General features: G+C 50.9%; 1 protein-coding gene and 1 non-coding gene across 2 annotated transcripts; one reads left to right on the forward strand and one right to left on the reverse strand.

Annotated features, from left to right (window-relative positions):
* Positions 1-16,360: 16,360 nt before the first annotated feature.
* On the reverse strand, positions 16,361-60,697 carry Arfgap3 (ADP ribosylation factor GTPase activating protein 3). The gene is given in 17 exon segments (XM_047550010.1): positions 16,361-17,380; positions 18,902-19,023; positions 22,275-22,365; positions 23,312-23,435; positions 24,472-24,603; positions 29,003-29,125; positions 29,792-29,920; positions 32,837-32,976; positions 33,633-33,679; positions 35,736-35,795; positions 40,813-40,900; positions 43,928-44,011; positions 44,994-45,125; positions 47,594-47,666; positions 55,688-55,806; positions 60,613-60,642; positions 60,644-60,697. Coding segments are annotated over 17 exon segments (1,551 nt in total). The 5' UTR covers positions 60,683-60,697; the 3' UTR covers positions 16,361-17,362.
* Positions 52,680-52,786, forward strand: LOC124984164 (U6 spliceosomal RNA). Its single transcript, XR_007108619.1, has one exon. It is a non-coding gene; the product is annotated as a U6 spliceosomal RNA (small nuclear RNA).
* Positions 60,698-65,024: the final 4,327 nt, after the last annotated feature.

Genomic DNA, 65,024 nt, shown 5'->3' on the forward strand with positions numbered 1-65,024 from the left:
ATGAACATTTGGGGGACATTTCAGATCCAAACATAACAGCAGTCACCATCATCCACATCACCATCATCACCACCACCACCAGCATCGCCATCTCCATCATGATCACCATCACCATCACCATCACCACCACCACCAGCATCGCCATCTCCCTCATGATCACCATCACCATCACCATCACCACCACCACCACCACCAGCATTGCCATCTCCCTCATGATCACCACCACCACCACCACCAGCATCACCATCTCCATCATGATCACCATCACCCTCACCACCACCACCAGCATCGCCATCTCCCTCATGATCACCATCACCACCACCACCACCACCACCACCAGCATCACCATCTCCATCATGATCACCATCACCCTCACCACCACCACCAGCATCGCCATCTCCGTCATGATCACCATCACCATCACCATCACCACCACCACTAGCATCGCCATCTCCCTCATGATCACCACCACCCTCACCACCACCACCACCACCCACATCCTTCAAAACAACGTGGTGGAAAGCCAGGAGTGGTGGTACACACCTGTAATGCCAGCTACTCCAGGAGACTGAGACAGAGGATCACAGGCTTGAGGACAGTTTGGGCAACTTAGTGAGTCCCTGTCTCCAAAAAATAAAAAAGGCCTGGAATGTGGCTCAGTGATAAAGTACCCCTCGGTTCAATACCCAGTGTTGAAACAAAAGGCAAAAACATTGATGGTCCATTTGGCCAGGGTGTAGCCCACGGGGACTCCCATCAGCAGCTACTAAGGGTGGAAATGATCACATCTTTGGAAATCTTTTGGTGTCTTCTGCTAAAGACTCATACCCTCTGACCCTCTGCTCCTTTGGGAATATACAGCAGGAAACACTCATGTCCACCAAGCATCTCCTGCCTGGATGTCATGGCAGCTACACTCATAACCCCCACCCAGAAACAACCCAAGGGTACACAGATTGTGGTGCCTTCACGCATGGAACACTATACAGTACTGAGCATGACCCAAGTGTAAGGACACACCCAGCGTGGATGACGCTAAAGAACGTGATGTTGGGTGAGAAGAGCAGACTCGCAAGAGAGGCACCAGCCAGCTGCAGGCACTCCTGGACGGGAAAAGCACAGCGGCAGGGATGCTGACGGGGTCTGAGAAGACATCGCGATGGCCCCTGGGGACACGGGAGCAAGGGTCTAGTGCTTCTAAGATGGCAGTTTCATTTGTGTGTTTTTGTGGTTGTGGAATATTTTAATTCAAAACTTACTTTGAAAAGGTAACAGTACAGCGGAGGAGCCTGAGGCAGGAGGATCGCGAGTTCAAAGCCAGCCTCAGCAGTGGTGAGGCACTAAGCAACTCAGTGAGGCTCTGACTTTAAATAAAATACAAAATAGGGCTGGGGGTGTGGCTCAGGGGTCAAGTGCCCCTGAGTTCAATTCCTGGTACTCCCACAAAAAAAAAAAAAAAAAAAAAAAGTAGCAGTAAGGAGCCCAGTGGTAGAGCACTCGCCCAGCAAGAGGGAGGCCCTGGTTAAACCCCAGCACCACAAAACCCAACAAGAACGTCTCAATGGCTGCAGGAAGAGGTAACAGTAAGTATTCACAAGCCAACATCAAATTCTGAACCTGGAAGAAGCTGATGTAGTCACGGTGCCCCTGAGGGCACCTGTCCGGCCGTACCAAGCCTGTGGAGCCCTAGAGTGTGATCGGCCCTGTTAGGGCGGGGAATCCAGCTCCCACTGTGGCCGTTGGGCTGGCCTGGGGCCTGAGATGGGCAGTCTGTGTCACCTTGGCTGGGCTAGTGTCCCCGGGATTGCCTCCCCCACTAATCCAGGTGCTGCTGTGCCGGCATCCTGCAGATGTGATTCATGTCGGGACCAGGTGACTCTATGCAGAGCAGGCTCTCCTGGGTGCCGTGGGGCCCGAGCCCCTCACTGGAGAGGAACTGAGAGCAAACCTGAGGTCTCTGTGGGACTTGCCGTGGCTCTGCTGCCGCCCTGCAGGACTTCAGACCTGCTGGATTCAGGGCCTGCGGTGGACTGAAGAGTTGTGCCCCAGATTCCCTATTCCCAAGGCGATGGGGGGAGTGGAGGTGCTGATACCGCTGTTTACCGGTGACGAGTCCTGCTTCCTCAGGTGTTGAAGTATAACGCCGGAGAAGCACGCCGAGGCAAATGTAGAGTGGAAAATGCAGCTTTATTAAAGAAAAGGAAAAGCAGACTTCTCCCGGGTGGAAGAAGGGGACCCAAAGGCGGAATCCATGGGATGAGCAAATCTTGTCCTTTTTATGGGTTTCATTCTCCCATCTCTTTTCCCCCTTATCTCCTCCCTTCCTGCCCACCGGATTAGGCCTGGTTTTGCATTAAGTGAGAAGCCATGGGCAGGGGGAGGGCCAAGGTGATTCAGGCAGATAAGGGCCCAGGGGGCATTAATTAGCAGCTCCTTGTTTGCAGTCCTTGATAAAGGCAGGTAAATTTGGTAATCAATGGGCTCCAGAGATCTTTGACATTCCATTCTTCCAGGGGCAGTCTCCAACTTCCAAAGGCAGATGGCTTCATGGCTTCATTTCCTCGAATTGACCCGATTTCCTATTTCTACACTAACTACCTGTCCTTAATTCTGGCTTCAGTGCCGGGAGCGGGGACAGCGCCGTGAACGGGATCAGAGCCCTCATAAAGGAGGCCCAGAGGGCGGCCCGGCCCATCTGCCATGTAAGGACATAGCGAGAGGCTGGTGTCTGTGGTCCAGGAAAGGCCTCACCGGGTCACAACCCTGCTGGGGCCTCAACTTTGGACTCCCAGCCTCCAGAACCGTGAGGAATGAACGTGCTGCTGTGGACGAACCATGTGGTCCGTGGAGTCCATGTTCTGCCTCAGCCGCCGGGCGGGCGGGCGGGCGACAGGGCCTTCCGGGGGTTCAGGTCAAGCCTGGGCCCAGCAGCCAGCGGTGCTTCCTCAGGAGGCTGCCTGGCTGCGGCCCCGGAGCCACGTCAACACACATCCCCTCCTGACCCCGTGTCTCTGGCAAGCAGACCCCGAGCTTTTTGCCGGTGGCTCCAGCTCTGTTAGGTTTTTGTCAAGTTAAGACGGCGAGGAACGCGCCTTTGACCACGGCTCGGGCTAGGGAACAACGTCAGGTGACGTTCCCGAGGGTGGAGCCAGGTGGCCCAGGCTGCTGTCCTGATGGCTCCTGAGGCCTGGAACTCGGGATAAGAGCGCCCACGGGAACTCCGGCTGAGGCCGGGGCCGCTCAGCGAGTTCCACCCCGGCACCACAGAAGAGCAAACCAAGACCAGCCACGCCCTCGGCAGTCACGGGGACACGAAGCGCCCGCGCTCGGCCTCCTCAGGGCCTTGCTGAGGCCTGGCATGAGCTTTGGTTTTTATGGTGATAAGACACTGGGGACACCTCGGCTTCAGCAGTCCCGAAGTCCCCGAGCGTGCCTCTGCACACACACGGGATGCTGGGTTATAAAACAGCGTCCTGAAACAAAACACTGGCTGCTGTTTGAATATGGCAGCTGGTCCCCACTGCGAGGCAAGAAGAGGCCGGGAGCTGAACGGGATGGGGGCAGAAAGGCCTCAGAGCGCGCCCGCGCTGAATCCTGACGGCTTTCCGAGCCCCATGGTGCCCGCTGTGCCTCAGGACTCTGCCGGGTGCAGCCCCTCGACTCCGCCCCTTCAGCACCGACCCAGAGTAAAGCTCTCTTCCGTCTGTCTTACCCAGTCTGCGGAGTTGTGCTGTTAGCAACAGAGAACGAGCTGATGCTGACAAGAAATGCCACGGTGAGCTGGGCCCCGTGGCCAGACCTGTGACTCCAGCGGCTCAGGAGGCTGAGGCAGGAGGATCGTGAGTTCAAAGCCAGCCTCAGCAATTTAGCGAGACCCTATCTCTAGATAAAATATTAAAAAGGGCTGGGGATGAGTCTCAGTGGTTAAGCACCCCTGGGTTCAATCTCTGATCTCTGGTCCCCGCCCGCCCCCAAAAAAAATCAGTCATGGCTGTTAGTGGAATTATCAGAAAAAAAAAAAAAATCACATCCCTAATTTCTAAGTTTCCTATTCCCGGCTTAGACCTGCACACGTTTAACGTGTGTCAGTCGCCACCCTCCAGGGAACAGGGCTGATGATAGAGGGACACGTAGGCACGTAGGTGGCAGACACAGGTAGGTACGCAGATGACAGGCTCGTGGGGACACAGATGTGTGGATGATCTCGTGAAGCAAGAACCCAGGACAGGCAGGCAGTGTGGACAGGTGGAGTTTGGTTTGGGTCTGGGAAGATGGAGGCCACCGAGCCTCCAGAGCCCTCCCTCCCCGCTCAAGCTGTTGCCAAGGTTACCTGCCCACAGGGACTGTTCCTCCCAAAAGGTTGCTAAGAAGGCCGCCCCTGCGGGCAGGCACCCAGGCACCGGGCTTTCTTCTCACCCTTTGGCTCCTCTGTTCTGGTCCCCGGTCAGGTAGGCAAGATGACGGGGAGCAGGAGGCCAAGAAAACCCAAAATGTGGGAAAGGGACCCCCCTCTACAGAGAAGTCCGTCTCCGTTCGAGCCTTTAAATAAAACTTTCTTTCTACATTTGCCTCGGCACATCTGGGAAAAGGAACAGCGGTAGCAATAGGCAGAGAGATGCGTAGATACACAGGCGGATAGATAGAGGACAGGTAGATATGTGATAGATAGAGATAGATGATAGGTAAGTAGATGATAGATGATAGATAAATAGATGATAAACAGATGATAGATAAACAGATGATAAGTAATAGATAAACAGATGATAGGTAATAGATAAATAGATGATAGATAATAGATAATAAAATAGATGATAGGTAATAAATAGATGATAGATAATAGATAATAAAATAGATGATAGATAATAGATAAATAGATGATAGATAATAGATAGACAGATAGTAGATAGATAAGGGGATTAGTGGGACTGGCTCTCTGGACCATGGAGGTCGAGAAGCCCCAAGATCATCTACTCACAAGCTAAAGAACCGGGACGGTGTTGCAATGCAGCCCCAGTTCAAAGGTCTGAGAAGCAGCCGTTCTCAGGTCCAGGAGAGGAGTGAGAAACTCTCCCTGGCTCTGCCTGGTGGTTCCACCTGGGCCTCCACCTGGGCCTCCACCTGGGCCTCCACTGGGCCTCCACAGACCAGGTGGCACCTGCCTCGCTGCTGGGAGAGCATCCTCCACCCAGCCCACAGACTCGAACACAAACTGCTTTTGAAACTTGCCCAGAAATAGAGGTGTTGGTGTCTTCTGTCTGTTTTGGGGGCACTGGGGATTGAACCCCGGGCCCTCTGCCGCTGAGTTTCAGCCCCAGTTCTGTTTTCTGTTTTGAGATGGGGTCTTGCCAGGTGCTGAGCTTGGCCTTGAACTTGCCATCCTCTGCCTCAGCCTCCCTGGTGGCTGGAATCACAAGCCGGTGCCAGTGTCCCGCTCAACTTTTTCTTCAGCACCTGGGACCCGACACAGCTGACGCTGAGTCTGGGACGTCGTGTGGGTTGGCCGGGCTGCCCTAGACCAGCGCTCACAAGACAACATGGTCTCCGAGTCCGGAGCCGCAGTCCGAGGTCAGGGTGTCCTCGGGCTTGCTTCTCCTGAGGCCCCTGCTTGGCTGGTGGGTGGCATCTTCTCCCTGTGTCCTCGCATGGTCTCCGTGTGTGTCTGTGCCCTGATCTCCTCCTGTTGGATTAGGACCCACCGTGCGACTGCACTTACGTTAATTACCTGTTCACTGTGATTCCAGATGCGGGTGTAGACGCTGGGAGGCAGACCTGACACACGAGTGGGGGAAAGAGTCCAGCCCTCAGAAGCAGGTTTCCCCGTCTCCTTAGCAGAAGCATCATCTGGTTCTCTTCCACGCTGGAGGGAGGGAGGGCTGAACGTGTCTCTATCATTTGGACAGCTTCTCTGCCATGTGTGTCAGAATTAATCAGTTTTGTGCTGAGAAGGATTGCTTTTTTTGATTGTTTTGGAAAGAATCTCTATGGATTTACCTGGTGCCTTTGTCTGTTTTCTGTTCCTATAACTTAATGCCACAGCCTGGGTGATGTATAAAGAACAGAAGTTTAGCTAAGTGTGGTGGTGCACCCCTGGAACCCCAGCTACTCAGGAGGCTGAGGCAGGAGGATCGCAAGTTCCAGGCCAGTCTGGACAAGTGGACAATTTCGTGAAAGTGTCTCAAAATAAAAAATGTTTTAGAAAGGCCTGGGATGTGGGTTCAATTCCCAGTACCCGACCCTCCCCACACGCACACGGAGTGGAAGTGCATTGGGCTCATGGTTCTGGAGGCTGAGAAAGGCAAGGGCATCGCCCTGCCCCTGGCGGCGGCCTCCAGGCTGCCTTGCAACAGGGCGGAGGCCCTCCCGTGTGCGAGGGAGTTGGAGGGCTGGGGACAGTCTGCTTCTCCAGCCAAGCCTCTCCTCGTCCCCATCACCCATTTGTGACAGCGGTGGCCTCATCTTCCAACCACCTGCAAATCCACTCGCATATGAATTTGGGGTGTGTTTCCAACGTAGAGAATTTGAGGGGCACAGTCACCTGGAGTCCAGGGAAGCCAACTGGCCATCTTTTTTTTTCAATTGTATTACAATTATGCATAATAGTGGGTCTCATGACACATTCACACGTATGCACTAGAGCGATGTGATTTCCTGTTCTGGGATTGAACCCAGGGCACTTTGCCACTGGGCTACATCCCCAGTGCTTTTCACTTTTTATTTTGAGACTGGTATTACTAAGTTGCTGAGGCTGGCCTCCAATTTGCCATCCTCCTGCCTCAGTCTCGCAGGAGATGTGCTCCACGGCACCCAGCAGCGGTCTTTGAGCTCCGTATCATTCCACGCTTGCTAGCAACACTGCATCGCAGTCTCCACCTTGGAAGCTGGGTGGACGGATCCCATACCATCAGCCTCCCCTCCTCCTCCTCCTCCTCCCTTCCAGCTCCTTCCTGTTGCTCTCGCTGGCATGGGATTTGCTGGTCTGGGAACATGGAGGCATCTGTGCGTTTGCTCTGTCCTCCTGCCCCGTGCTTGTGTTGACAACATCTTTCCAGGTTGCACTCTGCCCTCCTCTTCTTGCTCTGAGTTTGAGGCTATAACGCAACACCGAACTAACAAAGAAGATGCAAATGTGGAAATGCATGGAAACCAATGCGCAAATGACATGCAAAGGCCTCTGTGGAGGCCGGCTCAGAGTCCTGGGAGCTCAGCCTCTGAGGATGCAGCGATCCTTAGGAACGGGGGAAGGGCAGGGTGGGTGGGTGACCGGCCGCCTGTGATCCCAGCAACTCCGGAGGCTGAGGCGGGAGGACCACAAGTTCGAGGCCAGCCTCAGCAACTTAGCAAGGCCTTGTCTCAAAATAAAATAAGAAGGACTGGGAACGTAGCTCAGTTGTTAAGAAAAATAAAAAGGATGGGGAGATTTCTGTGATTTGTCACTGTGGATCCTAGGGGCATGTCTGTGAAATCTAGGTAACAAAAGGATCTGCCTCCATCCTTGTTCTCTATCCATGCAGACTTCCCAGAGGATCCTTGGGTGGACAAAGGACAGCCCAGACCCAACTTGGAGAAACAGTCCTCTGGGGTGGGGACTGTGGTTTTTGCCTTCAAGACCTGATCTGTGAAGGTGTGAGGACTCCCCGAGACCCAGGGCTGGGTTCAGGGTCGAGCCCGCTGCAGCTCTCAGAGACCTGGGTTCGAAGCCGGGGCGAGGAGCGCCCGGCCTTGAGAGCCAGCTCCGGGGGTTTCCGAGGCCTGCTGCAGCCTGTCCTCCTTTCCTCTCTCCATGCAGCCCCCCTGGAGGCTAGGAGGACCCTTCTGCAGGCGAAGGGTGGGTCCTGGGCTGGGACTTGCTCCTGGGATGAATGGGTTTCGAGCGTATTTGCTATTTTCCTGGTCTCGGCTTTGAACCTGCAGTTTCCTGATAGCCCGAGCCTCTGATGAACCTTCTGCCTCGATCGACTCATCAAAACCTATCAAAACCAGGCCCCCCGTAGCCCATCGCCACTTCTCCCTGAAAACGAGCTGTTCTGCCGCTGAGGTCCGCGCCCGAGCTGGTCGTTTCTGCTTACGGTCGTCCAACCGGAGATTCCCTTGGCCTTGGTCACCGCCTTCTCTAGTCCCAAAGCAAAACAAAACCGGGGAACGTCTCCGTGGTAATGTCGTAGCACAACCTTCCAGGGGAAGCCTCCCCAGCGACCTTAGGTCTCCTCTTCCCTCCAAGCTCCACCAGCCCACCCAGGCCGCGGCTCTCTCCTCCCGTCCCCCAGTGTAACCCCGCTTTTCTGAAAGCAGCTCCCTGGGGTCTCTGCTCACTCCACACCCAGCCGGGGACCGTGGGAGGCCCCTGCAGCTGGCTTGCGCAGTGCTCCTGGACACCGGGCACCGGGCACCTGTGCTGGTCTGTGGCCTTTCCACGCCCACCGTAGCCAGGGCCCTGGCTGGGGAAGCAGGGCTGGGGCCACGCTGACATCCGGGTCCTCAGAGAAACCATGATGTCCTTCTTTAGGGTCAAGTGCAGTTCGTCACGCCTTTGACCCCCGCCATTCGGCCCTTCCTCCGGCTCCTGAAAGGTGAGAAGCTTGCTGCCCTGGCCCTGGGCCTCCCTGGGGCGAGGCTGCCCGGCTGATCCTGCCCCTGCCAGGACGCACACGCCCACAGGTCTCCTCCCAGCGTTGAGGCCTTTCCTCCCTAATTATGTCTCCCGAAGCCAGGGCCCGTGAAGTCCAGGCAGGTGGCTCCTGGTGGCCCAGCACGCTGAGCTGTCCCTGAGAAGGGTCCACGTCTGCGCTCTTTGATGCTGGTTCAGTTGTCTGATTGTCTGAGGGTGGGGACCCGTCTCTGGGCCTGACCCTTCCTGCCCACGGTCACCCAGGTGCCCCCTCTGTCCTGCCCTGAACTGAATTTTTTTTTTTCTTTCTGGTTCTGGGGGTTGAACCCAGGGGCGCCCAACTACTGAGCTGTGTCCCCAGCCCCTTTGTTCTTTCTTTTGAGCTAGGGTCTCACCAGGTTCCTGAGGGTCTCACTAAGTGCCCAGGCTGGCCTCAAATTTGCAACCTGCCTGCCTGAGCTGGGCCCGTGTCACCAGAGGGACTGGATGTGGTTTTGCTTTTACGGACAGCCAGCTTCCTCCTGCTTCCTCTTCCTTCATTGTGATGAGACAAGGAAGTAACAGGAACGGCCGAGCTGTGTGTTGTGTAGTGCTGATGAGCCGTATTTGGTATTTGCCTGGACTTGGAAGACTGAAATAAAGGCGCCTGGTGACAAACTTGCTGGGTGGCAGGTGACACTCCTGAACAATGCGGTGTGAACCCTGATCTATGATTTGAGGGGGGCTCCTGGTCTAGTCGTGTTCTGGTCTTTATCAATGAAGACCAGAGCGTGGCTGGGCTGAAGATCACTACTTCGACCCCTGGACTTCTGTCAGCAGCACCGTGACCAGAGGACTCCACGTCGCTCTGTCTCTGACTGCCCCGGCTGCTGTCCACTCCATCACTGATTGCTGATCGGCCATTGTCACCGAGGCCAGAAGACTGACTGCCTCTCCCGTGGCGACGACTGCCACCCAGCCTCCGGCTTATCGGACAACCGAGGACATCCAAAGGCATCCGAGGAGCTGAGAGAGGCTACGGCTGAGAAGAGTCCCCTCGGTCTTGCTGACTGACGTCTTGGCTAAGCGACGTTGCGTTGAGTAAGTCCATGGGGACTGGACTCCAGGCGAACAAGGGAGCGAATCTTCCACGTGACTAGGAATGTCGAGTGTGCAGGGCTTGAATAAATCCACTTGCTGGAACCAAACTCGATTCCTCTCTTACTCTCTGCTCGCGACGCCCCTTTGGAGGGCTACTGGACATTGGGGCTTTGTAAAGTCCCCACAGAGCGCTGGGTGTCAGACCCAGCCCTTCCCGCGTCTGCCATTTGTGCACCCACCGCCCGGGCTCCTTCTAAACTGCCTCTGCGGGATCCTGGCCCAGGCTGGTGCCACACTGTGCTGCTGCTGAGGAGCGGGAAGGGCCCGGAGCCTCCCTTGCCCCTCCACCCTTGGTAGCCATGGTGGCCCTAAGACACCTCCAGCCGACTGCAGTCCCAGAGCCACTTGGTGATATCCTGCTGCAGCTTTGGTGGCCGGTCTGCCCCAGACTCCTTCCCCACAGCCCCGCACGTGCCAGGGCCGTTGTGTCTGTTTTCTCGCACCCGCCTGAGCCGGCTCCGTCCCTGCTGAGTCTCTAGGCCTCCTCTTCTGGTGGAAAGCCTCCTCAGAGGCTCCCACGACCTGAGCAGAGCAGGCCAGGCCACTCACACCAAGGGGCTGGCGCCTGAGGTCGGCTGGCAGCCAGAGGACGGCAGGAGCGAGGCAGCGCTGCCGGGAGCCCCTGGTACACGTCCAGGACCCAGGAGGGCTGGCCCTCGAGGCTCAGGGGGTGCCTGCTGGCGATTTCCATCCAGTCCAGAGGAAGAGCCCTCGGTCGGCTGGCCACACTGAGACCAGCCCGAGGCCCAGCCACTGGCTCCATGCTCTGACTGGGTGGGGCCGTCTGGGGACACCGCAGGGCCAGCCTGGACCACAGCATGTCCGCTACTGACCGGCTCCTCGAGTCTGATCCTTAAGACAGTTCCCTGCATAACCTCAGCCATGATTCTGTGGGAGTTTCCGGGCTTGACCGAGCTCCAGGGCCATCACTGGGCCAGGGGCGTTTGTGGAGGAGTCTGAAGCTCAGGGTGGCAGCAGCTTGGGGAGGGGCTGGCAAGGCGCCCACGGGGCCAGGCGTCCTTAGGGAGCTCCGTGTGCGCAGTGGCGGGCGCTCCCGCCGTGGCAGGTTCAGACATTTGTCTCCTTTCGCCCGGACCCCACCTTCCTCTCGCGCCTTAGGAGGGCGCGGGGTGCTGGATGCAGGGAGACGGGGGTGAAGGGAGGCTGGGAAGCGTGGAGCGGGATCGGTCCCTGCCCTCGCAGGTCACCACGGGGCGCCGGCTGCAACTACCTGGACACGTTCTGGGGAAATGCTGAGGCCGAGGTACAGGCGTTCTGGCCGGGGCACTCGGGCAAGGCCGAATGTCACTCAGCTCCGCCGGGGAATCCGCAGGACTGTCCACGCAGACGGTCGGAGTCTAAGGAAGCAACACCGGGCGGGCGGGCGGCCGGGCTGCACTCACGTGCCCTTCACTACCCCCACGCTGTGTCTTGGCCATTTTTTATTTTCTTGGTACGGAGGACTGAACCTGGGCCCGTAACCCCTGAGCCACGTCCTCGGCCCTTTTTGTTTTTACACTTTGACACAGGGTCTTGCTAAGTGGCTAAGGCTGGCCTCAAGCTTGCCATCTTCCCGCCTCAGTCTCCCTGGTCACTGGGGTTCCAGGAACGTGCCACCGTGCCCAGCTCCACATTCGTTTTGGGACCTAATTCTACAGTCAGAGGTTCATATTTTTTATTTCCATAAAGAGGACCCCAGAATGCTGTGCTGGGCCCCCGCAGTGCCCTGAGGTGGGGTGCGGTCCTCTTTCCATCTGCCAAAGGCCACAAGAAGGGTGTGTTTTGTCTCGGTGCCCTGGGGCTTGATTTAATCCAGGTTGGCTGGGCTCGGCCCATGAGCTGCAGTGCCAGAGAGGCTGGGAACCAGGCCCGCCTCGCCCTCCAGGCTGCAGGACTCACTGCCAGTCGAGATGCTAACTCAGAGCGCCGCTACCTGTCTGCGGGCGTCTCCTGTGCCTTCGTGTCCTCAATTATGAAAGCATGTTGTAATGGACCCACCATCGGGAGTATATGAAAATGGAATGATTCTGTAAAACCTGGATGGCACTGGGCCTGGTGGCGTACACCTGCAATCACAGCGGCTTGGGAGGCTGAGGCAGGAGGATTGCAAGTTAGAGGTCAGCCTCATCAACTTAGTGAGGCCCTAGGCAACTTAGGGGGACTTTGCCTGAAAATAGAAAATAAAAAGGGCTGGGGATGTGGCTCAGTGGTTAAGGGCCCCTGGGTTCAATCCCTGGTACCAAAAAAATTAAAAATTAAAAACAAAAACCTTCATGGTTAAGTAGGAGAGTCAGGCTCATCACCTGCTAGCAGGTGGCTTTCCTCAGGTCCTGGAGCAGAGGGGAGGTCAGGTGACGGTGTGTCCTGTGTTCAGCCACCTCCTGAGAGGGGCTCTGGCACCTACACTCTGGCCTGGGCCTGCAGCAGGGGCTCCCTGTGGTTGCTGGAGGAGGAACCCAGGTTTGGCCTGCCTTTCGTGACGCTATATTTTCCTCTGGACCCTGCCAACAGGGCTGGGCCAGGAGAGGCCTGGGAAAAGCCTGGACAGCTGGACGAGCCTTGGCGTCTCCAGGAGTCGGTTCCAGTTCGTGAGGCAGGGGAGGAGCACTGGGCAGGGTCTGGCGCTGGCGGCCACACCCTCCACGCTGAGGAGCTCTGTGGAGGCTTCAGAAGCAGGCCGTGGCCTGGAGCCGGGGCAGCCCCAAGACCCGCCGAGGAGCAGGAGGTCGGGAGGCCCGGCCTCTTCTGGATGGGTCAAGACAGAGCCTGGGTGTGGCACCGCGGCCATCCAGGGACTTGGGCTGCCTGTCTACAAGACTTACTCTGGCCCTGCTCCTCAGGATGACTGAAGGCCAGACACGGGGTCTACCCGGCGGCTCCCATACTGACCCTGCCCGGGCACCTGCCAGCTGCTCGGACCAACTCTTGCCACACCGCGCCCTGGGCTCCACCCCCCCCCCCCCCCCCGTGCCTCCCGCGGCCTCCATCCCTGCTGCTCCTGCCTCACCCTGGGGTCACCTGGGCCCCCGCCCCACCCTCCTCAGCAACCCCTCAGCACACAGCCAGGACCTGGCGTGCCGGCCACCTGGGCCCAGCCCTGCCTCAGGCACTGCACACTCCCGCCCCAAGTCAGGGGGAGAAGCAGGGCAGGTGCGGCCGGGAAGGCAGAGGAGGCAGCCTGGGCCTGGCCGTGGCAGAGGGGCAGCTGCTCCCACAGAAGGGGCTGGACGGGCGCGGTCGGGCCTCTGAGCCTGCCCGGCATGGGCCTGAGGGTGTCTCCGGGAGGGCACAGGAGGGCCAGTGCACCGCCAGCAAGAGGGAGGTGGGAGGCGGAGAGGGGACAGGGTGGGCTGCCGAGGGAGGCCACGCTGGGTGCCAGCGCAGGGGCACAGTCAGGTCCTGGTCAGGCTGGACACACACTCTGTGGCCAGCACTCTGCACCACCTGGGCCTGTGGGACCACCGCAGGCCAAGCAGAGGGGGAGGAGAGACGTCCGTCCACCCGTCAGTCTGTCGGCCACGTGCAGAGCTCCTGTCTCGGAGACGCACGGCTGGGAGCGAGGAACAGGGGGACGGAGGGGCAGTGGAGGGAGGGCAGCCCAGGGCCCGCGCAGTGGCCCGCAGGCCCCGTGTGGGGCAGTGGTGGCTCCAGCCCCAGGGGCAGGCTCAGATTGTCACTCCTCGGCCCACCAGAGCCACTGCTTCCCGTGCTGCTGGACGTCCACGGGTGCTGGGCCGGCAGGTCAGGGAAAGGCTGCCCACAAGCTCCAGGGAGCGGGCGGGAGCGGCGGCAGGAACGGGCTTGTGCAGGAGGCAGGGAGGCCGTGGCGCGGGCGACAGTGGCGGCCCCCTGGGTTCAGCCCAGCGTCACTGCCTCCGCCCTCCCAGCTTCAGTGCTGTCTCCTGCCACCCGATGTCACCTTCCGCAGGGTGCTGGAAGGCCAGATGCCTCACTCCAGCACTGAAGGCCCGTGAGGGGCCAGGTGCACCCCTGGCAAATGGCATCCATGGACAAGGGGGACCGACAGCCCGACCCCAGGGTGAGACCAGAGGCACAGGCGGACGGGGATGCAAGGTGGGGCAGGACTGGGGAAGAGCGAGCAGGGAGATTAGGGCTGGGGCCCTGCAGGGACAGGCCAGCATGTCTGAGAAGGCCCAGGGGCCTGACGTGGCTGCAGTGGAGGCGACCCGGCTCTGGTCACCCCAGGCTGGGCCTCGCCCCGAACGCCTCCAGTTTGAGCACGGGGCTGGGCTGGAGGACCCCACACCTTTGCGTACGTAGACAGCCACATCTGCCTGGCACCACCATATGGCACAAGCTGGTGAATCAATTAACTGTGCTAATAAAATGACCCCCTGTGAACTTGTGAAATTAATCAGAAGCAAGAGGATGCATGGCTGTGTCACACTCGGGGAAACCAGCCCACGGGCCTACGGAACGCCCCAGACCACCAGAGAGTGCAACCCCCGGCTTGAGGCCCATAAAGCGGGGCACCCTGACCTGGTCACCTGGTCACTCATCATGAGCCTTGCCCAGGAAAATCACCACAGCGACGAACCTCCAACTCTGTCCTCAGACTTGAGCAGAGTGAGGCTTTTCTGGCCTGTGCTGCCCACACGGGCCCAGCTGCCTCCAAGCTGAGACCGTGAGCTGCGGCCGGCTGGACCTCAGCCCAGAACAAGCTCCCACTGGCTATCCTAGCTGAGTGCCCAGGCTCTCGGCCTCTCAGCCTCAACCCGTGTGGCTGCCCTGCTCACCTTCTGTACCGAGTGTGCATAACCAAGAACGGTGCTGAGCCGCTCGAGGGGTCAGACGTTAGAAGTCAAGATGGGAATAAAGAGCCTGCGGTTGCCGGCTTAGGCCCACGGGTGGCCCACGGCTATCAGGGACCCCACTGCTGCAGTGGGCAGCCTGTGGATTTATGCTGACATGGTGGAAAGAGACGTGTTTGGTCGATTTAGTGACAGCTCAGTCCTGACAGCTGGGAAGCAGGAAAGAGGCAGGAAGTTTCCCAGGACTGGAGGGCTCCGAACAGGGGCCTTGGAGAGTTCTAGAACTAATATGCCCTAAGAGCTGATGGAGAGGAGAGGGGTCCGCAAGAACTGCTGGGGACCAGCATGGTGAACCCAGAGCCACAACCAGACTCTGGGTGACCAAGGGGACTTCCCAGCAGACTGCTACCAGGGTGGAAGGCGCGCGCACCGCGCAGCAGGCTCTTGGTGACACACAGGTTACAGAAGGGCTGGGCAGGGCAGCACACGCGCCGGCAGGTTTGTAGCCCGGCATCAGGCTCCTCGCTTAAAGGCGGGGTGTTTCTTGGCCAGGGTAGTGGGTCCACTGTGTCCGAGGGTGTGAGCAGGGCGGGGTGCTGGCACAGGCTCCTGGGTGGCCTGGGGCTGGAGCTTCGCCCCTCTGGCTTGCCGTACAGCTGAGGGGCCTGTTCCCCAGGAGCTGAGGCCTGGCCTCCTGGAGCTGCGGGCGGCAGTGCTGCTGCCGTCCGTGGGCCGGAGCTCACAGGTGGCACCTACCTCCCCTTTGCACCCACTTACCTGCGTTCCCGGCAGCTCTCGGGTGATTACAAAGTGCTGCATAGTAAACATGAATCCCTTCCCGGGCAGCTCCGCAGAGCAAAGGCCTCCTGCCTCCTTGACCCTCTTGGCAGAGAGGTTCAGAAATACCACCTGGCCTCACCGGCTGGCTCTCAAGAACAAAGGCTCCGCAAACATCCCAGACACAGCCAAGTGCCACTGCCCAGCCTCGCCCCAGGGCCTTGTGAAAAGGGCTCCATCCGCCATTTTCTTTATTAATCAAAAGATCCAAGGGGGCTGGGGAGATAGCTCAGTCGGTAGAGTGCTTGCCTCGTAAGCACAAGGCCCTGGGATCGATCCCCAGCACCCAAAAAAAAAAAAAAAAAAAAAGATCCAAAATGTGGCGCTGGGGTTGTGGCTCCATGATGAGCGCTTGCCTGGCACGCGTGAGGCACTGGGTTCCATCCTCAGTACCACATAAAAATAAAGAAATAAATAAACAAATAAATAAGGGTGTCCATCTATAATTTAAAAAATCTTTAAAAAGATCCAAAATGTGTTTTGCTAAACAGATACTAAATAAACATCATCAATACATGAAGCACCTGCACAAATAAAATGAGACGCCCAGGCCCGAGGATAAAAGGGCCCAGAACAAGCTCCTTCACAGCCGCTGGGGCCTGCCCACCGCAAGGGCCCAGCCGCCCGCCCAGCGCGGCCCACACGCTGGCTGAGACACCTGGAATGCCCACAGGCTGCCACGAGGGGCCCAGTGCCGGGGCCCGGTGCCCGGGTCTCGCCTGCCCCAGGGCTGGGAGGCTCCCTCAGGCAGGAGGGGCCTCACAGGGAACCAGGCCTGAGGACACGTCCTGGACCGGAGGAAGGGCCCATCCACTGTGCAGGCCCTGGCCACCGGCTGACACACGCCCCTCGTCTCCAGCAAGGACATCCACACATGGGGCCCCAAATACACGTTAAAAGCGTAATCACACCTGCGGTCACGTCGTGAGCCGGTTGCCAATGCCACCACCAGCCCTGGCGACCCCGGCTTACCACGAGACTCTCCTCAGAAAACATGCGGCCAACACAATCTGCTGCGGCTGTTTATTTATTTAGGAGTCTACAAATCTGAGCTTTTAAGAAAGATTCACAAAATATTCATTTGAAATCACATTTTTGGTTCATCGAATTTCACACATATTCCATGGCGCTGAATGACAAACCCTGAGCCGTCGGGAGCACGGCAGGTCATTCCTTTACTGATTCACACACGTTCTATGACTTTTGAAAACCAAGATTAAGACAAAAATAATAACAGAACTCTTCCGTGACACGACTGTCCTGCCACGCAGCCACCTGGGAGCCGCCCTCCGCCCTGCTCAGCCTTAGCGCCCACACTGGTCAGTCGGAACCCCTGGCAGCGCTGGGCTGTCAGTTCAGAAGTTCAAAGAGCAACACGGGCCACGCCCTGTCAAAGGGCAGATGTAGTTCCCGGGCCGGCGTGTGGAAGCCCAGGCTTGTTGAAAGCACTCCTGGACAGTATTTTAACTTACAGAGCATAGCAAGCGATTTACAGAGGGACATTATTTGGAAATCACCTCGGCATGCGGACACACAAACGAAGCCATCTGCTGAGTCAGACGCCAGTCATTTTTGGTCTGTTTTACTCTCTGCTCCCTCCTTACGAGATGTGTGCTGAGACTGTTTCTCCAGGCCAATTGGGTCGTGACAGCACAGGGCCGGAGCCGCCCTGCTCCCCAGGCAGGCTGGCCAGGGAGGAGGGCGGGGCTGCAGCCACTGCTGGAGCTGAAGATTCCTGGGAAATCAGGCCAGGAGGCTGGGCTGCGCCAAGAGAAGGGCGTGCGCAGGACAGTGGAGAGTGGAAGGGCCACGAAGGCTCCTCTACTACGTCAAAAATAGGAATTTTTCAAAAAGAAATATTAAAAATCAGAAGTGTACATATGCCATGTGAAAAAGTAGCAAAACAATCCTGAAAACGGGGGTGCCTGGTCTCCGTCGCGGCCCGTGACGCGGTCGCTGGCCCATGAGAAGAGGATTCCTCCAGGAGATGCGCAGCCTGCGGTCAGGATCAGGAGCCGTAGCGATCCTAGGGAGAACCAAGCCAGAGTTTGCGCAGGGCTTCTCAGTGCGCACGGCGCAGGTTCCTGTTTACGCAGCTCACGCTGCTGCGGACCCCGGGCACCGGGGAAGGGAGGGGGGCGGTGCCTGGCATCGGCACCCATGCTGCCCCCCAAGGACAAGGCAACCAAACAGGGGATGCTGTGGCATCCCGAGGCCCAGGACCTTGCAAAGGCTTTGGGAACCAGTGGGTGGACATCCTGATCATGGAGGGCCAGTGAGGATGTGAGGCAGGAGTGAGGCACCCGGTGTGCAGAGGGTGCTGGGAAGGCGAAGGCCACATGCTGAGCCCTCTGGGAGGACAGAGGAACACCTGCCAGTCCAAAACCCTAAAATTTGTCAGTTGCTGATGGAACGGAAGCAACTGAACCTCTGGGCCACCAGAGGCCACCTCAATTCAGTAACTTGCCAGGGCCATGCTTTTTGTTTGTTTTGTGACACTGGGGACTGAACCTGGGGTGCTCCACCACTGACCTGCATCCTCATCCCTTTTTATTTTTTATTTTGAGACAGGGTCTCACTAAGTTGCTGAGACTGGCCTTGAACTTGCAGTCCTCCTGCCTCAGTCTCCCAAATTGCTGGATTACAGGCATGCGCCACCATATCCAGCCAGAGTTATGTTTTATGTTAACAGAATGAAATCATGCAAGTAAGAAGGTTCCAGAAATAAGTCTTTCACATAATCTGAGATGGCTTTATTTCGGATTCCATCTCTGCTTTATTTAAAATATTGGAATACAATCTAAATACCCAACATGGGTATAGTAATAACTAAATGTATTTTCACCCAAGAGAATATGGTTTCTGAAGAATTTTTAATTGTATAGAAATACTCCTACAAAACATCATAGATAAAAATCCTTAGGATACAAAATCATATAGACAATATAATCCTCACCCCCCCTTTTTGGTACCAGGGATTGAACTCAGGGGCACTTGACCACTGAGCCACACCCCCAGCCCTACTTTGTATTTATTTAGAGATAAGGTCTCACTGAGTTGCTTAGGGCCTTCCTTTTGCTGAGGCTGGCTTTGAACTCTATCCTCCTGCCTCAGCCTCCCAAGCCGCTGGGATTACAGGTGTGCACCACCAATCCTGGCTATAATCCCCTTTTAATTTAAAGAAGATTTGCATAGGAATCTGGAACTAAAATAAAATATACCAAAATATTAACAGATGTTTTCCCTGAGCAGGGGGGATCATCAATAATTTTAATAACTTTCTTCTTAATGATTCTCTGTTCCAATCGAGGAAAAAATTCAATAGCTATCACTCACATCCTGGAGCAATTCTCCTGGAGTCATGAATTAGGAAATCCTAAGCAAATATGAAATTGTAATTCCTGGTTTCCATGAGGTCCTGGGTCAATTTGTAGCAGACACAGAAATCAACATTACACAATCCAATTGTCCTCTGACTGCAGATGGGCAGACCTCATTTTCAAAGCTAGGAACTCAGCATCTCTGGAGGGCAGCCGATTTCACTGACCTGGATGGAAGTCATCACCCCGTTGGCAAACACAGAGAGCTTTCCGGCCACGGACCTCACGCCCTGCTTGAACTGCGCCATGTCCGGGGCACTGGGCAGCACACTGGAGAGGTTGTAGTTTCCTGCACACACAGCGCAGATGCTGGTTGGTCCCTCCACCATGGCCAGGGCCCTAGTGACTTTAGAGAAAAGGGCCGCCCCTCCCACTTCCCCAGGCAGCTGAGTGCAGGGCGGGCGCAACACTGGTTCTGGTCTCAGCCCGGGGCTTCCTCAGCCAGGGCAGCTGGGAGGGAATGTCTCGGCACAGGCTGGCTCCTAAGGCTGGTACAGGAAGGGGACATCACCACAGCCACCAGGCATTGGCCATGGGACCTCAGGGTGCTGGGAAAAGGGCCCACACATCCTCCTGAGGCCAGTGGGCAGGTCCCCAGGCCAGCTGATGGCTTGGCGAGTCTGTTTGCTGCCCGGCTTCCTGCTCACTCATCCTGCCAACGCTTGCTGAGGGCTCCTGCCCGATCTACCAAGTGCCTCGGAAAAGAGAAGGGACAGTTGTGGCCCAGAGAGCTCCTCTGCAGTTGGGAGACAGTCATGGGGTGGTCTTGTCCCTGGTGTGAGGCACTGTGCAGAGGGGGCTACCAAGACCCCTGGGCCGGGTGGGGAGGGAGGGCCTGGTGCCTGGGCTCTGAGAAGCTCAGCGTGTCCGGCCTCCACAGGCTCAAGTGGTGAGTGATAGAAACGAGGCTGGCAGGAGCCAGGGTGGATGCGTGGGCAGGATTCTAAAGAGAGGGCAGGCCTGGCTGCCCAGAGGCCAACACTGCAGGCCAGACCAGGAGGATTTTTAATTGGAATATTATGTACCAATTTCCCTGAAATGGAGACAAGATGAAAAGAACAACGACTCCAACAAGAACAAAGTGCCTCCACAGGCTGCTTCCCCCAGACAGGCTCAGGGGGAACCAGTCAGCAAGGACTCTGCCTCAGGGACTCAGCAGCCATGACGTCTGACAAACGCCTCCTGCCAAGAGCCACACAAGACCTTAGGCAGACTGAGCACTGCTCTAGGGCCTCAGGCAGGAGAGGGCCAGGGCCGAGACACCGAGGGGCAAGAGCTGGGACGGAACCGCATCTCCCCGAGACAGCCGCGCCTGGCAACGGGTTTTCTTGGCACAAGTATTCTGCCAAGGGCGGTGGGCTGTAAGCTACCTTGTTTTCATGTGGCTCTCACAGTCACCTCTGCTCTGTCACCTAAGACCTGAGTTACCCTCTCCCTGGCAGGGCCCAGTCCATGGCAGTCCATGTCCCCATTGGCCCTGCTCCCTGGGAGTGACCACAGGCAGCGACATGCATTTCCCATACAGTCCTTCGACCCCTGGGACAGGGACAGCTCCTGAAGCGCTTGGTGCTCCTGGGGAGCCACTCCACAGGTAGGAGTTTCGACCTGAGCTGCCTTCCCCTTCTGCCCAGGGTAACTGTGACAGTACGCTAGGAGGTCCCCAGTGATGCCACTACTCCACTTAGGCAGGGAAGTGCCCAAAGACAGGGAACAGAACCACTGCTTAAAACCAGCTTTTGCTCAACTGAAATGGTCTCGAAATAAAAAGTAAACCACCGGACGTGCTGCCGTCTAGGGCCGTCCACGCAGGCATCTCGGGAGCCTGTGGAGGGTGCAGGAGGGCAACCAGCAGCAGAGTCACCTGGGCTCGGAAGGGGGCACGCTCTGCCACACAGCAGAGGAGCCGCCTGGGCCAAGGCCTTGGGGGGATGGCGCCCCAGGGTGCACCCTACAATGACCTCGAATTGTTGCGGACGTTTGTCTGTCCTCAGAGTCAAAGAAATCAATGGACCTTTGTTCTGTTACCGGGACAGGATGCAAACATGGGCTGCCATAGGCCACTGCCATTTGATCTCCAAGAGTTTTTGTGTGTGTGTGTGTGTGTGTTTAAGCAAACAACAGTTTCAGGAGTAAACCTCCCAGCTGCTTCAATCGGGAAAGCATCCACGGCCGGGGTAGTTTCCACAGTCCAGGTCTCTGGAATGACGGGCGAGGTGCCCCGGTCCTGACCTGAGTGGGCCCCTGGGGTGGGTCTGCTGGGAGCCCTGGAAGGTGGCTGAGCACCCCCGTCCAAGGCTGGCCCAGGCTGGTCGAAAGAGGAAGCTGCCCGACAAAAGGTCAGGATCCTTAGAGATCAGAGCACACGGCCCAGGCCACCCCTGCCCCAGCAGACCTGGGGCCAGGAAGCGCCGATCAGATGGAGACTGAGTAAGACCAATAAGCCCCCTCGCTTGAGGTCAGAGGTGAGGCACAGGGGGCCACAACCTAGCAGGAGTTGAGGGCAGGGCTGTCCACTCTGGCTTAGTGCCCACCTGCCCTCTGCTCACCCTGCCAACCTCACACCTGGCTAGAATGCTCTTTCCTGCCACAGCACAGTGACCTGGGGGTGCCCACTGTACCCCAAGGCCACAGGGGGTCTCTAACATGCTCTAAACCGCAACACAGAAGACCCCGGGCACTGGTAGTCTGTGCTGTGGCCTTCTCTGTTGAGACGGTTTCTCTTCGGCTAGAAGCCACTTGGTCACCCAGCACTCAGTCACTCCTTGCAGAGACTCATGACCTTTCTTTCCAGCACACCCAGCTCCCCAGAGGGTGCCAGGCCTGGAATGCTGGCTGCGCTCTTGCTGAGGATGGGTTCCTGAAGTGACCTCAGAGGACACTCCTCCATGTCGGCCACAGGGCCTCTCCTCACACCTGCGGTCTGGGGGCCTGTGGCCCTCCCATGGCTTGGGCTGCAGAGGCAGAGGCAGGGAAGGCCTGGCGCTGGGCAGTCCCCGAAGGGCCGCACTGAGGCTCACACCTGCACTCACAGGCGGGCCCCTCCTAGCCCAGCTCCGGCCCTGGATGACAGGACAGCTCGACTCTGGGGTCCCTCCCGGAGGCAGGATGGCAGAGACGGTTTCCTGGCTGTGTTCCCTGGGGGAGGCCCTGTTCCCATGTGCTGCCACCTGCCTCTGGGGCTGAGGGGCTGCGAGGCATCTGCTGAGAGCCAGAGCCGCCTGGGTGGCAGCATCCACCTAAGCGTCACCGTGACCTTGCGAGGCAGGCATTGTGCAGCGCCAATGGGTGCTGACACCACGTGGCATCTGCACACCACACGCCCAGAAACCGCCCATCTACCCAGCGCTCTGGGAGATGACCTGCCAGGTGCTGTTGGTGCTGCTGCCTAAATTTCACCATGCGGACTCCCCAGGAGGGACACGGGAAGGGTAGCCTCCCCACCCAGCTTCACAGGACCCAGGGTCAGAGGACACTGGCTGAGGTACTTTGGGACGACCCCCAAGGAGACTCGGCGCTCACACCGTAGACACAGCCTCTCACCTGCCGTCTGCTTCCTCTGCTCATCAAACAGGTCGGCAGAGCTGATGGAGGAACTGGCCGACAGCCGCTCCAGCCGAGCCCTGCTCTCGTACTAGAGACAAGGAAAGGGATGTCAGCTCCTGTCTCCGTCTCCGAGGAGCTGCTCTCCATGTCTGTCCCTCTCGTTACTGCAGGGTCCTGGGGACAGCGTGGAGCTCGGGCTCTGCATGGAGGCAGGACACAGGCAGCCAGATGCCAGGCATCACAGCCAACGGGAGCAGCGCGAGGGAGAGGGAGGCTGTGCTGCCCTCAGCCAACGGCAGGCACGTGCCACCCAGAGCCGAGCCTGAGTTCTAAAGTGCCTCCTGCAGCGCTGCGACTGACCCAGGGCTTCAGGCATGCCAGGCAGGTGCCCACCACTGAGCTCACCAGCCCTGCCAAGGACTTGAAAACCAGGCAGGCTGTACGCTGGGGACATTCAAGGGAGGCCATTCTAGTCTGAAAATTATGGCATCGCTGAAAAATGGAATCTGCACTCCAAGGAGATAATTCCCAGTGGGGTCTAGAAGCCTGGAGTAACCGGGCTCTCCAAGAGTGCGGCACAGACAGACCAGCACTTCACAACTGCAGAGCAGCTGGGACCTTCCTCCTCCACCAAGGCTGGCAGCTCGGCACGCCTCCGCCGCATGAGCCCGATGACATTTCTGAGAAAAAAGGCAACAACCTGGACACAACACACCTGCCCATAACCCCTGTTCTCCACTTCGGGATGGCCCAGGTTGTCAAGCAGTCACAGCTGTATTGAAAATCACCTGGGCTTACTCAAAACACTGAGGGCAAGGGAAGGAGCCCAGCTCCCCCCGCCCAGCACTTGTCTTCTGCGGTGGCGGGTGGTGACCGGTCCCAAAGGCCTCGCTCCAGGCCGGCTGCAGCACTCAGCCAGGGGCCTCTGGCAGCATCCCTCCGTCCCCCTCGGTGTCCCCTCTGCCCACAGCCCCCACACCCAGGCCTTCCTCCTGCTTTATGGGGTCCCTATGAAGGAGCTCTCTGGACCTTACATCAGCCTGGGCTTGTCTTCCAAAGTACATGTCTGACGAAATGGCCTTGACGTTACCAAACTTCTTCTGGGCCTCATCTGTGTTCTCAATGGGCTCAAAGTCAGGCTTGCGACGAGTAGTAGGTCTACAATTAAAATAGCCAAAGGAGTTAAACTAACTTGTGCTGAGGCAAAAATCTCTCTCATTTGTAGTATATACATAAAACATTTTATAGTTTAAAAATCTAACAGCAGTGATTTTGTACAAGGACTCAAGTTTACTTTAAAAAGCCTCAAAATTCTAATAAAAAATCCAAACATATAACATTTGAAGGAATTCCTGCTTAAAGCAGGTCTGTTATTTCACGTTTCCGTTCTGATGTGTAACTGCGCATGTCACATACAACACTGGGTACACTGTGTGGTGCAGTAGGGTGCCCAACCCCAGGTGCCAGGGCCACCTCAGCTCACACATGTGGGGCCCTAGTGCTCTCAGAAGTTACCCGGAGGGGACAATAAACTATACAGTCCTTCGTGACCTCTAACAGCTGGAGAGTCCTGCAGCAGGTGAATGGATAAGCAACCCTGGTAATAAAGAGGGAGACGGCCCGAAGGTCACAGTCAAACACACAGCAGAGTCACAGAGGCTGGACAGGAAGGGCTGCCACTGCGCCCATGCACACAGCATCCTGCGGAAGTCAGAGAACAAACCAGGTGCCAAGGCTGGCAAGCAAAGGGCAGAGGGGGCTCGGGGAGTGGTGGTCATTACACGACTATGTGCGTTTGTCAAAACCTGCCAAACTGTGACCTAAAAAGATGAGAGGTGTGGTGGCTCAGGCCTATCATCCCAGCTACTCAGGAGGCGGAGGCGGGAGGTCGAGACTTGGTCATGTCAAAAACAACTCTGTATAAACGGCGCCTTAAAACTGGGGAAAAGTGATGCACTTTGGTCCAGGCCCCCCAGGTCCATGGACTGGGAATCAGGGAAGAGGCCTCCGCACGTCTGTAGAGGATCCACAGGTGAGTCTGACCTGTGCCTCCAATGCAGAATCGCTCATTTCACATGAAAAGGAGACCCTAACACAGTGTCAGGACAGTGCTAAGGAAGGTTCCGTCCCGCCTGCCACCTGGTGATTCTGTGCTGCATGGGTTCCCATGGCAACCCCAGGCTGCTGCTCATACCTGTCTGAGGAGGCCGCGCTTTTCATGGCCATCTCGGTGTCTCTGCTGCTCTCTTTCTTCCAGTAGGAATCTGCAGCGTCATCCCAGCTAGACAAGGAACTGCCTCTTAACTCCATGGGGTCATCAAAGAACCTGTATGAAGAAGCGGGGGACAGTGACAAGGGAGGTCGGTGGGGACACCCATTCCTGTTGCAGCCTCTCACTTCCCTGCATCCACGTGGCTGTGGCTGAGGAACAGCAGCAGACACGTGGAGTCACTGCTAAGGCTTTTCAAGTGCTGTGCTCAACGCCCCTGTCCCCTCTTCCCCTGCTACTGCAGGGAAGAGGCTGTGTTTTCCACGTGTAGTAGCCTCAGGCAGTGGACCCTCCATCAGCCTGGACATTCGATGCACCACCCGGAAGACAGTTCTAGATAATCACCTGCATCGCAGCTGACTTCACATGAACGGAAATAATCTGATGTGGCACCCTTGAGATTTGGGCCTGTGCGCCACAGCCTGACCCGCCTATACTGGCAGCACCTGCCCTCTCTGAGTTATCCTCCACTGGTCTCTACTTCAGCTTCTCTGAGTCTAGCTAAAGTAATGCTGTTTGGCCAAGGGAAGTGACCCCACCCAAGGAGTTTCTGGTTGCCAGTTTCTTCCAGGTTAAGCAGGGTGGATGTGGAGGATGTGGACAATGCTCATTAACCTCCTTCTGGAGCTGGACAGAAAGCTGTGGTCCATGGATCACCAGGCCACTCTGCAGATGCTCCTGCAGTGTTGGGATTGGAGTAAACTTGAACCAACTGAAAAGCCTCTGGGGGAGAAGCAGGCCCCCTGGGCTGGTGACACCACATCAGCTGAATGCCCCTAAGCAGGGCTTGGCTCAGGGAGCAGCACACAATGGCAGCTGAGGGTCCTGTGTGGTCGGAGCAGCATGTTCTCCTGGAACAGGACTGCAAGTGGCAGGCGAGGTGGACATGGCAGCCTTGATAAGCAGTGGCTGCACATGTAGAGTCCACAACAGCTCAAGGTGGAAAGACAGCCAGACAGGTGTGGCCCCTCCTGAGGGCACACTTCAGGGGATTCTGAGGAGAGAGGCAGAGCCCAGCACCTAGAGGTTAGGAAGGAAGGTGACAAGAGTATCAGAGCCCTAACACCATCATCCTGGCTGTCCCCAGAAAGAAACCACCAGAAGTACAGGAAGAAAGGCAAGCGCCAAGCTCCATCTGGAAAGGGGCTGCACAAAGGTTGGAAGCGCCAGCGCAGGGCGCGAGATGGGTGTAAGCGAGGGAACCCGCAGGCCCAACCTGCTGGACGCAGGAAATGAGATCTGGGCGGGAGGCGAGGGCAGAACAAGACTCCTTCCCGGCAGAAAAAAAGGTAAAGGGGAGGCGGGCAAGTCTGCTGTTTGAAGCAGGTGGTGTGACTCTGTAAGGAGAGGAGGCTCCTGCCTGCCCTGGCAAGAAAGGCATAAGGAAACGTCTCGTGGGCTGGGCTGGGCTGCAGCTCAGAGGTGGAGCGCTTGCCTAGCGTGTGTGGGGCCCTGGGTCGGGCCTCAGCACTGCCTAACGATGCATAAATAAAAGTGTTGTGTCCATCTACAACTAAAAAACAAAACAAACAAACAAAAAAGCCTTGTTACACTAGGCTCCTCTCCCCAAGGAAGACTGCAGCGTTCTAGTCTCTGGGTTTTGGCTAGAAACTGCCTTGCGCTCCCGGGCTGGTAAGCAGATCAGTACTGAGGCCCACAGCTGGGAGGGACGGAGACAACTGATCTTCAGACAACAGAGACCAGGACAGTGAAGGGCCCGGAAGTCACACTCTCAGAGGAAGGGTCCAGAGAAGTGGGATGTATCCTGGCCTGGAAAGCGACCCTCACGTGTTTGACAGACTTCTTTTTAGGGAATAGTAAGACCAGCTTCATGAGAAGATGACGAAGCGCTCGTCAAGCACTGGGAGGTCAGCCCTCTGCTGGGAGGCCTTCCTGCCCTTGTGGGCTCAGGAACTGGTCAGGGAGGAGCTGCTCGAAGCTCAGACGCCAGGGAGCTGTGAGAGCAGCACCTCCTCCTGAAGTCCCCGAGGGAGGGGACATCCAAGGGGGGGTAGGTGGCCCTGGAGGGCGCGAGAGGGCCTGGGCCCAGGGTCTGGAACCTCCAGGTCCTTCCCAGCGCTGAGACGGTAGCACTCAGAATCGCAGAGTGAGCACTACTCTAAGGAAGGACGGGGCTTGATTCAGAGGCCATGTGCTCGTCCTGGAGTGGAGGGCGCTGGGTTGCCAGGTCAGGGGCCAAGAGAAAGCTGCTGTGGGGGTCTCCTGACCCACATGACCCAGGCAATAGCAGTCCAAGCCAGGGGGCTTCTCTTCCTACCACTCGCCACGAGCAGCGCTCTGTGCTCTGGCAACTCTCAGGAGACAGAAAGACGCCGGCCAGGCCTGCTCTGCCCTGGGAGGATGGGGAGGACAGAACTGAGTGGCCGTGGCCTCTCCTGAGCACTCGGCAGCCCCAGCACCAGCTGTATGAGGTCCTCATGCTTCTCAAGCCTGGCCCTCCCGCTCTGTCTTGAGTTCGGCCCTACATGATGTCCTCACCCCACCCTGCTGAGAGCCCCAGGGGGCACAGAGGCCACGAGGAGCCCTCTGGCTGCATGACGTGCTCCCTGCTCATTTTGAACTCAGCATGTGATTGCATTGCTTATGTGCTGGAAAAGACGGGACTCAATAAAGATCAAAACCCAAGGATGTGCTTGATCTTATTTTTAACAGAAATGACACTCCTTCATAATTCATAACATGCAAGTTCTAATGGCTAATGAATAATTTGGAAGCAATAAGAGCTCTTCATGGCATTAAAATGCTGGCTCTCAGAGACCATGTTTGCCAAAGAACCCAGCAGTGTCCCCGCTCTACTAACAGTGGTCACCAACCCAGGAGGACTAGAAAGGCATGCATGTCCCTGGATAACCTGAGGCCGCACTAAACAATGCACCAAGGTCTCTCTGGTGGGAGTCTGGCAGCCTGGTCTACACCAAAACATGCTGGCTCCCAGGTTCAAGTGGTAAAAAACCGCTGCAGGGCCACTAGGGCCTGTGGGGTTGGCTCCTCTGCCGGGAGCTTGGAAGGCCCCGCACGGCTACCAAGGCTTGTAGGCGCTCGCCCACCATCTGGGGTTCCCCATCAGCAGGGACCCCACTTGGGACCCTTCATCCCAGCCTGCTACAAGGTGACAGCAGGATCTAACTTGAACTTTGCTTTCTTTACCTTCCTATGCCACCATCTGTGGGCATCACTAAGAACAGTGAAATGACCAGAAGGCACGGAAGTCTCAGGGTAAACGCCAGGCATCTCCTCAACCCCTTCCCTGAGGTGGTCTGACACTCACAGGGCCCCAATCAAGCTACAAATTTAATTTCACCCTGTATAAAAGTATTTAAATGCTTTTAAAGGGCATGATTTGAATATAATCCCCAAGTAAACTGAAACCTGGTACTGTACACAGGTTATAAAAGATAGGTAAGTAAAAAACCACCTAAGTCCCTGTAACTACTGAAACGAAATGCTCACGGGCTGTTTGTTTGTTTGTTTTTTTTTTTTTAAACTGGGATTTGAAATAGTGTTAAAGACAGCAGCTTTTCACAATTCCTTATCTGAGAGCTTTGATAGGGAAATCAATAACTCTGCCATGAGTCTAGCTAGCTGTATTTCCATCTGTCCTCTAGGTGAAACGCACGCCTGTTTCACAATGACATCCCTGAAGCTGCGTCACTGCCAGACATCTCCAAGCCCGTCACTGTGCAGCTTTCCCAGCTCCAAGCCCGAGGTGGCCTTCAGCCTGGTTAGTAAGCTGCCAGCACTTGTGATTAGTAGGGGCTGTGCCACGTGTCGGCAGTGCCCCACCGCAGCCGCAGCGCACTGCTGTGAGAGCCACGTTTGCAGAGCTCACTTGGCCTTCAGACCCTGGGTGGTGGTGACTGCTCGGGTCCCTGACTTACAACAGGGGGTTCAGCCCCCACACTCCCCCCGGCCACTTCACACCAGTTATGTACCTCGCTCTACCACAAAGTGCAATCATGTTCTTGTTAAGGAGCACACACACTCCTGAGCAGCAGAGCTTATTTACCAGTGTACCCGGTGATGCAGCCTCCTGGAGGCGTTCTGAAGCCAGAGGCTCTGCTGCTGCCCAGGGCAGCTACCCATCCCCCTAGCCACCCGCCCACCTGCAGGGCACCACACCCAGCAGCTTCTTCTGTGCCTGCGAGACTTTGCATAACTCCAGTTTCACATTTTGGACAAACACGTCTCTCCCTACCTCTAATTTTAACTCTTGGTTGCCAATTTTATTACTGAACATTTTAATATTAGCACACACTATCTACTCACAAAGGCTTCCCCAATTCCAAAGCATGGCCTTGGCACCAGCCGGAGCTTTAGAAAAGGATGCAGCACATGGCTCTGCACTTGCTGCCGTCAGTGAGTACCTGTGTGCTCGCACCATTTTCAAAGTGGTCATGATTCTTACTAGATTTACCTTGATTCTTACTAGATTTACCTTGAGCTGGAAGTAAAATAAGAATCATCGCTGTCCTCGTGATACTTTTTTCTCGGTTTTGCCAGCGTGGGAGACTCCTGCTCTATGGTCTGCATATCTGAAGTCACCGAATGCGAAATCCCACTTGAGAGAGAACAGAACAGGGAAAAGTTACATCAGTTAGTTCATGGAGATCCTCATCTCAATAAGGAAAAATAGCATGCTTGAAACTATATTCCAATCAGGAACAAATTGATCAGGAGGGTTAAAACACAAGGGAAAACCCATTTTTTCGTTAAATTTTAAAATAAATAAAACCTTTGTGAGATTGTTGGGTCTAGGAGCTCACTCCTATAATCTCCATGACTCAGGAGGTTGAGGTAGGAGGATTGCAAGTTTGAGGCCAGTCTCAGCAACTTAGTGAGACTCTGCCTCAAAATAAAAAATAAAAAGGGTTGGGAATGTAGCTCAGTGGTGGAGCACCCCTGGGTTCAATCCTCAGTACAAAAAAAGAAAAGAAATCTTCCTGTAACTACGCAAAACAGTCGTGTCTGTCAGTAACGCTTTGGCATCAACTAGTGTGCGCTTAATGACGAGTCGGACCTATTTCCTTTTTTCTAACAACCATGTTTGTAATTTTTCATACGATACTGAATCCTAGAGTAATGTAACAATGAAAGAAGAGAAGAAATACAAAGAGGACGCCTTCGAGGTAGATATTAACACAGCCCCAAGAATATCCATTCCCATTCCTGATTAGCAAACCGAATTAAAAAATTCTGAAATCCAAGAAAGCAGAATCTCACATACCTCCTGCAATTTCCAAACCCCATGCCCAGTCTCTCTGCTTCGGCTTTTTTCTTCCCACTCAGGTTCATCTTTTCATCTTTCTGCATTTGAATTTCAAGATCCTTATAGGCTAACCGTAAAGATGACACACTGCCAGAGAAAACAAATGCTCCTGAGTCTTGGTCTGATCCTGTGTTCTTACATTAAAACATCCAGCAAAATCAAGCGTACAGAGCTGGGGACATAGCTCAGTTGGTAGAGTGCTTGCCTCACAAGCACAAGGGCCCAGGTTCAATCCCCAGCACTGCAAAAAAATAAATAAAATTAAATAAACAAATAAATAAGTCAAATATACAACTCATGTTTTAGCTTTGCGCTTCATTCCATAATTAGCAGTTATGAAAGCAAGCTGAAATTTTTTCCTACTAGTCTTTTCTGACTAGATGCTCAAGGAAATTTGAATACATTTTACAGATACTTTTTGGTGCTTGCTTTTCAAGTTTAGCTCATCTGACCTATTATTGTGAAAAAACATGAAGTAAGTCTCAATGACTTCTCTAAGGGAAAGTAAAAGGCAAGATTTCCTCCTCAGGTTGATATTTTATTATAGTCCCCCACAAAACATCAGATTCTAATTAGTCTCACTAATAAGTTGTGATTTAAGGTTAAAATATATACAATTTTGTTTTTGTAAATAAATAAAGGAGATCATTAATTACACAAGGATTCTTCCATTTACAAAAGAATCTCCCATGGGATCTCTATTAATCAAGCTTCTGAGCATTTAAAATGGGACATTCACCAGCCCCTAGTCTCTTTGGTACCACCATTCAGAACTGATCTATCAAACACCTGCTAAAAAGAATGCACCCAAGAGGCCAAAAGGAGTAAGAAAGTCCTTACTCCCAGATGGCTACACATCAGTAAGTACCTAAGCTTTCTAAAGAAAACTGAACTGCCTCTGTGGTATCACTGCAGTGTTACAGTGATCAGTGAGACAGTCACAAAGTGCAGCGCCCCAGCGACATTCTCCTTGTAGGATTCCTAAGCTCTCGTCTTATAAGGTCAGGTAAAATGTCAGGAATTCCTCAGGTGGGGGGGGCATGGAACAACTCCAGTAAAATAAATTCTATATAGTAACAGAATCACAACAGAATTCCTAAGAAAGAAGAAAATACGTTTGCTTTGCTGTTCCTGCTGTGAATGAGTCAAGCAGGGTTTTTTCTTTGATATTATTACTACAGAATAGGTCAAGCCTTTTACCCCTTACAAATAAATACTATTCTTTCATACTTTTGGAGGAGAACAAAGACCTGTTTAGAGGACATCGACAGGGACGGGCCTGCCGCCTGTTACAACACACACTTGGGCATTCACTGAAAGGCTGCTCTGGCGGCACTGGCAGGGCTGGGAGGTCAGAGGCTGCCCCGCGATTCTCAGAAGCGCAGAGCTTCCAGGACGCCTCAGGTCCAGCTGTAGGCTCGCCACCAAACAGGCAGAGCTCCGCCTCTTCCTACCCTTCCCGCACAGATGGCCTCTGAGGACCAGGAGAGACTGCCAGAAGGCCAGGACTAGGACACTCCTCAGGCCACTCAGCTTCCCAGTCTGGCGGTGCAAGAAATGATGATGCACCAACAGAATTACTGAACTGAAACCACTTTATTTGCAGACATTAAAAATTACTTAACGAGCAGAATATTCTCGGGGGCTGAGGACGACACACACCCCTTCTCCTGGTTGGCACAGCGCAGGTCTGACAGCAGGGGCAGGCATTTAGGCGCAGAGCTGCGGTGTCCTGAACAGAGCTGAGAAAGCTGCCCACCTAGGTGCCCAGAACAAATTCATAAGATCACCCTGATGGGCACCAGCTGCCCTTAAGGAGCCTAATGGCAGGTGCCAGGGACAGCCAGGAGTGGCTTCTAGTGAGAACACACTTCTCAGCTGCCTTCCCTGCAGTGAGCACATGGTCATCTGCTAGATCCCATCTCTTGTTCTAAGCAGGCATCCACCCTTCACCTCTGGGAAACCTTACAGACGAGCAGATGGAACGCACCCCTTTGGCTGGCCAGAGACCTAGCTTCGTATGTAGAAACGAACGCCTGCCACAGTGTGTGTAGATTTTGCGGGAAGTAGTCCAATACAGGTCAGTGCTGCCCCCTGTGTTCGAGTTAAAAAAACAACTTCAAATGACCTGGGCTGGCCTCACCAACCCCACTCAGCAAAGGGCTGGTAGAAGACAGGACACCGACTGAACACCTTCTGAGTGCCAGGTCTACTGGACGCACGACAGTGAACACTGACTAGATTAATTTTCTTCATTATACAGTCTACAGCCATAAAATACCCATGAAAATAGGAAAAAAACCAGGAAGATAAATATGCACAAAAATTGGGGTTTGAGGCCTGGGGCTGGGGCTCAGTGGTGGAGCGCTTGCCTGGTATGTATGAGGCACTGGGTTTGATTCTCAGCACTGCATATAAATTAAAAAAAAAAAAAAAAAAAAGGTCTGTTGACAACTAAAAAATGTATTAAAAAAAAAAAAAAACAACCCAGGGGTCTGAGCTGTCTGTGCTCCCTCCTCCCTCCATCACCCTGGCTCATAAGGTGACTTTAAGTATGGAAACTCTGGGGGTGCTGGGGATGGAGCCAGGGCCTTACCCAGGACACTACGCTGAGCTGCAGCCCTGGCCCTTTTCCTTTCGCTGCCCTGGTTGGCGTGAGGTGGTGCCATCCGGCCTGGCTCTGCACTTCCCTCCTACCTGAGGCTGCGTCTACATATAAACACCTCTTTTTGTAAATTCTTGGCTCCGCACCTGAGGGCTGGCACTACCTCCTCCACTGAGGTGGAGGGAGAGTGGGTGTGGTCAGCCTCCTGAGCTGCGAGGAAAACACCTCTTGATGCGCCCAGTCCCTTCGTGCTGAGGCCACAGTCCTGCCCTCACAGCTTCCTTAAACTCATCATGGCGATACTTCACAGCCCTGAGGTAAGTGGCCTCTGGAAGGCAGACCCAGAGTGGCCGGAGCCCAGTGGGTCCTGAGATGTGCCGCTGTACAGTCTCACTTACATGGACTCTTCCTTGGGTGCCACCCTGCCCAGGTCCTCCTGCTCCTTCATTTTGTCCGCTGCTTGCGCTTGCTTTTCGATTTCAGTGAAACACGTATTTGCCAGCTTCTGGGCTCCCAAGCTTCCTTTTTTGGCTCCAAGCTGGAACACATGGAAGATTACATCCACCCTGCTGTGAGTGGCGGACACTGACCAAGGTTAGGACCTGCCAGGCGCCGTGACGGGCGCTGAGGCCTCTACTCCTCCAGTCCCTACAGCCCTGGGAGGCTGGAATCATCGCCTCCTCGGCTTATAGACTAGCCACCCGATGTTCATGGGAGTCCAGTAACTTCGCCAGGGTCACACAGGGAGTGGCTGCCAGGGACAGAGCTCCAGCGTAGCACTGGATGGCTCTACAGACAACTGCCTCCGCCTCACAAGGCGGCACTGACCCAGAACCAGGCAGAAGAACACTCGGCCCGGAAGGACTTCATTAATTGTTTTTAGCATCATGTCAGGGAGAGAAAGAATGGCAGACGTTCATTAAACCATTTCCTAAGTTCAGCATTCATCCCACTGAACAAAAGCACATGTCAAAGTCACATTCAATATATTATTGTTCAGAGTAAAAAGCAAATAAAACCGGGCTGGGGAGATAGCTCAGCTGGTAGAGGGCTTGCCTCGCAAGCACAAGGCCCTGAGTTCGATCCCCAGTACCGCAAAAAAAAAAAAAAAAAAAAAGCAAATAAAACCAACAGGACAAAGGGATTCTTTAGCTTCAGAGATAAACCACCAGGTATTTTAAACATAATACTCACTCCTCTTTTAGCTTGGTTTGGCTTCTTTTTTATGATAGAGGAAACCTCTGCCAAAAAAATGAAAATTAAAATGTCAGACCAATGGAAATCAAGCATAATTCTTCTATATTACTGTGTCTGTTAAAAAATTTTAAGTTGGCACGGTGGTGCACACTCATAATCACAGTAGCTCTGGAGGCTGAGGCAGGAGGATGACGAGTTCAAAACCAGCCTCACCAACAGCAAGGCACTAGGCAACTCAGTGAGACCCTGTCTCTAAATAAAATACAAAATAGGGCTGGGGATGTGGCTCAGTGGTCAAGTGCCCCTGAGTTTAATCCCTGGTAATCCCTGGTATTGCCCCCAAATTATTTAAGATGCTGCATATTACTAAAGACTATAACGTTTTCACACTTTAGTTTCTCGCCCAGAAAGCTCACATACATGAGGGTAACACAGATCAACAGAGCTTGGTCAACACGGAGTCCTCTGCCTCTCCATGCGGTGTCCAAACTCAGAGAAAACGTGAATTCTGACTCCCTCGCTAAAGAGCAATGACGAGCTGGGACCATCCCACTCAGTACTTTTCTCAGGAGTACTTGAAAATGTACGTGAGAAAGAGTGCTACTGAGCTCTGCTCTTCAGAAACTTTAAAAACTATTCTAGTATTACGATTCTGTGTGTATGCTGCTGGGGATCAAACCCAGGGCCTTGCCTGTGCTTGGCAAGCACTCTGCCACTGAACCCCACCTGCTCCCTGGTGAAAACCACTTTAAAATACAAAGTCAGCCCAGCATTATGTGGACAACTAAAGCAGTCAGTGAGGCGCTTTCTCACCTCAGCTTCTACAGATGTTTATCATATGAGCCACTAAGAAACATGAAGCAGTCTATTGTTTTAGTAGCAGTACTTTCATTGCTTCTTAGTCTTTGGCTAAGATCAACTGCGGTAAAAATGTATGCTTTCAGAAAATTTTGTTTTGTTTTGTCTTTGCAGTAGCTGGATCACAGGAGTGTACCACTGAGCCTTGCAGAGATTTACTTAGAACTCATTTACTGAGCCGGGCATCGTGGCACACGCCTGCGATCCCAGCAGTTCACGAGCTCAAAGTCAGCCTTGGCAATGGGGAGGGGCTAAGCAACCCAGTGAGACCCTGACTTTAAATAAAATACAAAATAGGGCTGGGGGTGTGGCTCAGTGGTCGAGTGCCCTTGAGTTCCCTCGTTCCCCACTTCAAATCATTTACAGAATAATTCCAATCAAAGATTATATGTTTTGTTTCTAGAATAATGTTTAAGATACCCAGCAAAAGTACAATCTTAATTTTTTTCCCTACAAGGATGAGTATGTGCAGGCTGGGGTGTAGCTCAGTGATAGAGCACTTGCCTAGCATGAGTGAGGTCCTGGATTCCAGCCCTAGCACCACAGAAAAACATATTCTATGATGGGAAAAGAGTAGGAAACCACAAACAGCAAAAGATGATCATTAGTCCTAACAAGAGAACATGAGTAGAAAAGACACCCATGAATAAAACTTTCTATCACTTCCTTTTTCTTTTTAGGTTAGGGGTGCTTAATCACTGAGCTACACCCCCAACCCTTCTTATTTTTTATTTTGAGACAGTATCTTGCTAAGTTGCTGAGGTTGGCCTCAAACTTGTGATCCTCCTGCCTCAGTCTCCCAAGCTGCTGGGATTACTTGCAGGTGCCACCGTGCCAGGATTGCACCACTCTCTTAGATTTGTATTGCCTTTGTCATGTAACCTGCTTCTAACCTCTGATGGAAATGTCAGGAACATTTCTACAGTTTTTCACCAAGGCAGCTGTGTTTAATGAATACGCATCAATTTCAAATGATAATTCCTTGATAATGAAAAGTCAGTGTTTATCTATTATAAAATCAAAGGGAAGAAAATGCTGAGTTCTTGAGTCAACTGGAACGGCATGGGGCTCGGCTCTGCTCATCCTGAGTGTCCCCAGTCACCCTGACTTTCACAATTATCCAGCCGGCGTCTCTACCTGCCAGCACCTCAGTCCGAGTCAGCCAGGACACTGTAGCGCTCTAACGCAAGACAGTGAGGCAGAAGGCAGTCAGGACTGACTGTCTGGTTTTAAGCACATTACCTAAAGCAGCCTTCGCTGGGGCATTTAGACCTTCCACACTGGGTCCTTGCTCTGGTCCACCTGGAAATTTAAAACATTAATGTTAATGAAGAAATATCCTCAACAAACTTGTTCTGAATGTGTGATAATCCAACTTGCTTAGTACCATATATCTCATCCAATTTTGTCAGCTTTGATCATTTTTTTTTGTAGTTCCATATTCCATTTTATCATTTTTCCAGGGGGTAGAGGTGGGGATGGAAGCCAGGCGCTGGTCCAGGCTAGGCAAGTAGCTTCCTATGGAGCTATATCATCAGAACTTATCATTATAATTTCTTAAAACATTTTTTATTTTCAATTACACAATAATTATACACATTTATGGGCTGCAGTATGACACTTCAATGCATGTCTACAATGTGTAACGATCAGATCCATCATTTCAAACAGTTAGCATTTCTTTGGACTGGGAACATCTAAAATCCTCTATACTATTTTGAAATATACAATTAATTACTGTCAATCATAGCTACCTTATTGTGCTATGTATGACTTCAGAAATTATTCCACCTACCCAACTGTGCCCCACACCCAGTAACCGTCCTCTCTATGTGTCTACTCCCCACATCAGAATAATATTTAATCTGAATTTTTGTCTGTTTGCAGTGCTGGGGTTGGACCCAGGCCTCACCCCTGCTAGGCAAGAGTCTACTACATAAAGCAACGTGATTTAAAAGTCTGCCTGTGATGCCAGCAACTTGGGAGGAGGCAGGAAGATCATAAGTTTGAGGCCAGCATCACCAACTTAACCGGACCCTCTCTCAAAATAAAAACTAAAAAAAGAACTGGGGATGTAGCTCACTTGCTTACCATGCCCAAGCCTGAGTTCAACCCTAAGAACTAGGAAAAAAAAAAAAAAAGGTCCACCAAAGTAGAAGTGTATACTCTTTTTCTTTTTTTGGTACTAGGGATTGAACTCAGGGGGCACTCAAACACTGAGTCACATCCCTAGCCCTATTTTCTATTTCGTTTAGAGAGAGAGTCTCATTGAGTTGCTAAGCACCTTGCTGTTGCTGAGACTGGCTTTGAACTCTCTCAATCCTCCTGTCTCAGCCTTCCAAGTTGCTCACTCGGATTATAGGCATGTGCCACCACATCTGGCAGAGTGTATTCTTTATACTTTAGTTTTACAGAATAAAAATGTTAGTGGTCCCTTCAACTAATGTTGTTCAGAGTTTTACCTTATGATTTAGTGTTTCAAAGAAAAAAAAAAATTTTTTTTTTTTTTTGTGGTACTAGGAATTGAACCTTGAACCCAGGGGTGCTTTACTACTGAGCCACATCCCTAACCCTTATTTATTTATTGTACTGGGAATTGAACCCCAGGTGGTTTACACTGAGCCAAATCCCCAGCCCATTTTATCTTTTGGGACAGGATCTTTCTAGATTCCTTAGGGTCTTGCTAAGTTGCTGAGGCTGGCCTTAACTTGGCGATCCTCCTGCCTCAGCCTCCCGAGTTGCTGGACTCACAGGTGTGCCACTGCACCTGGCTTCTGGGCTACCTAGTACATATGTGCACTACATACTCAACAGGCATCAATATTTGGAAATTTTAACACCAGTTTCATTGATGATAGGTCAAATTCAGTTGCCAACAAATCTATGCTGTTTTCTAGTTTCTCTAAAAAAATGATCCTGGTTGGGAGCTATGTTAAGACTTCATTTAAAATATATTTTCCACTTTAATTTGGTTTTATTTATTACTTTAAAAATGGCTAAACAAAATGTAGTATGTCCACACAACAGAATATAATAAAGGGTGAGGTGAGTCCTGAAATACTCGTGACAAGCACAAAGGCCACGTGTCATATGATTCCACACCTGTGAAATGTCCAGGTTAGGGAAGCCACAGAGACGGGAAGCAGGCCAGTGGGTGCCAGAGGTGGAGGGAAATGGGAGAGTGTAAGGAGTGTGGAGTTTCTTTTTGGGCTGCTGAAAATATTCTGAAATCATTTAGTGGCGACTGTGCCACAACCTTGTGAATATACTAAAAATAACAGAAATGTACACTTTTTTAAAAAAGGGTAAATTTTGAAGTTTGCGAATTCTACCTCAATAGAGCTGCCATGTTTAGAATGTCAGCCGCACGGTGCACGGGGAAACGCTACTTTTCACTTTTGCAACTAAAACCTAAGCTCCAGCCAAGGCACTTCAACAGGCACACAGGGCCAGCTGAGTGGGGCTCTGCTCTGGGCACTGGGGGGGGGGGGGCAGCGGGAACAGAAGCACCTGCGCCCCTCCCCACACACACGCCACTGGGTGAAGCGCTTGTGTTTTCTCCTCACTTGAGTGACTTCAGTCACTAAGGTCACTCAAGAGGCTTGTCCCTTGCCACCCTGTGGGGACAAAGACATCCCAGGTAAAGCTCCACCAAAGGTCGCCCCAATCCTCAGCAGCTTGCGTGACCTTCCCACGGGGGACAGAGGTGCCTCTCTACAGTAAAAGCCTTTCAGGAGACTCACAGAACAGGACCATGTCTGAGTTTGGTCGCTTAGGTTTTGGTTAATAAAATGAACCGAGATGCTGGACCTCAGAGGCCACACTTAACACTGCGTCCCGTAACCTTCAATCCCAAAAGGCCTGCTATACCACTAAGTTGTAACAGTGACAACAGTCAGATTATCACTTGTACTTTCAGAGGATACATGGCCCGCCCTCCCTCGTTCATCAGGAAAGTGCTGGAGCTGTTTTTCTCTTCTCTTTAGGGACACAGGACTCAATCAACAGCTCAGGCAGATTCCACATCTTAAAAAAGGAAACTTGCAGCTCAGGGGAGGAGACACAGTGACATGCAAACTAAGGGTACCGTCACTTCTAGAGTAGGGTGTGCCGTGCCATGACGTGGACAAAGGACATGAATGCAGGAACTAGGAGTGCCCGGGGCTGGGCCTGGGGCTGAAACGCTAAAGAAAAGCCAACCCGTGCCAATCAGGGGGCAGTCCTGCATACTCAGCAAAACGGAGGGCAGACACAGGGGAGAAAGGAGGGTCAGGGGCCGCAGTTCTGATATGCGGGAAACAAGCGCTAAACTCCAGTCAGAGGTACGGAGTGTCTTCTTTGCAGGTAAAGGCGCAGGCACAGAAAGGAACATGGAGGACTGGGGGTCTAGCTCCACGGCAGAGCATCTGCCTTGCATGCTAAGGACCTGGCTTAGGTCCCAGCAGGGGCTGGGTGCTGAGGCACAGGCCCACATTTCCAGCTACTTGGGAGACTGAGGCAGGAGGATCCCAAGTTCAAGGCCAGACTCAGCCACATACTGAGTCCTTGTTTCAAAACATTAAAGAGGGGGGCAGGTTGGGGTTGGAGCTCAGTGGTAGAGTACCCCTGGATTCAATCCTCAGGACCACTAAAACAAACAAACAAAAACCCAGGAAGGGGCCAGGGATATGAAAAAACCTACAGGTTGCAAATAATGCAAAAAAAAGTCACATTATAGTTTACTACATGTTGAGGAACAGTCTTTTACCTATATGAGAATTGCAAATGTTTATCATTTGTCTTTATTTTTTCAGAATGGAAATGCTGAATAAGCACCTAGCCAGATTTATTAATCTTTTCCTATTATGAGGTTTGAATATGCACAGGAGGGCTCCCCACTGCAGGATAACAGGAAAGCTTCCCCAGTGTTTTCTTCTAGGGCCACCATGTTTCCATTTAAATCCTTGATCCTCTGGAATTTAGTTTAGTGTCAAGAATAGTTTAGTGTCTCCGTGGTGGAGAACTTGCTTAGCATGTGTGAGGCACTGGGTTCAATTCCCAGCACTGCATAAAAATAAATAAACAAAGGTATTGTGTCCACCTATAACCAACATAAATAAATAAATAAATAAATAAATAAATAAAATAAAATAAAAAAGGAATTCTGCTTTGTTTCATTCTTCTTTCCCAAAATGTCAGATTTGTGTTCCAATTCCTCTTACTAAACAAGTCACTGTTGCCCAGATGTGGAGTGCTTCTTCCTGACCCACCGATGTGTCTCCTACGATGCCTAAATCAAATACCAGCTCTCTGAATCCGTGGCTTGAGGGCGATCTCAGACATGCCAGCTATGACTTGACACAGGCTTCGTCACAGCTTGGTCCTTCCCATGGCACTATACCCCTCACATGGTTCCGGGCTCAGCCCATGTGAGCTGGCCTGTCTCATGCTACCTCTCCCCTAAGCTCTCTGCTTAGCTGTCACAAGTTCCATTCTAGTTGATAATTTGCACTAACATTCTAACAAAAGATGCTCAATTTTAAGAGAAAGGGATGACTCCTAATGTCACATAAGTGATTTTTAATATGTAAGCAACTTATATTTTATTTATAATAAATATCATTCTATCATATACTCACCAAATGTCAATCATTAGGCATCAACTATTTAGGCAATAGTTTTAAAATTGAAATCTTGTTTTCTGATTACACAAGTAGCATGTACTTATTACAAAAGTTCAGACACTTTGGGGCTGGGGAATGTGGCTCAGTGGTAGAGCACTTGAGTGGCATGTGTGAGGCCCTGGGTTCCATCTCCAGTATCACAAAAAAGAAAAAAAAAAGACACACATCAATGCTGTATCAAGCAAAAGACTAAAAATTCTTAGGAATTTCCTCTCTAGTTAACAATGTGGTATGTGCCTTCCAGATTGTCTCCTGTGTGTATGTTTTTCTTGCTTTTTTTCACAAAAATAAGATCATACTGCACATTCAGAAACCTTCATAATCTATCAGGATCTTTTTTGCCAACACAGAAGGGCTGAGTTTTTTTGTTTTTGTTTTTGTTTTTGGCACTGTGGATAGAACCCAGAGGTGCTTTCACTGAGCCACATCCCCAGTCATTTTGTTTTGTATTTAATTTAGAAACAGGGTTTCACTAAGTTGTTTAGGGACTCACTAAATTGCTGAGGCTGGCTTTGAACTTGTGATCCTGCCTCAGCCTCCGAAGCCACTGGGATTACAGGCATGCACCACCATGCCCACTTCACATCTTAATTTTAACAGTTTGACAACATGCCAATGAAACAGAACAGTATTACATGACAGCTCTAGGACCCCACCTTCCTTGTTTTCTGGAGTGGCTTCCGTGGCCCATGGTGCTAAGGGAGCTGGTTCTGGCTGTGTTGATGGCCGTGCTGTGCCGCTCACCTGAAGCAAGGTGAGGAAAGTCATTAGCAGACAAAGCAAGGAGAGTGACAAGAAGCAACCAGTGCAGGGACAAAAACCAACATTGGGAACAGTTACCTCCTGAGGACCTGCACAGTGGAAAGGACGATATTAAAACACGTCTACTCCAAACCCTCTGCTTCAGTGCTCAAGAGCTTTTCTATCCCACCTTTCTAAAAATAAAATGGGTATTCTGCAAGTGTTTCATATTCACAGGAAAGTTGCAAAGCTAGTACACAAAAGAGTTTCCATGTATCCATCACTCAGCTTCCTTTGACCCTAGAACTCATAACACAACTGTCAAAGCAGGAAACCATCACTTGGATTAGCTAAACTTCAAGCTTTATTTGAATTTCACCAGATTTTTCAGCCAATGCCTCTTCTGCTCCAGGGTGCCACATTGAATGTAGCTGTCATACTTTCTTGGGCTCCTCTGGTTTGTGACAGTTTCTCAGTCTTTTCTTGTTTTTTATGACCTTGAAACTTCTGACGGGCATTGGTCAGGCACTTTGCAGGATGTCCCTCAGTATGCTTCTCTGATGTTCTTTCCTGCTTAGGCTTGGGTTTTGGCAAGAGACCACAGAGGTGAAGGGCTCCTTTTATATCACGTCAATGTCACTCAACAGTGGTGACATTAGACTTGATCACTGGTCAAGTGGTATGTGCAAGTTTCCTGCACTGTAAAGTCATTTTCTCCCTGTCTATACACCAGTCTTGGGAGGTAACCCCCAAGCCCAGGCCACACGTAAGGGGAGGGGAGCCAAGCACCACCTCCTGAAGGGCAGGTGCATTCACATACATGATTGGGGACTCTATGAAGACTCTCTTCCCTCCTATCCATTTATTTGTTTACTCAATTACTTATTTAAACTAGTATTGACTCATGAGCATTTATTTCATTCTTTGGATTATTTGTTTGTTATTTCCACACTCCCAGAGTGCTGGGGACTCGAACCCGAGTCTCCAGCATGAGAGTCAGGCACTTTGCGAGATAGGCTATATGGCCTTCGCTTCATTCTTTGGATTATAATTCAATATGCTCATTTATTTTGTTGTTCTAATTGCTCTAGCTTTGAGTACCAGGGGCTCTTTCAGGTTGGTTACAGTCCTCTGGACAACACTCCCTTTCTATTTTTTTTTTTTTTTTTTTTTTTTGTGGTGCTGGAGATTGAACCCAGGGCCTTGTGATTGCAAGGCAAGCACTCTACCAACTGAGCCATAACCCTAGCCCCCCTGACCTTCTATTTCCAGCACCACAAGATGCTCCAGACTCTTCTGGCCCCAACAGCCTCAGCTGCCATTTCTCCACAGGAAACCTGGCTCCTTTTATGGGACAGTGATGTTTAGAAACCAAGATCTGGATACCAGGTGAGCTTGTTGTATCAGGCTGTTGCTCCCCAGGCCCCCTCTGGACAGAGCAAGGTTACCTGAAAGTATTGATCCACATACACACATATCTGTAGTTCTCTATCTCTGCATGTGTGTGACACACATGTGTATATATTTTATATACACAGCAACACGCAATTAGGTCAACGTGAATGAGATCCCAGGTCTAATCCGTACACACTGCTCATATTTCTCCTCTCTTCAGTCCATTGTTTCTATTTCTAACATTTCTCATCTGCTAATCATGGATATTCTATACCTAGTTCTTTGTCAAACAAGAGCAACATACCATAAGAGACTACCTTATCTTCTGTTTTCTGTTTCTTCTTCTTTTTTATTTTTTTTTTGGGTGCTGAGGATTGAACCCAGGACTTTGTGCTTACAAGGCAAGCACTCTACCGACTGAGCTATCTCCCCAGCCCCTATTTCTTCTTTTTTGGTAACCACTGACTATACCAATGATAACATGTGCAAATTATAACAGGAAAAAAAAAAAACAGTTTGGCCACTGCTATGGTTTGGATCTTAAATGTTTCCCCAAGGCCTGTGTGTCAGGGTTTCACCCCAGTCCATGGCACTAATAGGAGGTGGTAGACCCTTTAAGAGGTGAGGTTGATGACAGCTCTTCAGATCTCTGGGGGCATGGTCTTGAAAGGGATGTTGGGACCCTGTCTCTTCCTCTTCTGCTTTCTCAAGTCTGGCCTGGCCACCAGGGAACAGCTTTGCCCTTCCACACACTCCCTGCCATGATGTGCTATCATAGGCCCTAAAGGAACAGGGCACAGAGCACAGACGAGGACCTCTGAGCCAAAACAAATGCTCTGTTTTTATAAGTTGATTCTCTCAGGTATTTGTTACAGGAACAGAAAGTGACTAACAACAACTTATACAACTGTACATAATTTTAACTTGAAAAGTAAACATGAAATGAACAGCATGTGAGCACGTGGAACCCCCTCCCCAGCAGGACTAGGAGCAGGAGGACAGGATTCAGTAAATGTGCTCAGCTTTTCCCTTTGCTAAGGGATCTGGGGAAACCCACAGGAGCGGCACTGCTGTTCTTAGACCTTGAAGACGAGAACACTAGGGCATTTATGGAGAACTACCAGGTATTGAGCACTTTTTCTGTATTCACTTATCCTTTCCCATAATGGTCTTGAGGTCTAAGCTATGTTGCATGGCAGAACTGGGCACTGAGGCCCAAGTCCCCAGGGAAACCATCCTCGTTCTGCCAGTGGCTCGGCTGAGTTACTGCAGACTGCGAGGAATGTGTCCCGGCTTCCCCAGCAGCTCGGCACAGGCTGTGCCACCTCAGGACTGCTTCTTCCCGGACCTTCCTCCCTGCTCCTCCCACAGGCTGGAAAGGTTTCACACTGGAGCAGCAGCCGCAGGCCCCCAAGGGGAAGCCACACGTGGAGAACAGCAAGGGAACCCCACCAGGTGACCCGGGTAGCCTGCCCCTGGCAGATGCAAGTCGAGGACACGACCTTGCTCAGGTCACACCTCGGGTTGTCTGCAACAGCAGTTCAGCCTGTATCTTAACTGAAACAGGTTAAGTAGGTACCTTTTATAGCTTTTGGGAAAAGCACCCTTTTCACTCATGTGAAGCACAGTACGTACCTCAGGAGAGACTTGAGAGGCAAAAAAGTCTTCCTCCTTTGGTGGAGGGGACGAAGGTGGAGCCACACAGCTGTCAAGCCACAGCTGGAACAGAAACGAAGCAGCCTTAGCTTGGCGCCCAGCTGTGTGCAGGGCTCTCCCTCCCCTGAAGACCGACCTCCTGGTAGCTGCCTGCAGAGGGCCCAGCCAGCATTTCGCTTCCACACCTAGAGGGACTGAGCACCTCAGCTCCGGAAACCCCTTGCGAAGAGGACGGATGGAGGACTTCAGATGGAAGTAAGGCTCCGCGCTACAGCTGGCCCCCATGCCTGTGAACTCACCACTCGCTCTTATTTGTCACCCAAATCAGTGCACATGGTATTTTTGTGTTCATCCCCAGACACAGAGAGCAGCAAAAACCAAGCAGCAGAATAAGCACGGTGTGAGCCGAGCCAAGGCTGAACAAAGCCACCTGCCTCCGGGTCCCCGTGCTCAGACCTGGAAACAAGGGTCCTTTCTGCAGGCACTCTAGGACTATGGTTTTCACATTTTTTGTGCTTTTATTGCTAATTTCATTGTTTAAAATGGTTCCTGAGTGTAGTGCTAAAGGGCTGTCAAATGTCCCTAAGCTCATGAAGGTTGTGTGTGTCTTAATGAGAACATAGTATGCTAGGTAAGCTTCACTCAGGCATGAGTCACAGCCCGAGCTGTTCGTTCAACTTTCATGAGTTACCAACATATGCTAACTAGGCTTTATTCATTCACTCATTCATTCATCGTTTGCACTGTGGCGGCGCAAACCCAGGGCCCTGCACATGCTAGGCAAGGGCACTACCACCTAGCCGCTCCCCTAGTCCCTGCAATGAGCTACCCTCAAACAGAAACACGTGTTGATGAGTGATGAAGGAACCTAGCCCTGCAGACAGGCTCCAGTATTCGCTAATCCAGTATTCGCTGCCAGTTTACAGAAAACAACCACCTTGAGCAGCAAGAACCAACTGCACACTGCTTCTTATAAGAGAGTCCAGTGGGAGCTTCACTGTGCAAGATAAAAGTACCACGGCATGACCAAGCGCCGCCTACTCACATCGCTGCCGTGCTTCCGCGTGGCTTGGGAGGCCAGCGACTTGACCCTCTCCCTGTAGAGCTGTGCTGCGCGGCTGTTGTACTTGGCATTGGCGTCGTTGGTGGCACACCCGTGTTGATGGAAAAAGGAAGACTGCGGGGGACAGTGAGCAGGTTAATGGAAGAGACCAAGTGCACGGCTCCACACAGTCAGGGATCCGGAGCCACGGTAACTTTAACACCACCAAGAGTTCTAAAATAAGCCTCCCTAGTAAAATCCAAAAGTAACACGATACTTCAACAGAACTAGATATGAGATTTGCTTTGTGATATAAAGTCACTGGCTCTCACCCTCCATATAACTCTGTTTTCATATAACTCTGCCCTTCTGAACATTATTTCAGGGACAGTTTTGTACTTGAGACTTTTTTTTGGTACTAGGGACTGAACCCAGGGATATTCTACCACTGAGCTACATCCCCTGCCCTTTTAAAATTTTTTATTTTGAGATAGGGTCTCTCTAAGTTCTTGAACTTGTGGTCCTCCTGATTTAGCACTATTTTTAATTCATGAGTAACCACCTGCTATTTGAACTTCATTAAATGAGAAGTTCTGACAAAATGCTCAGGCGCCATGCCTACGTTACCTTGTGCAGCACTATTTCTCCATCAGTAGTGACAACAGCGACCTTACACAGGTGCGGAGATGGAGGAACGTTCAAACACTTAGAAGAAATGGCCTCAACCGCTTCACCAGGATTCACATCTGAATTAAAGCAGGTCTTCTAGAAACCTGCACCAGCCATCCTTGTAATAACCAAATTTGACCAAGGGACAGCCTGGTCGCCCACATCTCTCAGTTCCTGTCCAAAGCTGACTGTGATCATCCCATTAAATGCTCATGGCCACTCTTCCAAACGATCGCCACTGGTATCTACACTCGACAGGCGAGGAACTGAAGCACAGAGGGACTCAACAAGGCGCCCAATGTCACAGACAGTGAGAGCACAGCTGGGATATAAAGCCACGCAGACTGGTTCTAGGCCTAGTCAGCAGATCACTGCTTAAGCAGGAGCGAACCCTCACCTAAGCTCCCCCTCTCCCGGACTCCCCATCGCCACCTCTTCACTGGCAGGGGCAAGTTGCTCTTGGGGGCTCTGCAAACTTGAAAAGGGTAAGCTATAAGGACTAGTGTTTCAAACCCACAGCAACAAGGGCAGCAGTACTAAGTGACACCTAGTGTCTGCATAAAGGGGGTGAAAATGAAAAAGGAATCTGGTTACTGCAGAGCTTCATGGCCTCCAGAGTTCACCTCTACCTGACCCAATTGTGTTGCTTCATTTCTCTCATTAGGAAATATCAAATTCAATTTAAGTTTAAGATAATAAAATTAATGAAATTTTTCTGCTAAAGAGGTAATTAAGAAAAATTGTTGAGAAACATTTTGTAAACTAATTTAGACATGAATATAATTTTAAATATTAACCACCCTTAAAACTATAAATTATTTGAACTTTTTTTTTTTTTTTTTTTTTTTTGCGGTGCTGGGGATTAAATCCAGGGCCTTGTGCTTGCAAGGCAAGCACTTTACCAACTGAGCTATATCCCCAGCCCTATTTGAACATTTTTAAAAGTTACTTTTATATAGAAATTACTATTTATAAATTATGATATTTGTCTGCTATAATTGATGTACAGGTATATGTACGTATATGTGTGTTATATATATTAATTCATTTATTTTGTACTGGGGATTGAACCACAGGGCACTTTACCACTGAGCTCTATCCCCAGCCCCCCTTTTTTTTTTTAAGTACCAGGGATTGAACTCAGGAGCACTCAACGACTGACCCACATCCAAGCCCTATTTTGTATTTTATTTAGAGACAGGGTCTCACTGAGTTGCTTAGCACCTCACTTTTGCTGAGGCTGGCTTTGAACTGGTGATTCTCCTGCCTCAGCCCCCCAAGCCAATGGGATTATAGGCGTGCACCACCATATAATCATATAACCATCCCCGGGCCTTTTATTTTTTGTTCTGAGAGGGCCTCCCTAAGTTGCACAGGTGACCTTGAACTTGTAATCTTCCTGTCTCAGCCTCTCAAGTCCCTGGGGCTTACAAGCATGTGCCACAGCCTGGTTGCAAAGTACAGGTTTTTTAAATTGTAGATTTTATGCCTGTTTTCTTGTCAATGTACTTCTTTTGGGGGGGAAGGGAACTAGGAATTGAACCCAGGGGTGCTTTACCACTGGGTTACATCCTCAGCCCTTTTTAGTTTTGAGACATGGTCTCCTTATTAAGTTGCTAAGCCTGGTCTTGAACTTATGATCCTTTTGTCTCAGCCTCCAGAATCAGTGGGGGGAGTGGCCTTGCCATAGCTCCTGCCTTTGTTAATATACTTCTTTAAGCCTCTCTACCCTAAGAGGGGTGTCTTGTCTGTTACCACAGACCCAGCACCCTGTCCAAAAACTTTCTGCTTACCAGGCATTCGTTCAACAGATTTTTGCATAAATAAGCCCACCAAGTCTGTCTCTTAGCCCATATGGCCTCCCAGACACACAGGTGTTGAACTTCTTTACTGGTGTATTTAGACAGGAAGGGAAAGGGCTGACACGAACTTACAGCATTGGCATTTCCTCCAACTTGCATGCAACGCAGCTGAAACCAAGACCAGTTGGAATCCAACTCTGTAGACCTAAACAAAAAAACATTCCTAAATGTTAATATTTCTCATTCCCAGAATCAAATCACTTGGCTTTTTTTTTTTTTGGAGGGGGTGGTTTCCTGGGGATTGAAACCAGAGGTGCTTAAGTCTAAGCCACATCCCCAGCCTGTTTTTATTTTTTTTTATTTTGAAAGACAGGGTCTCACTAAGTTGCTTGGGGCCTCACTGAATTGCTGAGGTTGGCCTCGAATTTACAATCCTCCTGCCTCAGCCTTCTGAGCTTCTGGGATTACAAGTGTGCCCCACCATAACTGGTAAATGACTGAACTTTTGAAAACAAGGTTTCCTTGGGCTTCAGGTCCTATAGAAGTCTGCATTAACAGGGATACACACTTCTAGGATGTCAGGCCTTCTGGCTGGGACAGCAGAGCCGCCTCTGGCCCCTTCCTCTCTCCTAGAAGTCAAGGCCTCCATGGCCCCTGTGGCCTGCTGTCCTCTGCACTGCCCATGGGCAGGCCAGCAGCACTGACTCCTGTAGGCCACCTCCTGCAGGGCGCAGGGACATGTCGGGGTCATGGGGCTGCTGCAATCACTCCCACTGTTTGCTTCTCATCCTCAGTGGGTTATGAGCTAAAAAGAGATGTACCATTTGGGCCTCTTCCAGTCAGCTACCTACTTGCTCACTGTGACCCTCCTAGGAGCCTGCAGGATGGCATACTGTGGTCATCAGGTGGAAGGGACCCAGCCAACATCACCACCAGCAGCAAGTGGGCAAAGGCAGGGTTCCAGCTCCTGAAGTGAAAGCTGCACGCGCCCCTGCCCCAACCACACCTTAAGCCCTCCATCTCCGGTGTGACACTGACTCAGAGGCAGTGGTAGGCAGAGCCCTGATGATGCAGTGTCACCAAGGGATCAACGGCAGTGGGCCCTCTGTCTGGGGTGAGAGCTGCTATGGTGAATCCACAGGCGCCATGAGAGCAAGCGGGCCTGGCACTCCCGTAGCAGCCCTGCCCTGCACACGGCCAGACACGTGGACACCTGAGAATGGGACGTGGAGCACGCGGGGGCCTTCGGATACACCCAAATGTCCTTTGTACAGCCCCTCCATTGGCTCATTTCTCTGTCTGCTGGTGTCATCTAACTTTTGTAAAAGTTTAACTTCAAAATACGGCTACTAATACATAATGACGAATGCACTTTATGGTCATGTACAAAAAGTAGAACTTAAAACACACTGTATAAGAGATAGACTTTTTTTTTTTTTTTTTTTTTTGCGGTACTGGGGATCGAACTCAGGGCCTGATGCTTACGAGGTAAGCACTCTACCAGCTGAGCTATCTCCCCAGCCCAGAGATAGACTTTTAAAATAAAAATAAAACAAGCAAAACTCCCCTCTGTTCAGAAAGTCTCGCTTGGTAAAGGCAGAGGATCAAATGACGCACCTTCCAGTGAGCAAGCGATCAGCTCTTCTGAAACCTGCTCAGAAAGGTCTTGCTTAGGTACCACCTTTTCAGGACCACCTCCCCCTCTGAGTCACCCCCACCCCCCTCCGTGTCACAGGGAAGCAGCTGACAGCACAGCCTCTGGACAGACTGGGAGTGCCAATCTCAACTTCGCCCCTTGACCACGCGAGAAGCATTCACCCCTCTGAGCCTTACTTCTTTTTTTTTTTTTTTTTTTTTTTTGGCGGTACTGGGGATCGATGAGCCTTACTTCTCTCAGCTACAAAGTAGGAATAATTCTAATGTTATTTATCTCGTTCACACAGAAACCAAGTAAGCCAATAGAAGTGCAAGGACGAACACCACGGGGCCAGACGTCTTGTCAACGCCATCACCATCAAGAGGACTGGACGCCCTGCTGCGGACAGGGCAGGCTGTGTGTCCCCCTCGTGCTCCTAGGCCAGGGTCTGGTACATCACAGGCAGCTGAACGTGGGCTGTATTAACGAGTGTCCTCAAAGTGAGGCCCTGCCTACTCTGCCTTGCTCTGACCCTACAACTTCAGTTCTAAGTTACCTTTACAAAAATGAAGCCAAAAATTTCTCTGTGTATTTCTTAGAAATGCAGTTCTGTAAAAACTAAGAATGAATTGTTCTTCAACCGTGCTACCAGGAATTTCAGTCCGAACACTGGACTTCTAGATTAAAGTCTCTGGTGACGGTGGCTCTGAACGTGTCCATGGGAGCCTTAGGAAGAAACGTGGGCTCGCAGCACCTCTTTCCTCATGAGGCCATGACTCCCTGTAGGTAATTTCTTACCTTCAATCTAGATTGGGAGGTAAGTGAACACAGAGCGTGTAAGAAGAAAGTAAAGCGGGGAAGGCAAGAAAAGCTGCAGACCCCTCCCATTACCAACGAGGTAAGCAAGGACACAGGTTTTCCACAACCTCAACAATCCTGAGTCAAAATATAATCTTAAAAACTATGCAAACTAGCGTTACTTAAGGCTGCCAAAATCAGCACTTTTTTCTAAGTAGAGGATTTAAGTAGATTTCGGAAACTTATGAAATCAGAGTGATCCCGCAAAGTCAACAAAACAGTTTTCATATAATCAAAACTTAAAACAGAATAAACCTCACCCCAGTTAGCCCAGACTTCTACTCGCAGACAAGGTCTGGAATGGCTCCTGGGTGCCTTGCTATTTCTGTGAAACTTGCTTGACTGCTCCATACAGGGTCCAGAAAGTGTGCCTTTCTACACAACATGATGAGGGTGGCCTCCGGTGTCCCCTGAGCAGGCACCTGGCCGACTCTGACCTGGGGCTGTCGTGAGCGTGTGCTGGGGCCAGCCAGCTACCAGGGGCAGGGCTTGGTTTCCAGCTCCCACGGGGAAGTCTGCAGCCTGTCTTCCTATGTACATCATATTTACCCGACCCTCCCGCTCCCAACGAAACAGTGTGGATCCCATTTCCTAAGCTCACTTAAAGGCAACCTTGAGAAGAAACGGCTAGAGGGAGAGGAGCAGCCTGACACATGGACATTCCAGAACAGGTGAAGACTTCCAGCTCTCAGCGGTGGTAGGACTGGGGTCAGTTCAGCTGGGCCCAGCTTCCCAGTTCCATACACTCCTAACCTGCCTTGGCCTAGTTTACTGGCAAAAGCCATAGTTTATATTTTTCCTTTGTAAAATTGTTAACTTGAAATTCTACTTATAAAATAATAAACTTCACTTAAATAAACATACCTCCCATGATACACTAAACGGTGAACACACCTGGGAAATGGGACTCCGTGCATGTCTGTGCATGTGTATGTGGGCTGGTAGTGGAGAGGAGGAAGGGAGAAGGGGGTTCAGAGGAGGGACTTTGCATTGTACTTCATATACTTTGGGGCTGCTTGCACTTTTTCCCAATAAGCCAGTGTATGCAATGTTTCTTTCATCAATAAAACATTTAAGGGGCTGGGGAGATAGCTCAGTCGGTAGAATGCTTGCCTTGTAAGCTCAAGGTTCGATCCCCAGCACCCCCCCAAAAAAATAAATAAAATAAAATAAAATAAAACATTTAAAGAGTAACCACCCCCAACCCCAGCAAACAACAACAACAACAACAACAACAACAAAAAACCCAAACCCATGCTGAGTACCTTTTCACCTTGGCCTTCTCTTGTCCACATCCTAGGCTACTGCCCTCTGCTTATGCACTAATTTTTAACTGTTGTTTTTGAATTGTTCATAAGCAATATGATTCATACACTTGTATTCATGTGACTTTTAAAAGGCTAGTGGTGAAGCCTGTACCAGCCCAAACAGACCCTGCTATCTAGCCTCCTCTGGATCCAGGCCAGTCCTTCCCTCAACAAGGAACACACCAGAAAACTACCTGCCCTCCTGAACCAGCATACTGCCTAGAGGTGAGGAAGAGGTGGGCCAGGTTATAATGGGAGGGAAGCGGCAGGAGAAAGAGGGAAGAACACAGTAAACAGAAAGGGAGCGCGCCAGGTCTGCTCTGGGCAGGCTGTTATCGTATGTTAACTGCTAATCATCAATCTGGGGGAAAAGTACATTAAGACTAAATCTGGGGGCTGGGGTTGTGGCTCAGAGGTAGAGTGCTTGCCTGGCATGTGTGAGGCCCTGGGTTTAATCCTCAGCCCTGCATAAAATAAATAAATATTTTTAAATTTTTTTTTTAATCTGGGTTAGAAGTGTAGCTCAGTGGCAGAGTACATGCTTTGCATGAATAAGGTCCTGGGTTCAAGCCCCAGAAACAAAATAAATACATACAAAAATAAAACCTGATTACCTGGGAGAAGAACAGTCTTTTCAACGATGAATGCTGGAAAAACTAAATATCCATGTGCAAAAGAATAAAGTTGTACTCTTACCTCACACCATAAACCAAAAACTAACTCAAAATGGATTAAAACATAAATGTAGGACCTAAAACTATGAAGATATGAAAGAGGGAGAGCATCATGACATTGGATTTGGCAGGGGTTTCTCAGATATGGTACCAAAGGTGTAGGTGAAAAGGAAAACAGACAAACTAAACTTCATGAAAATTCAAGCATTTTGTTTATCAGAAGACTTATCAACAGAATAAAAAAGCAACACAGAACAGGAGAAAACACTTGTGAATCATATGTGTGATATGGAATTAATATCCTGAAAACATATACAACTCCTAAAATTCAACAACAAAAAGTCAAATAACCTCATTTTAAAATGGACAAAGAGTGGGGCATGGTGGTGCACACCTATAATCCCAGTGACTCAGGAGGAGGAAGCAGGAGGATTGCAAGTTGGAGGCTAGCCTCAGCAATTTAGCAAGACCCTCAGTAACTTAGTAAGACCCTGTCTCAAAATAAAAGATAAAAAGGACTGGGGGTGTAGCTCAGTGGTAAAGCATCCTTAGGTTCAACCCCCCATATCCCCCCCCAAAAAAGTCAAATAACTTGAATAGACATTCTTAAAAGATGAGATAGATGGCCAAAAAGCACATGAAAAGATGTTGGACATCACTAAAAATTAGGAAATTGCAAACTGAACTATAATGAGATACTATCTCACACCCATTAGGATGGCTACTATAAGAAATAAAAAATAGTGCTCGCTTCAGCAGCACATATACTAAAATTGGAACGATACAGAGAAGATTAGCATGGCCCCTGCGCAAGGATGACACGCAAATTCGTGAAGCGTTCCATATTTTTAAAATGAATCAAACAGCATTACCCTATGTAAATTTATGATTACACAAATGGTATGCCTTTACGCCATGTACAAACAGAGAAACAACATGTATCCCATTTGTATACAATAAAATAAAAAAAAAAAAAAGAAATGAAAAATAAGTCAGTGGAGGGGAGCTCAGTGGTCAGATGCTTGCATAGTACGCATGAGGTCCTGGTTCCATCTCCGGAAATGGGGAAAGGAAAAGAAAAAGGAAAAGACGACCATGTCTGACCCACCAATTCCACTTCTGGGTATGCACCCAAAGGAATTCAAAACAGCTTCTGGAGGAGATTTTTTTTTTTCTTTTAAACAGTGAACATTTACATGGAAGAGATAGCTGCATACCCTGTTCACAGCAGCCCTATTCACAACAGCTAAAACGTGGAAGAGGCCCATGTCCACCCAGGCTGGAATGGATAAGCAAACCACAATCCTGAAGAAGACAGGGTAGGTAACTGGGCCCCAGGTAAGGCTTTTTTACCGTAAAGGCCACTTCATGAGGTTAACCTGTAGAAACATTCCAAACATTCCAGCCAACTCCTTTGTCCAGCTGGGAGACAGGACAGCAGGATAGACCTGAGGGAAAGCCACAGACTCAAGGGCTAACAAGAGCCTTAACATTTTTCCAATACCTGTTTAGCACAGATTTTGATCAACAGCCTTGGCAGTTTTCCAAGACCTGATCAGCACAGACACCGCTCAATGCACCCAGACTGTTTAAGTGGCGACCCCTAAGCCTGCTCTTGCAGGAGCTCTTTTTTTTTTTTTTTCTTCTCACTTGAATAAATCATACTCTTTTATGCTCATTCTTCCTCATCCGTGGATTTCATTCTTCACATTCCCAAGACAAGAATTGGGGAAGAAGCGACTGCAGGTGGCTGAGGTCTGCTGTAACACTATCAGAGCTGTGACATGCCACTTGGTAGCGGTAGCGTCCCCTGCTGGAATTAGCTGCCAACACTACTTTTAGTGTTTAGGCTTATCCGCTACAGAGGCTGGCACCTTAAGCAGACAGAAGCTGAGCATCTGGTTTCATCGGAACTCTGGTTTCAGCACATACATACAGTGCAATATTATTCAGCCTTAAAAAGTAAAGAAATTTTGACCTGTACCACAGAGAACACTAGGTGACAAAAAAAGTCAAAGTGACAAAAAGACCAATACTTCTGACTACACTTAGAATACTCAAAATACTTAGGTACTTAGAATACTCAAAATCATAGAGTCAGAACGTAGAATGGTGATTGTCAGGAAATGGGGGGCTACTGTTTAATGGACTTAGAGTTAGCTTAGAAGACGGAGTGAGGGAGATGGTGGGCAGTCGTGGCACACCATAAATGTAGGTATTTACTTACTCATCTACTCATTGAGAGATGGGGTCACACAATGTTGTCCAGGCAGGTCCTGAACTCATGGGCTCAGGTGGTCCTCCCACTTGAGCTTCCTGAGTATCTGGGACTATACCTGTGAGCTACCACACCCACCTTGTGAATATATTAAATAACACATAACTGTACACTTGAGAGTCGTGATGGTAAGTTGTATGCTATATGTATTTTGCTATAATAAGAAAAAACTGGAATAAATATATAAATAAACATCGCGGCAACTAAATCCCTCAGCATTTAGAAAAGAGACAAGAACAGGATAGTATATTTAAACCATTTTCTAACCAGAGTATAAGACAAAAGGAATGAAAAGAAAAAAAAATGGTAGAACTCTGAAATCAGGAAGACTACAAAATAACTCCCTTTCTAAATAATTATCCAGAATGGTATAGCTACACGTTTAACCCACCGTGCCTTTACAAGCTGCTTTCTAAAATAACTCCATGCACTAGAAAGGTTTTTTAATATATGAAAAAAGAATGCTATGCTGTGATTATTCCTGGGTTTTGTGCCATCACATAAAATGTAGTTAGGAGTTACCGTAGATTTTATCCCATACGAATGCTAGTTCTATTACAGCAGTCACATCGTATCAATACTCCTCAAGTCACAATATGGAACTAAACTGCCTGTCGGGATTCCAAACAGCCTGCCCAGTGGGTTCTTTCCTTGGAAAATGAGCTGGTTGGAGGAGGTCACTCCTCCAGAGACCTGAGCTGTGGCTGCTCCATGGACCCCACAGAGGGCCCGGCAAAGGCCATAGCCACTGACATGCAGGCTTTGCCAGCTCCAGGCCCTAAGCCTGGTCGGGAGCCCCTTTCTTCTTTTTATTTCGGTTGATTTTGCTTCACAGAAAGGCCCTTCCTCCCTCCCACTGAGGGGCTCTCTGTGGAAAGAGAAAGTGGTGCCTTTCCTTGATGCACACAAAAGTCCCATGGTGGCTCCAGTCACACTGCCAGAAGTGGAAGACAATCTGCAGAGGTACCAGTGTGGCCCAAGTCCTCAGGTAAAGAGAAGAGAGGCCTTCACGTTATAAACATTTGAAATTGTTACTCAAAATCAAATGAAAATCACTTACTCAGGCTCTGGGCTATTCATATCCTTGGGAACCCAAGCCAGAGGGGATGCAGGAAGTGGTCTACTGACACAGGGGCTTCCTACCCTTACCGGAACGCCCTCCTTGGTGTGTGCAGGAGGCACTCATAGCACTGAATCCCTCTCCCAAGAGCGTGTGCTTCCCACTGATAAAGGAAGGAAATGCTGCGTCACAGCCTCCACTCTGACTTGGTCGTCATGGTCGCAGCCACGCCTTGACACATCTCCACTGCAGACGTACCTGGATCACCAGGTTACTAAGGGATATAAGAACCAATCTCTATATCTCACAACCAACCTGTCATCTTGTGCAATGTCAGAGCAACAATGAAAAAAGGGGAAAGACCCCATGTAATGGTGGAATCACTGCCGCCCAGCAAAGGAACAGTCACTTACCGAATGAAACTCAAGTGAACACCAAGTGACCGGTGTGAGCCTGAGCAGTCGATGCAGAGAAATACCCCATAGGTTATGCTTGCCCAGCTGGGGTTTTTGGCACCACAATCAAAGCACACCTGAAAGAAAAGCATTAATTCAGTTATTAAGTAATTTATATTAGCCAGATGAGTCACCAGTGGGGTATAGCGCATGACTGGCTTGAAAGCTGTGTCCCCTTTACAATCTGAACTTCAGTTATTAGAGAATCTGTCATTTAGGTTTTTAAAACTCTCAAATTTCGACTCCTATTATATTAGATATAAGTATATTAATTATGCTATTAATAGAGTTAGATGAACATGCTGTTTGAACCACATACTATTTTGTATGTGTAACACTATGTGCTGAGGGCAGAGGAGAACTCAGGTTTGCCGGCCATCTCAATTATTACCTATCCAGGAAACCTCGACGAGGACCCCGTAATGATGTAAATGAGTGCTGTCCAGGGATGGGGGCTGTGGGACAGGCCCCGCTCTGACCATCACTGGGCAGCGGCTATATCTCACATGGCAGGTCCTTCTTTCCTTAGCTGGGGGTGTGTGTGTGGTAGCCAGAGGGCCCCAGTGATCCCCACCCCTGTGTAATCTCCACACTCACTTTACGAAATTGATCTTTGTGACAAATACAATACAGCAAAAGTGATGGCATGTCACTTTCAAAGTCAGGTTATAAAAGGTACTGCAGGTTCTTCTCTCCCACCATGGTGGTCACTAGCTCTGGGTAAAGCAGCCCTATCTCGAGGACACTCAGTCAGCTCAAGTGCCCAGCAACGGGGGTGAGGGCTGGTTCAACAGCCAGGGGGAGCGGAGGCCTGCCCACACCACTGGAGGAAGTGCTCAGGGGACTGAGCCAGCCAGCTAAGCTGTCCCCACTCCTGACGCTCAGAACCTGTGTGAGAGAACATATGTTCAAATGCTCATTGGGGTAATTTGACCCATACAACACACAGGAGTTGAGAACATGACAGATCCCACCAAGAAATACTAAGTCTTGTTTCCTGAAGGCCCCAGGCTGGTCCAGTGAGCTCACAGTGCAGTGAGAGAGACAGACATGACACTGAACTGCCCTGAAGTGACACCATTCACGCAAGGAGCCTCTCCTGTGGGAGCCAAACAGTGCAACTGACTGTTGAAGGTGCGCTGCTTCCAGAGGCTGGCGGTGACCCTCACCTGCTCAGTCAACTGACACGTGCTGTCAACTGCTGTCCCGTAACATCCCCGGCACATACAAAGTGGACACGCAAAGGTGCTTGAGGACACGTCTGCCCACACCGAGGCCATGATCGAGTGGACAAGACAATTAGTTACACGAGTACACCTTAGCAAGTAGAGATGACGTGCAAGAGGCTTTCTAGATGGGGCCACAGAGGCATGTGGAATCTCCAGAACAGAGTGGCAAAAGCCTGTTCAGGACATGCCCTGCTGAAGGAGGTGACAGCTGAGGTGTGGTGTGCGCAGCTCGGAACAGGGGAGTTTGAGAATTATTTCTGAATGGTGGCAAGGACGGCTACAAGAAGATGGCAGTGGGTTCCCAGCACGGTGGCATCAGCATCCCACTACTCACCAAGACCTAAGGAATTGCTAGAATGTAGCTGCAGGGGGGCGGGAGCCGTGTCCATCTTGCTCTTCTCGCTTAGCACTAAGCCTGGCACAAAGCGGGTACTACTAAATGGACAAATATGGGTGGCAGCAGTTTGTAGGTGGGGGCTGGGGCCCCTGGAGGTTTGAAGGCAGCTGAAGAACCAGGCTGGCTCTTTCAGAGCTGCCTCGATGGTCCTCTGTGAACAGCGCCCAGTGCTCTCAGAGCAGGGCCTGCACTCTGCTTTTTCATTTGTTTGGTTTTTGGTCCTGCAGATTGAATGTAGGGGCACTTTACCCCTGAGCTATATACCCAGTTCTTTTTATTTTTTATTTTGAGATAGGATCTTGCTAAGTTACTGAGGGCTTCGCTAAATTGCTGAGAACTTGTGATCCTCTTGGCTCAGTCTCAGGATTATAGCATGGACCACTGCACCCAGCTAAATCTTTATTTTTGTTTTTAAGCTGGCATCTCACTCTGTTGCCAGGCTGGCCTTAGGCTCAAGAGATTCTCTTGCCTCAAGCTCCCAAGTCACAGGGACTACAAGACATGCACAACCATGCCTGGCTCAAAGTAAATGTCTATCATACACACAGGAAGAAACTGGATTCCATATCCAAAAAGTAAACCAAGTTGTTTAACTGCCTTTCATTAATATCTTAGAACTCTTTTATAAAACCCCATTGTTAAAATGCTTATTATTGTCTAACTCTTCCACATCATTAAAACTATTTTTCATTTTTGTTCAGGTAATGGTCTCAAGCCAATGATCAAGAAATAGAATAAACTACTGTGAAACATTACCTGAATATAATTTTGCAGATTGTTTTTAAATTCTGTTATAGAACACAAAATTTTCCATTGGTATGCTATTCATAATAAAAATTAAAAGTAGTGATATTTATGGGATACTAGTACATGAATGTATTGCTCCACGTGTTCCATCTCATCTAATCCTCACAGCAGTCCTTGAGCTAGATTCAATTCATACCCTCATTTTCAGATGAGGGAAATAAGGCACAAAATAGTCAGGTAACCTGCCACTGGGTGAAGGGCTAGAAAGAACAGAGTCTAGTAGCCAGGCACAGTGGCACACGGCTGTAATCCCAGGGGCTTGGGAGGATGAGGTAGGAGGATCGTGAGTTCAAAGCCAGCCTCAGCAAAAGGCAAGGTGCTAAGCAACTCAGTGAGACCTTCTCTCTAAATGAAATATAAAATAGGGTTAGGGATGTGGCTCAGTGGTTGAGTGCCCCTGAGTTCAATCCCCAGTATCACCCTTGACCAAAAAAAAAAAAAAAAAAGTAACAGTCTAGATAATTTACAAGCCTATGTATATTCCTCAAAATTGTCTCTTGGTATAATCACAGACTTCGTACCTTCCCTTTGATGAATTCAATCAAAGAGAACATCTTGACATGTTCTGAGATAAAGCAGATGAAAAATATTGTTTCCACTTTGCTAACTGCAGATTCAATTTACAAACAGTTCAACCTGAACTTGAAAAGTAAGAAAACAGTAAAGAAATGGGCACTGGAAAATTCCTAGAGTCTTTCTCTTCTTATTCTCATACATCAAACAGACATTGCCCCCAATAAACTACTTCCTTCCTCATTTCTCTTAGGCTGTCAAAATAGTCTCCTTTCCACAATGAAGACTTAAAATGCACTGGGCATGATGGCACCTGCCTGTAATCCCAGCAACTTGGGAGGCTGAGGTTGAGACAGGAGGATCAAGGCCAGCCTCAGCAATTGAGCAAAACTCCCAAATAACCTAGTGAGACCTTGTCTCAATATAAAAAGTAAAGGGGCTGGGGTTGTGGCTCAGTGGTAGAGCACTTGCCTAGTCTGTGAGGCCCTGGGTTCCATCCTCAGCACCGCATATAAATAAAAAAATAAAATAAAAGATCCATTGACAACTAAAAAATATTTTAAAAAATAAATAAATAAAAAGGGCTGGGGATGTACTCAGTGGTTAAGTGTCCCCGGGTTCAATTCCAGGTACAAAAGATGTAAAACACTTAAATTTTACAAAATTCAGGAACTTTCTATGCCATTACATTAGGGCTCAGGAGTATACTCATTAACAGCTGTTCCCTTTGGATGACATAGGGACCAGGCAGAACCGTCCCAGGAGGGGTGAGGAGAGTCCACAGTAACAGGACAGCCCTTTGCACTCTAGGTTCCACTCTCATGTGATCCTTAGAGAGTGTCACCTTAGCCCCATGTGTCATCACTACCCCTCCAGCCAGATGCTGAAAGTTGTAAAAGTCTTAAGAGGGGAGGGGAAAAAAAAACCCTGGAGACAAAAAAAGTAGAGAGAGAGAGAGAGAGAGAGTGAGAGGGAGAGTGTGTGTGTGTGTGTGTGTCTGTCTGTCTGTCTGTCTGTCTCGGGAGGTGGGGGTGCCCTGTCTCTACAGAGAGCCAAAGGGAGAAAGAGAGCATCTGCGGTGGGATTCCTCAGGAACAGAATAGACTTGGAAGCCACTGACAGATAGGTTAGCAGCGTTATTGGATAGGGAACCTGAGGCTGCCACCGAGGAACAAGGGAACCAACCAGCTTCCAAGGGCTTCCCCAACCCCCAGGGACGAGAGCGGAGAGCTCCACAGTGGCGGTGGAGCCATGCTCTCCAGGACCCCATGCTACCAGCTGGAGTTTCTGAACCGAGGACCTGCTTTATGCTAGGTCCCGGGGCCCCTCTGGCCTCACCTGATCCCTCCACCTGATTCAGCCCCAGTGTATGTTCTTCTCAGAGACCCCCAGGAGCCGCCCCGGCCCTGGGAACTCATATGTGGCCACTACCCACCCTTCTGGTCAAGTGTCAGGAACCCACAGGTGCTCTGGGCTCTTCCTTCCACGACCCCCAGGTGCTCGGTCCCTACCCTCTGTCGATCCCTCAGGTGCTGTGGCCTAGACCTCTCAGAAACCCAGGTGCCCGACTCCTGCCCCCCCACCCCCGTTGAAGCCCTCAGGTGCCTTATTTCCAGGAGCTCCCAGGGGCTCTGGCCTCCACCCCCAGGACCACCCAGGTGCCCGGGCCCTGCCCCCGTCTGAGCCCCCGGGTGCCCGGGCCCTGCCCCCGTCCGAATCCCCGCGCGCGCCCCCCTCCCCACCCCTCCCTTGCGAGCCTGGGAGCGGCGCGCCTCCGGACCCGGGCGAGGCCCCGCCGCCGCGGCTCCACAGTGCGACGTGTCACAGGCCGGCCGGGCTCCTCCTCCCCACGGCCTTGGCCACCCGCGCCCGCAGGGGCCGCCCGCGGGGTCCCGCGGGGAAGCCGGGCGGGCCTGAACACGCCAGGCCGCGGTTACCTTGTTAGTGGGCACCGAGCGGAGGCGCTTTGAAGATGGTCAGGATGTCCTGCTTGCTGGGGTCCCCCATCGTCACCGGAGACCCGAGGTGCAGCGGGCCCCGCCAACCGGGAAGGGCCGACGAGGAGCGGTTGCCGCCTCCCGGAGGGTGACGGAGCCGAGGGGCGGGGCCGCCGTCACGGGGGCGGGGCTGCGCGTGACGGCGGCCCCGCCCACTCCCGCCCACGGTCGGAGCGCTCGCGCCGCGTTCCTTCCCCCGCTCCCGCGGGCCCCGCCCCGCCCGCCCCGGGGCCGCACGCGCGTGCGCAGGAGGCTCGCGCGCCCCCCTGCAGGCCTTCTCCCGCCTTCGGCGCCCCGGCGGCGGCACGCGGCGTGGAGACGAGGCTGGCCGGGGCCGGGCTGTGCGCGCACGCCATGCTGCTCCAGCATTGGACTGGGTGGTCGCCGCTCCCCCCGCGGGCCGTTTCCAAGGCCAAGGTGTCCTCACGGCCTTTCCATGAGAGCGGCAGATCCAGCTCTCCTAATGGCAGAGGAGCCCGGGGGAAGGGAAGGGCAGCGACCGACGGGGACTCGGCCCTCTTGCCGGTTGTCGCTGTCGCCTCCCGGTCTAATTTTCGCCCTCCCGCATGAGCCAGGCTTCAAGTGGAAATCTGCGCCGGGAAGTTAGTTCTCAAGTGTCCGTCGGGTGCCATGTCGGGGAGCACGTCGTGGCCTCCTGCAGGCCGAAGGCGCTCGCCGGACCCGGGAGTCCACCCCGACAGAAAGCGCGACTTGCAGCCCGGCTCGGTGGGCGCCGTCCGCCGTTTGCTTGGCATTTTTAGCCCGAGGTTGGAACTGAGGCGAAAGCGCCTCTTGTGAGTGGGGGAGCCGTCAGGAAAGTGGCCTGAGATGGGGGCCCTGGTGGAACGATGGCAGGTTTTGCAGTCAAGCCCACCACCTGTTTCTGAGCCCCGCGGCCCAAGTCACTTACCTTCTCTAAAAGCATGGCCCGCACATCACAGGCAAGTTCCAGACAAAGCAGCTGCCCAGCGGCCCAAGAGCAGCTTCCGCAGGCAGTTCCGGAAATGCCGCAGGGGACACTTGCACTCCAGAAGTAGCCATGCTGCTCCAGCCGATCTGCCTGGAGACCCTGCCGGGAAGCTGGAAGGTGACAGGCAGCGCGGGCTCCTAAACCCAGGGCTGGCCTTTTCCGAGGAGGGGAAATTCACACCTTCCAGAACAGTGCATTGCTTTCGCAGACAGTTCTGGTTGGAAATTATTCCGTATATTGAGTCATAGTATACACCCGGGTAGTTTGTGTCCCTTGGGTGCCAGTTTGGCTCTATATAGAACACCTGGCAGGTTTGTGAGGATCAGTCCTATCTGCCTGATGGTAATGACAGTCCCATTTATTGTTGGAGCTGAATCTTACTAGTTATCAGATTAGTGCAGAGTATTGTCCACACATCCACTCTAGAGAGTCTGGAGAATAATTTTAAAAGGTCACTGAAGTGAAGACAATCTACATTAATAAGGAGGTATGCAGATACCATTTATACACCCTTCACTGTCTTTCTTTCGTGTGCTTGTATATTCATGGAACGTATTACCACCTAACAATATATAATATTTATCTGCCTCTATCTGCCTCCTCTCAATGGAATATAAATTTCTTGAGGTCAAATGTTTTGTCAGCTTCTCTATCCCCAGCATTTAGAACAATGCCTTGCACCTGTTGTGTATTTAGTAAATACTTGGGGACTGTGCTTAGAATGTAGAAAGCTACAAAGAAAGTTACTCCCCAAAATATAGTGAGAAAAGACTAATGTTCTACAAAATCATAATAATTCTCAGTCCCATCAGAAAGCTGAGATGTCAAGGCAACCAAGTAAGCTGCATTTCAGAGTGCTAGGACATGAGAACTTTTCACCTGTGACAGAGCACAGAGAAGAAGGTAGCTGCCTCGGAAGGTGGAAATTAGCTAAATTTTTTTTTTTTTTTTTTTTTTTTTTTTGCGGTACTGGGGATCGACTCAGGGCCTTGTGCTTGCGAGGCAAGCCCTCTACCAGCTGAGCTATCTCCCCAGCCCCCTAAAATTTTAATGAATTCTTAAGGGGTAAATGGGTTAGCAGAGCAGTTTGGTTGATTTCCAAAGAGGTTCCAAGGTACTTCAATGGAAAGGGCATAGGGTTTGTATCAGTGGTGCAGAAACAACTGGTCTTTCATATGCAAAAAATAAATAAACCTCAACTCATACTTCACCACCATATGAAAACTTAATTTGAAAGCCAGCTGCAGTGGTATGCACCTGGCCTCAGCTACGTAGGCGGGAAAAAAGAAAGAGAGAGGGAAGGAGGAAGGGAGTGACGAAGGAAGGAAAGAAGGAAGGAAGAAAAAAGATTGACTTGAAAGGATCATAGATCTACGAGTGGTAACTATATACACTTCTAGAAGAAAATATAATTGCGTCTCCGCTTCCTGTTTGCTATGTCCCGAGTTTCTTTTCTCTGCCACACCCTCCTACAAAGATGTCTAGCTCATCTCAGGCCCAGAGCAATGGAGCTGGCCATCTATGACTGAGGCCTCTGAAACCATGTGCCCCACATAAACTCTTGTTCCTAAAAAAAAAGAAAGAAAGAAAGAAACGAAAAGAAAAAGAAAAGTAATATCCTATTTTAACATTCTCTTCTCCAGAAGACATTGCAAAAGAAAATGAAGACCAGGAGAAAAACATTTCCAAAACATATCTGATAATGGACTTATACACAGAATGTATAAAAGAATTCTCAAAATTCAATAGCAAAACAAATATTTTTTAAAGGCACTTTACCAAAGAAGATGTAGAGTGGTAAATTGCCACATGGAAAGATATTCAACCCTCGTTAAGTCATTAGGGAAATACAAATTAAAACAACAAGGAAATACCACTACTATGAGAATGGCTAAAACTTTTAAAACTTGCAAGACAAGTTTTGGCAAGGATGGGGAACAATTAGAACTCTCATACATTGCCCCCACATTGGAAACAACTGAGTGTCCATCACCAAGGGAGTGGATAAACACATTGTGGTATGTTTACACAGTGGAATGTTGCTAAAAAATAAAGGAAAGGTGGGGGTGGGGGGAATAGAAGTTCATTAGATTAGACAGAGGGGAATGAAGGGAAGGAAGGGTGGATAGAAATAGGAAAGACAGTGGAATGAATCACACAACTTTCCTATGTTCATGTATGAACACATCACCAGTGAAACTCCACATCATGTACAACCACAGAACAGGATCCTGACTAGAATGTTATACTCCACGTATGTATGATGTCAAAATACACTCTACTGGGGCTGGGGTTGGAGCTCAGTCGTAGAGCGCTTGCCTGGCATGTGTGAGGCACTGGGTTCGATCCTCAGCACCACATAAAATGATAAATAAAGGTAGTGTCCATCTACAACTGAAAAATATTTTAAAAATACACCCGATTGTCATGTGTCCTGAGAACAAAATTTTTAAAAATAAACCTGATAGACAACAACATGAATAAATCCCAAAAGGATTACACTATGTGAAAGAAGCCAGTCACCCAAATCTACATTCTTACCATTCCATTTATAGGGCATTCAGGAAGATTCGTGTGGGAGAAACGGCATCAACTAAATATTGCACATCGTGGTAAGGACTGTGACGGAGACTCAGAGACCCACAGGAGACAAAGTCCCTCTTTTGAGGAACTAAAGAGAACTTTTCACAGAAGGACCTGTTCTAATGACTAGTGGGTCTTCTCCCTCTCGTGGAGCATGTGGTCCTGACAGGTATCAAACTCTATTAAGGAGATTTCTCTCTGCCCACAGTGGGGCAGATAGGAGGCTTTATCTTGAATCTGGTGTCCTGACTTCTTATTTCTGCCTGGAAAAGAGGGAGAATGAGGTTCTTTCAAAAGTAGCAAAGAATAGAGAGGATGGTAGAGGAGGAGAAAGAAAAGGAGAGCTTGAAAGAACAAAAGTGACAACCAGGGTGTGGTTGAAGAACCAGGGATAAAACAACCCTGGGGGCAGCCCAGTGAGGCACTGGGTTCGAACCTCAGCGCACATAAATAGGCAAGTGTAATGAAGGTGTTGTGTCCATCTACAACTAAAAAATAAACAAATAAAAAACAACCCAAGTTTTTGTTTTGTTGTTTTTCATTTTTTTTCTCAGCATGTTAAAATGTACATAATTGTGGGATTTGTCACGTATTCCTACCTGCACGTGACATAACAATGTAATTTGGCCAGTGACACTCCCCAGCACTCCCCCAGCCCCTCTCCCTCTGTGAAAGAAAGGCTTGGCCAACTGATCGGTCCACATGGCCTCCTGTGGAACTGTCCTTGCTCATACAGATGAGGACATCCTGGCCAGGTCACGACCTGAGTGCATTCAGTAGGCTCAAGTGCAAGGTGTGC

This window comes from Sciurus carolinensis, chromosome 4, assembly GCF_902686445.1.
Source record: "Sciurus carolinensis chromosome 4, mSciCar1.2, whole genome shotgun sequence".
Classification (NCBI taxonomy): domain Eukaryota; kingdom Metazoa; phylum Chordata; class Mammalia; order Rodentia; family Sciuridae; genus Sciurus; species Sciurus carolinensis.